General features: G+C 37.1%; 1 protein-coding gene across 3 annotated transcripts; it reads right to left on the minus strand.

Moving 5' to 3' along the window:
* Nucleotides 1-21539: 21539 nt before the first annotated feature.
* Nucleotides 21540-60729, minus strand: VGLL3 (vestigial like family member 3). Of its 3 annotated transcripts, XR_009245110.1 has the most exons (5): nucleotides 60592-60729; nucleotides 48272-48557; nucleotides 39246-39773; nucleotides 28890-28958; nucleotides 21540-21879 (listed from the first exon to the last, which is right to left on the minus strand). XR_009245110.1 is itself a non-coding variant. In XM_058661268.1 (4 exons), exons 1-4 carry the CDS (start codon nucleotides 60715-60717, stop codon nucleotides 21836-21838), a joined length of 816 nt encoding a protein of 271 aa, XP_058517251.1. In that variant the 5' UTR covers nucleotides 60718-60729; the 3' UTR covers nucleotides 21540-21835. The 3 variants fall into 3 exon arrangements, 2 of the variants coding, with proteins under 2 accessions (XP_058517251.1, XP_058517250.1); XM_058661268.1 differs by lacking the exon at nucleotides 28890-28958 and having other exon boundaries at nucleotides 48272-48389; XM_058661267.1 differs by lacking the exon at nucleotides 28890-28958.
* Nucleotides 60730-60948: the final 219 nt, after the last annotated feature.

Consider the following 60948-nt stretch of genomic DNA (forward strand, 5'->3'; position numbering starts at 1 on the left):
AAAAAAAAAAAAAAAAGGAAAGCAAGTCCTAGCCACAACCTATGATTAGCTCATTGACATTTCAATTTTAGTTCATTTACAGGACCGGCTGCTCTATACCTTAAAATGGCCATAAGGCACCATTCAGCTGTTTCGTGTCCATTTCATCTTAGTATTTAGCCAGTTGTTGTGTTGAAGTAAAATTTTGCTGATCTTGGCAGATTTTAGGATAATCCAGACTGGCTTGTAACTCTAACAAGATATATGTCAACATTTTAGGTGCAGAACATTTTTTTTGGGGGGGGGGTGTGCAGGAAAATCCTCAACACCATGGTGAGGAGTAACTAATCTTTGTGACCCACCCAGCGAGGCATGAGCCAATCCATGCCAGCTCTTTCCTGTCAGATTTCAAGCTCTACTTTCTGTTGTTTATTTATTTTAGTTTTTTTTTTTTTTTTTTTTTTTTTTTTTTTTTTTTAGTTTGTAGGATTGTTTGCTGTGAGGGTTTTCGAAGCGATCCCGATGGTCATTGCGAGGGAGGGTGGGGGTCCAGAGGTGGAGCCAGGCTCGGACCAGAGAAAGCTCTCCTCCCTGGTCCCGAAGGACGTTTATTGTTCTTCTGTTTCTGCAGACCACTCAGGGCTTCTGGTTGTCTTTCCGATGACGTTGGTTTCTGCACGGTAGTGTTTGGACTTCTTCCATCCCCTGTGGAAGCTCCGGTTGGGGGTGGGTGACCTCAGAGTACTCAGCCTCCGAGGACATCCAATCCCCTGTGGCCTCCTTGGCAGTTGGGATATAGTCCTTGTTGCTCGTATTAATAGTTTGTGGTGAAGGTCTGGGAGTCTTCATGGTTGGGATCCAAGCTTCCTCCTTACCACCTGCTCCACTCTGGAGTACTCCCCTGCTCCACGCACATGACCTCCTGTTAAGAGGTTGTCAGGAAGACTTAGATTGACTAACAGGCTCCTAGCTACCCCAACCACTCGGGGCATTTGAAGATTAGAACAAGTGTATGAGAGTTTCTTGCTGTCTCTCATGCATCCTCCATTCTTCCCTCCACATTATGTCTCTCAAATAAATAATTAAAAAGTAAGATGTAATTTTTAAAAAACGCATTGCTAAATCAAGATCATGATACAGACGCAGAATTAGAAGCTGCATAGCAAAATTTAGAGTTAATAAAATTAGGGAAAAAGTGAGTTTAGTATAGGGGTCAGTTCACTCAGGATGGTTTTAATAAAAGTATTAAGATCTGAGATCTTCTTTCATATGGTGTAGGGTGATTTAGAAACTATATGGAGCTCAGTTAGGGATTTTCCTGAAACGTTGACATTAGCAACTCACCAGGTCTAAAAGGTAAGAGCAAATAATAATTGAATACATTTTTCTGCATTAAAAATCCTGATTCTTTGCAAGACAATTTCTGATTCCTGAGGACTGACTTTGAAAAGCAATGCATAGGAGTATCTGTAACACCACGCACTCCGCACAGCATCATCAGGACCAGTGATAGATTGTGTTGAACAGTAAGGCTTTTGGTTAACTTTTGTATGTGTGACCTCAGTCATTCACGAACTTCATCTAGTTGGACAATCAAACACATTTGTGAATATCTTGAGTTCCTAGGGCCTAGCTTTCAGAGGTGTTTATTGTGTTGTAATAATCTTTAACATGAAATACTGTAGAAGGTATATTCTTCGATGAATCCCTGCATTCCACACACGTCTTCTTGTCCTCATTATCAACATTCTGCTTTCTCCTTAGTTAGGTTACCTTCCTCCATCTCTGATGGTCAAGCCATGAGCAAGTCAACCTACATGATATATCACTGTTCTCAATTTAGTGAAATGACTGTTATCACCAACAGTGAAACCATGTCTTCCTTAGGAACTCAAACCTCTAGAAAAGCATCATGTAAAATTTTCTGTGAATGACAAGTGTGCTGTTTATTGTGAAAGAATCTCACATGGAATCACACACACACATACACCATGAGAAACACATAGATATGGAAAATACAGAACTCTACTTGGCAAATGCAAAAACCCTTATGTTAAGAAGCGATACACTCGCCCCATTGCCCTCTCAACTAATTATTGCATTGATTATGCGGAGTGTAGGTGATCTAAATGATCCCATTCATTTTATCACCAGAAGAGGTTGTCCAGGACCACAGGTCAGAAGAGAGAATGAGAGCATGCTACGACAGCAAGTAGTCTCCAAGCCCACAGAACATTCTATATTTATAAGTTAGTCGAGGAAAGGGAGTAGGAAATACCATACTTCAATAAGAAATAACTGATACAGTAAAGGGGCAAAATTACTGCTATTACTTGTGATAATAGCATTCTTTATTGGAGTGCTGATTTTGAGTTCTGATGACTCTGCTTCCTATCGGATTCCCTGCTAAATCTTGCAAGGAAGCAAAAGACAATTAAAGTCCTCAGTCATTCTGACATCCATGTTAGAGATTTGTGTATAGTTTTGTGTGCTGCATCCTACCTGGTACAGTATTTGCTGTTACAGTCATTTCTTGAGTGAATCAGTGGATGAAAGATGTCTCTTCTCTCTGACAATCTGCCAATCAAATAAATAAACCTTTAATAAGGCAAGAGAAGATACAGATCAAGTTATCTATGATCCCCAGTTACATTAAAGAGAATGCATACAAGTCAGCCAGTTCTGAAAACCTTGCGTGATGTGGATAGACATCAGACAAGGAATGTCTTGTCTGTTTGTAGGCCTTCAGGACAGCTACCAAAAGGAAAGGAAAATAAAGCCTTTCGAACCATGCAGGCTTTTCTAGCATTAGCTTCATAGATGTTACAGAGGAAAGGGTCATGGTCACTTTTCTCCCTTAGTTTCCATATCATTATATTCCATCGCAGAAAGAGAATCACAATTTAGGTAATCACTGTTTCAAAGAGAGTTCTGCTTCCTGCAATAATACATCCCAACTTTAAAGAACTGTCCCCTAGACGATTTCAAAATGGAATCTCTGTCTTTTACTAAACTGCCAGACCAATCAATACATGGAATTTGATGTCTTGTAATCCTTCTAGGTAACCATCTAGATCTCTAGACTGGAAGAGAAAGGAAACCCTAAGAGGGAATAAGGAACCCTTTAATTATATGGATGAGAGTGTTGGAAGAATTAAGTTGAGGGATAAGGCCAATCCAGTTTGAAAGAATACGTCTATTTCTCTTTTCTAATTAAGTAGTTCTTGCTAAGTCATTACTTAGGACAAGTTGAAATAGCCTTAAGTATTATATATATGAAGTGTATATATATATATATATATATATATATATATATATATATATATGCATATATATACATAAAAGACAAGAATAAATTACTATCACTGGATTATACTTTAATGTCTCTTTTAAAAAAAAAGTTGTTTCTTTTGTTCTTTCAAATTATTATGGAGAAGAAGAGATCATTTTTGCATTCAGCTCAATAGCTGTTACCAAGTTCCAAAGGCTGTTCTGCTTCACTGTACTCAAAATACATATCTTCAAGGCAAAGCAATTACAAGCAGAGTAATCATGTGTGTTTCAGACAGTCAGCATTCTCTATGTCCTACTTATTGCAGATAAATTAGTTGTAGAGATCTTTAGAATTTCTCTCATTGCATCTCACAGCCCTTTTGGCAGAAAGCTGCAATATACAAGTCCTTCATGGTGAATGCTTTACCTTTGGGGCCCACGACTACATCCTTACCTTACATGCACGAGGATTCCATATGGGTGCTGGTTTGTGTCCCGGCTGCTCCATTTCTCATCCAGCTCCCTGTGTCCTGAAAAAGCAATGAAAAGTAGCCCAAAGCCTTGGGACCGTGCAACCCTGGTGGAGACCCAGAAGAAGCTCCTGGCTCTTAGCTTCAGATCAGCTCAGTTCTGGCCATTCAGACTGCATGAGAAGTGAACCAGCAGATAAAGATTTTTCTCTTTGTCTCTCATGCTCTATGTATATCCACTTTCCCAACTTAAAAAAAAATGTTTTGTTGGCAATGCCCGCGTCGCCATGTACCCCGAGCTGAGCGGAGGGACTAGGGTTACAAAAAAGACAACACGCAGTGAGACAACACAAGACAACACGCAGTACACAGAATGCTGATCTATGACAGATTGATAGATTGATCTTTATTGCAACTCCAGGCTTTCTTTTATACTCTGCCTAGCTCCTCCCAGTGTTTATCCAGTCCTCAAGTGGCCACCCTAAATCCTTCGAGTTCCTCCCAGTAGTGGCCACCCTAAATCCCTTGAGTTCCTCCCAGTGTTTATCCAATCCTCTAGTGGCCACCCTAAATCCCTTGAGTTCCTCCCAGTGTTTATCCAATCCCTTGGCAGATAACTTGACAAATAGGAAGCAGGAACTTGCGGTTAAGCCAGTGGCTAGATGTATCAGGCCAAAATTGCCCATCCTGTTACCCTCTGAGAAACAAGCTAAGCTGTGGAGTTAATCCTTGGGAGACCGGGGCCCGCAATGTTTTTTGAAAAAAAAGATTAGGTTTTACCTTTGGTTAATTATTGAGTAAAATATGATGCTTCAGAAACTGGTATGTGACACATCTTATCATAAAGGCCAATACTAAGATTCTGTCATTGGAAGATAGCCAAAGCATGGCTTATAAAACAAAACAGTACCATTTGGAAGCAGAATTGACCCAAAATTTCATTCATCCACCAAATCTATTATTTGGTGGGAATTAACGAGATTTCAGGCACCCAAAAATTAAAGTCAATTGGCAGCCAGTGTCTGGGATATCCCCTTACTCTAGTGTAGTCATCAGCAGAAACATCCATTTAATTCCTTTAAGGGCATTTTTGGAGGGAGATCAATTGTCTGTGTACATTACGATGCTAAGAGGCTTTCCACAGGGAGCTCAGAGTTAAGATTTATGCTGTAGCTAGAGGAATTTGGTGAAAGTCCATGGCTCCTCATGACAGTGATTCAACTAAGATTTCTGTTCCACATGTCATATATTTCCTGTAACACGAATTAAGTAATATGACTATTATTTTCCCAAGGTCTTATAATCAATTATCCATGCTCCATTTCCCTAAAGGTTAAAACACTCTTAAAATCAGTCTCTGTCTAATCCAGTGATAGTAATTGAGTTATTCTTATCTTTTATGGTTAAGTATTGCTATTTGGCTGCTCTCAATGTTGGATTTCACACCTCCCATGAAAGTCATGTAGATCACTTCAACAGTGGCAATTCCCACCATCACTTCCAATATACAGATGACAGCCAGTACCAAATTTTCAAGGATGCTGATATTTCCCTCAAAAAGCATTTCTCAATGCCCCAGGGATGGGAGTGTTTTCAGCAATTTCCAGGCAGCAGTGTCAGGGGGAGAGAAGGCAAGAGGTACATCATAATTTTATTCTAACATTACCAAATTTGTAAGTCTGTTGGATTCCTTCCTCTAAATAATTACAGGGAAGTTCTGGCATCTTGACTTCATTAAACATAGCCCTTGTGGAAACCATGATTGAGTCAGCAGTCAACCAAGCAAACTGTTAGAACCTTTTCCAGCTCACCAAGTTAGCAAACTTTATCTTGTATCTAATATATATAATTGAACTAATTTTTTTACGCATCTTCTTCGTCTAAAATGTCTATGATCCCTTTGTGAATGTGCTATGCAGATTTAAATATAAGCAAGTTGTCTCAAACTCTGTCGTACATAAACTACCTTTTTCTAAGCTAATTAGTGATTCTTCCCTGGAATTATTTATGCCTGGCTCTAGTTTGAGTGTAGAAGCAATGAAGTGTGAGATATGAGGGTTATCAGAAAGACAAGAGGTAATTGTTTCAAGTGGAAAACAATTTTGAGATCCAATCAAGATATTTGTTCTATTGTGGGTGTTCAGGATTACAGTTTCAACTGAGAATATCCAGACATTTCTGCCTGTTTAAGGAAGTATCTAAACACCTAATACTAACAGGAGAAATTTGTAGTTATATGAATAATTCAGTTCAAAATTCTCCAAACTTAACTATAAAGCTTTAGTCCTGTTCTAATATATTTTATATTTTTAAAATAAGTTATTTAAAAACTATCCTGAAGTTCAATCTGCCTGTGCTTTGTGCAAAGAGTTGAAAGTCTCTTGTTGATCATTTTTGCAGAATATTTATGGGAAAAAACTCATCAGGATTGTTTTAATACTTTTCCAACCTTTACAATACTTCGTCATCATCGTCACTGCTGTGATGGTAGATGACAGAAGATTAGGTTCTTAGAATTGTATTTGTTCAAACAATTGTAGTGCTATTGCATATGATGGATTATTGAAATCCCCCTTTCTACTTATTATCTTCATTTCTTTTTTAAAAATGTATTTATTTTTATTGGAAAGCCAAATATACAGAGAGGAGGAGAGACAGACAGGAAGAACTTCTGTCTGATCATTCACTCCCCAAGTGGCTGTAATGGCAGGAGCTGTGCCAATTTGAAGCCAGGAGCCTCCTCTGGTTCTCCCACATGGCTTCAAGGGCCCAACAGCGGCTCAAGGCTTTGGGCCATCCTTGATTGTTTCCCAGGCCACAAGCAGGGAGCTGGATGGGAAGTGGAGCTGCCAGGATTAGAACCAGTGTCCAATATTGGTATTCCAGCACTTGCAAGGTGAGTACTTTATCCATTAAGCCTAATGAGCCCATTAACATCATTTCTAATTTCATTCTCTAACATGGAAATTACTCCATGCCACAATCCCTTCTTAAGAATGCGTTTACTGTGATCCTCATCCTTATTGACATCATTATATTTGCCTCATTCATTCCAGTTAAACAAAAACTCTCAAATCAGGAAACTGTTTAAAACACTATAAAGAGGTGAAGAAATAGATCAAATATTAGCAGTAGGATGAAGCCAGTGCCATTCACAGAGGCAAACAGGTGAAGCAGTACCATGGTAGCCCAGATACCAGGTATCTAGCAATAGTTAGAAGTGCAGCAGTAGGAGCTGAGGCCTTGGCAAGAATCTCTCTCCTGCGCAAGTGCCAATTGCTGACAGAAATGGTTTACAACACAAAGCAGGATAAATATCTTGCCTTCCCAAGGCTCCCTGGCCTTGTCTTATAGTCTTCTGCCAGTACCAGGATAAACTTTTCTGTGATATTATTGCTTTGGGCATCAGAAAGACTGAGAAATAATCAGTGTTGTGCAAACAATCTTGGGACTTGAAAAGAAAGGTATGTATATGACCATTCCTGATCACAACGCTTGCCCCTTCCAGGAGCCTGGAGGTAAAAGTGTTCTACCCACTGTCTCTGACTCAACAACTCTTATCAGAGTGAATGACTACTACCACCAAGTTAGGAAGGCAGCAGGCTTTGATATGCTCAATTCATCTATCATAAAGTTTGATAATGGATCAAATATGTCTTGAAACATCTGACAAATAAGATATCGTAGAAGAAATTGACATTTACTTGAAATGAAGGAAGCCAATACAATCAGCATGGAGCACACATGGTAAGAGATCCAAACACACGGATTAGACATATCATGGAGGCTGCGGATGTTTTAGGGGGCAGACAGCATGTCTGTGCAGCCTGCTTTGTCCAGCATGCCAGATGGTATCATGAACAGGTGGTAAATGATTTCAGATCATTGTAATAAATTGTTCCAGCTCATGAAAGTGTCAATTTCTGAAAGTTATCACACAATATTTCACAAGCAATATCACACAAACAAATGAGTTGATTGTCAAATGCAGGAAAATGATACTGAAATTTATTCAACTTCCACTGGAGGCTACAGAAGCCCATCTCAATTGTGAAAATTAGGCTGGACATATTACAAGGATTTTTTTTAATAAGCAATCACTAAGTAGTAAGTAGCTGGACTGGATAACCTGGATAATCTGTTATGTTTTTAAGGACATATGCATATATACATACACAAACATTTAACTATGTCTATTGTGCTGCACATGATTAGCTAAAGGAATGCTGATACTATTTTTTTAATTTCTTTTTTCTACCATTAAGTAATTTGAACCAGCACTTGGGACATGGGATGAGCCAAAGTTTAAATTACATACAAGTTTGAAGATTGGCTCCTTGAGGATAATCTATGCTAGAATATAAATTCCAGAATGTCAAATCACTAAGGAACTATGCCCTTGTGTTTTTCCCTTCAGATTACCTAAATACTGCTGACATTTGTTACAAAGAGACTCTAGAATTTTTGTTTGCACTATGCACGATGTTGTCATTATCAAATTTTTATAGCTTTGACTTCTAGTAACATGTGAAAAAACTTGTCAAATAAGCTTTTCCAGTTACGTTATTATCTCTAAAGTATTCCAGCTACAGGAAAACATTAATTTTGATGTCAAATAGAACATGATATTATGTTTTAAGAAAATACATGTATGATGATAAAACTTCTAGAAATAGAAAAAAGTCTTACAGTTTGCCTAGTTCTATCATTCCTATTTTATAGTTTAGGAAAGACAAAAAAAAAAATGCAGTGATTTATTTTCCCACAGATTTGGTCAGTGACCAAACTAGGACAGGAATACTTTTTAAGATAATGTAAGAAATTATTCTTTCAATGAGACTTTATTATTCATGTGTGTGATGTAGTTCCTGTTCTTGGTCAATGTTCTGAACATGACATCGTTTTATTCTTACTAAAAACAAGACTGCTTGTCAAGGGGTAATTCTTTACTGCTCTATGCTTCAACTTTTTTCCACATAAATTCTTCAGTTCCAAGTCATCTACACATTGCTTTCTTCTTTTTTATGTATACATAAAATTTCATTTAAATCATTTTGGACTTCCCTTTTGTCTCCCTCACTAATCTGAGGTTATTATCTGAACTATTTGATGTATAACTCTCTTACAATTTTTGAGTTATGCTTATGTACTGCAAAAGAGAAAAGGAACCAGAAATTATACAAAGCCATAAACTGATGCCTTTAAAAACATTTTAAGTGGGTTATTTATTTATTTACTTGTATTTATTTAATTGAACAGTTATTTCATTCTATAAAAGATGAAGAGATACTAAGTGGACCATGTTTAGGAATGGATTGGGCCAGCAGAGGAAAAGTAAGAGAGTGAGACATGTCCCTGCTTCCCATTCTGCATCCATGGGAAGAGCGACAGTGCCCCAGTGATGCCAGCTCTGTATGTGCCACCAGCATTCCCTTCCCAGTAGGGAAAGAATGTCCTGAAGGAATGTGTCATTTTATTTCATAGGAGAGTGGGAGTTAAGTAGAGCAGAGGAAATTTGGCTTCCAATCCATGACCCTAAGCTAACAATTAGCTTTCCATTTCACTCTTTTCTCAGAAATTTTCAACCCTTAAGCTTGAGGGTTGTTAAACGGTGCAGATTCATCAAGTCTTCTCTAGTTACTCCCTACTTATTAGTGCCTGCTTAACCTGGGCTCTAGAATCGCCGTCTCGCCTAAGCAATCTCTCCCATGAGCTGGAGAATTTCAGATGGTACCAACAGCTTGTGCTCCACATCATCGTCACTGCTCTGAGAAGTTCCTGACATCTCTGCACAGGAGTCAGCAAAGACTCCTGGCCCAATCATGGAACTATCAGGACAAGAAAGCACAGGCTGTTTGCTGGTGCCAAAGGCCATTCATTCATGTTCCTTGCTTCCCTCCCTGCAGTGGATTTTGTGGCCAGTCAATCCTTAACCATGACTTCTTGTGCTCACCAGCAGGTACAGTGGTTTGGCTGAGCAACTGGTTGTGTCAACCCTTGAGGCTTCTTTTGTAGCCAGCTCCTGCCCCAAGTCTGGAACATGTCAACAGATACAGTGGCCTAAATTGATTTGCTTCTGAGTGGAATTTTTTTCCCCTCCTGGGAACATGTTGCAGTAGTATGTGCATAGTGAAATTTGGCATGAAATTAATGAGTGAAAAGCTTCAGGGCTCCTTATTGGCACAAAATTTTCTCAAGGTCCTGTGATACATCCTAGAGTTAATGTGGACATACGTTTTCCCATGCTTTAAAAAGTTAGCTAGCAAAACCATTATCACTTAGAAACACTGTCTCATTCCTCCAGATGTCAATTCATCACATATTTTCCTTTGTCAAGTACTAGAGATGAAGCTAACAGAACCCTGTGTTGGCTGACACATACAGATGCTTCTATGCATAATTAATACCACCCTTGTGTATGAAAAATGGCTTTTGAGATAACTTCAGCTATCTCTTGTACTTTTTTAAATGGCCTGAGAGAGTGTTACGCAACAAACATGTTTTTGTTTTTGTTTGAAATTTTGAGCACCAAACATTATGGTGGTGAAAAAAAGTTATAAATACACAGAAGTTTAGGGCAGTTGTGAATATGCTCTATTAAACATGTTTATTAATAGGTAATTCATAAAATATACATTACTTTTAAAGTTCATTCTCCTGGGCCTTGTGCAGTAACCTAGTGGCTGGATCCTTGCTTTGCACATGCTGGGATCCCACATGGAAAATGGTTCATGTCCTGGCTCCTCCACTTCCCATCCAGTTCCCTGCTCATGATCTGGGAGGCAGCAGAGGAAGGATGCTGCACCCATGTGGGAGACCCAGAGGAAACTCCTGGCCCCTGGCTTGGGAACAGTTCAGCTCTAGCCATTGTGGACACTTGGGGAATGAACCAGTGGATAGAGGATCTTTTTGTCTATATCTCCTTCTCACTATGAATCTCCCTTTCCAATAAAAATAAATGAATAAATTTTAAAAATTAAAAAAGCATCCATTCTCTCACCAAATTTTACAAGTGTCATGTCCCACCAATTTTGGCTCTGACTTGAGTGATCAGTTTTCAGAGTTAATTCTTTTAGGCTTCAGAGTTCATCATGCTATGATTCGATCCAGCAATCGACATTTGGCAGAGCTAAGATAAGAAGGACTTTGCACAACCAAACAAGTAAAAGCAGGCATATAAATAGGAGAGTTAAAAAAAGAGTAAGTATTAGAGAATTTGAATTTTCTTTATATCGCTGGACAAAGAAACATGGGCGATTTTGGAATACACACAGGCCATCCAAAATCATTTCTGAGCACTGATATTGTAGAATGATGCTTGTATTGCAGGTATCTCATTTGGGCATAAGTTCAAGTTCCAGCTGTTCTACTACCAATATAGCTACCTGCTAATATAAATAGAGAGGCATAAGAGTATGGTCCAACATTATTGGGTTTCTGCACCCTTGTGGGATGCCTGAATAAAGCTCAAGGTTACTGAATTTGGACCAATACAGTTCTGGCCAGTTGGAGATTGAACTTGAACGAATATATGTAAGATTCATTCTTTCTCTCACTCTCTCAAACTTCTGCCTTTCTGGGACCAGCTTTGTGGCATCACCGATAATGCTGCCACCTGCAGTGTCAACATCCCAGATAAGCACAAATTTGAGTCCCCATTGCCCGACTTCAAATCCTGCTCCCGGCTAATGTATCTGGGAGATTAGTAGAGGATGTTTCAAGGGTTTGTTCCCCTCCACCTATTCAGGTGTCCCTGAAAAAGCTGCTGGCTTCTGGCTTCAGACCAACCCAACTCTGACCATTCTGTCCATTAGGAGTAAATCTCTCGCCTTTCTCTGATTGTGCCTTTCAAATAAATAAATATTTTAAAAGAATATTTCCATGAAATAGCTGGTATTCCTTTGGTGAAAACTCTCTGCCTGGGAGGAGGACAGTTTATCCTGTTTCAAATAGTACAGAAAGTCTATTTATCATCATATTTGTCAAAGTAAAGGATTGAAATGCACATCCAATTGACTTGAAATGTAGTCACCAAAGAAATGAAATCACTAACCTAGAATATTTGGATTATTATACTTAAAAATGTGGTTAATCAAGTGGAAGGACTAACTAGATAGGAAAAAAACATTATATATACAAGTTCACGGGGTAGGAAGAACCCTCTTGTTAAACTTTAATGGTATGTAGAGAAGAAAAATTTGAAATTTCATCTTTCATCAGAAATGTGTGGTAATCTGATTTCTAATGTTGAAGTTGGATTGGATTTTCCAGCTAGCCACCGCAATGTTCCCAACCTATAATTAGATGACCAGCAATTTAGTTTGGGAAGTATAACTAATTTGAGCAATAAGCAGTTTAGAGGCCATGCTTCCAAATACTTCTGCCTTTTCATTTATACAAACATGAGCAAAGAGTAGGTACTCAATATTGTTTAGCAGATTGAAAGCAGCTTGGTATAGCAGAAGAGACATGAGTTTTGCAATTATACAAACACAATTCAACCTGAATTGTCCTCTGGGAAATTTACATGAAATCTCTAACTTTCCTCAATCATATGGTGGGGAAAAAAGGAGACTTGACAGGATTGTACTAAGGACTCAATAAGACAGTTTTTAAAAACTTTCTAGCTGTGAAGGCCTAATTAGTCAGAGCCAACATAAATCGCTACATGAAATCATGTACAATCCAGCATGGCTGATGTTCAAGGCACATTTTAACTTTATTCCATCAAATCAGTATAGTTACACTTTAGAACAGGTGTCATCATTGTTTTGATTATAAAATATGATGCCTTCCTCCAAATTAAACGACTAGTAAGTATGAGGTAAGTTTACAGACAAATCTTGAAAGTTTGTGGCTAACAGAAACACCATGAATTAAAATGATTAAATGTTTTTAAGTGGTTGATTCCAGCTCCTTCAGTCCTATCCCACCACATGTGTCAAAATATAGGAAATGAGACTATTTCACAGATATTGCTTTCATTTTGTAAATTAAAAGGTAATTTTGAGGAATGGAACTGTTCTGTACCATTAGATATGCCTGTGTCCTACATCACTGTATTTGGGTCTGGAGTCTAGCACTCATTCCTGACTCAGTTTGTGATCAGCACAGACTCTGGGAGGTAGTGGTGATGGCTACTGTTATTAAGTTCCTCTTGCCCATGTGTGAGAACTCTATTAACAGTCCTGACTTCTCACCTCAGCGTAAGCTTTTGAGGAATGAATGAGCAGATGTGAACTTCTGCCTCTCAAAACAAATAATAAGGTAATGTTGAGTTTTTCACATGCAAGCACAACTTCATTATTCATGGAGACAAGGAAGTTGATGACTTCAGATGCAAAATAACATGAACACAAATAAACTATAATTGTTCCAACACATTATTCATTATTTCCAGGAAAGTTGAAGTTGACCTGGGCACGACTTGGGATCCTTTAGATCAGAAGAATCCATTGGATGAGCTGATTGTGTGCCCTAAAATTAGAAATCACTTACCACAAGTCTAATGTCTGGCACAGCTGTATCTGGTTCATGAGACCTGCATCGCTGTTTCTCTTCCTGCCAAAATACTATTTCTGACCATTTTTAGTCTGCCTCCTCCTACCTTTTTTTTCTTTTTAAAATTAATTATCAAAATCTTAAACACATTTATATTTGATAATAGTAAAAATGTTGGGGAGATGATGATGATGTCATGTCCTAAAATGTTTGTTGGTTTTCACTTGGTTTTGAATATTGGATCCACATTAGGGTAAGTGATTTGTATCAAAACAAAACAAAGCAAAACAAAAACAGCAAACTTGTGAAAAAAATTAAAAGAGAACCAATATATTTGGTTGTGTTATTTTATTTAATCACTATAGCAACCATAAGAAACACTAACTTTTAATATCTGTATTGGACAGATGACCTGCAGTGGATTTGAAGAATTTAAAAAAATCATCCAGAAACATGCATCTTTTAAGTAGAATTGCTAAATGTAAATTTCTTATTTTTAGGTGGTCAGGACTTTCCTAAAATGTAAATGCTATCTACTTATTGAAATTTGTGAGAATTGCTTAGACAAATTCATGTAGTACTTGTAGTATATATAATTTGAGCAATCAGTAAGTATTAATTCCCATTTCATATCAATTCCCGTTTCTTTATATCTGCATAGCGTTTGCAGTTGACGTCAAACCTCTTTATCTAGCAAACAGAGGATACAAATTCGACTGCCATGGTCTGGTTACTCTCAAATCCAACATCCCATACCGGACAGAGCTCCTGCGTCCAGGTACTATACTGGTATCTGATCCAGTTTTATTGTGCACCCTGGGAACCAGCTGATGGTACCTTAAATACTTGGGTTCCTGTCACCCATATGGATCACCCCAATTGGTTCCTGGCTCCTGGCCTCTGCTTGATCTAGCTCTGGATATTGCAGGCATTGGGAAGTGAATAAGTAAATAGATCTCTCTCTTTCTCACTTTATTTGATTTTTGAAAAAAATAAATAAAACATTTAAAAGAAAGCACACAGTAAAATATGGGATTGCAGCTTATCCACAAATTACCCATGCAATATAGCATAGATCCAGGCTGCCTCTCCACATTTACCATTTTTCTTCTCTAACGCTGTCACAATCCTGCAAAAAAGAGTTTCACTTTTAACTTCTCTTGGGTCCTCCCTTCCATTCTTGGCTCACAAAAGCAGATGCTTATTTTTATACATCAGTGTATGCCTTGATATTAAAGAACCATGCAACACTTAAAACTGATAACTCCATGATCCCTGGGATGTTTCTGGCCATTCATGCCAGGACTTCCCTCCCCTGGCAATGACAAGTCTGAATGGAATCCAGCCTGCAGTGCATCTGGACTGTGTGTGGAACTGGGTGACAGAGCAAGTCCAAGCAAGTTCCCCGAATTGCTGCCTTTACAACATCATGCAAATTACACATTCCTCATAGGCACCACCCACCTTTTCCAGTGACACACTAGGGAAATAGGAGTTTGAAAGCAGCATAGAAGTCTCAGAGGAGATGTTAAATTTTTCTTTTAAAGTGGTGGCTGAGGGGTAAATGAGTGGCTATAGGGTGGGGGTGGTGCATGAAAACCAAAGATGGAAAAATAAACTACCTTTCCACCAAAGTATTCGGCTCAGGGATGAGGAAATACACCCCACAGCTGTTAGCAGTATTCAGCATATTTTGCATATTTACATACACCAAGTATTTCCAAACAACCCTGTATTTGTTTTAAAATCCCCCATGGAGATGTCTGGTAAAATGGTCACTGTGTAATTTTTTGAAATATCAAAATATTAATTTTGAAAATACATTTCAAAATTCTCTGTGTGTATATATCTCAACCTGGGCAGAAGTGTCAATGTCCTCAACCACATTACCGAGAAATCTGGAAGAATCCAACCACTCAGAATCAAGATCTTTTGCTTCGAGTATATGAGGTAAAGCCAACTCTGAAGTTTTCAGTTTAAAATGCAACCAAGACAGAGCATGAAGCTGAAACACAGGGGTGGTCATTGAGACTTGATTCAGCCTGAAGATACCAAAATATATTTTTCTTGACTTTTTTTAAAGATTTATTTATTTTTTATTGGAAAGGCAGCTTTATGGAGGGAAGGAAATACAGAGAGAAAGAACTTCCATTAACTGGTTCATTCCCAGGTGGCCACACAGCCCAGAGGTGAGCTGATCTGAACTGATGGCAAGAGCCAAGAGCTTATACCAGGTCTCCCACCTGCCTACAGGGTCCCAAGGCTTTGGGCCATCCTCTACTGTTTTCCCAGGTCACAGGCAGGGAGTTGCAAGGGAAGTGGAGCTGCAGAGACATGAACCAGCACCTATATGGGATCTTTATGCCTGCAAAGTGAGGACTTCAGCCACTAGGCTATCTTGCCAGCCCTTGTTGACTGGTATTGACTCTAATCACTGATGTAAAAGTTTTCTTTAGATTTATTGAGGGAGAGTTGGCCAATGAAAATTTTTAAATTTAAGTTGTAAAGCATGATCACTAGATATACATGGTGGGAGGCTAACAAGAATGAAATTAATTATGACATCCATTACCAGTATATATATTTGGTTTTGCAAGAAAATGATAATATTGAGCAGATTTCTCATGTAGTTAGGTTTTTCTTTGTTTCACACTACTCATGAACAATTTTGCATAAGAATAAAATGATGAAATATTTCCAAATGATCAATTGAGTGCCTCAAAAGCATTGTGCAGGAAAACATTCTAAACACTCCTAAAGTTTAGTAATTCTATTTAGCAGTTCTTTCTTCCTAAACATTTGTTCTGCAATTCACACCTTACCGTAACATTAAAATCACTTGGCTCTAGGAAATAGTCTTATAATTAGGGCACCCTAATATGGTGTAATTTGCAAAGATATTATAAGTTGCTTAATTGACTATATAGGGAATAAAAAAAGCTTTAGTTAATTCTGAAGAAATGCAAACCATTGCAAATACCACATTAAAATGCAAACATTAAATTCACATTAAATTATTTATTGAACAAACTGAAGATAATGACATGTTTTAATTACAAAATTTTAATCATCTTATATCACTGAAACACAGTTATAAGATTTGCAATTGAAGAGCAAAGAGAAAGAGAAAAATGTTTCTTCTTAATCCCACAATAAACAAAAATTATCTTGTAAAGTCCAAAGATTTGTTGATGATATATTTTGCTTAATAAAAGTGACAGCACAACTAAGATTAGTTAATTTCTCTAACAAATCTGGAATTTCATTGTATTTTAAAGCTGTATGATAATATTCCTATTATTAATTTTATCTAATCAAGTGACAAATATATAAACTTCACTATACTGTGCATTTTTCATCATGAAATTATTTTATCTTACCTAGATTTATATGATAAAAACAAATTGGACTCATATTTTCTTTTTAAAATTATACAAAGAATTCACATGAAAGTTTTTTCCTGTGTTATATATCTTGAAAAAAGCATGGTAGAACATTTTAAAATCAGATAAAATATCAAAGATTGTACATAATCTAAGAAATTAAATCAAATGTGTAAATAATCATTATTAATTTTTGTTCTACCTACAGCATTGAAAAAAACATACATCTCCATTAGCATAAAAGAAACATGATTGAAAAGTTCACATCTTATACATATACCAAAAAATATAATAAAAAGCTAAACAATCTCACACCCTACAATAAATGTTCTTAAGTCAAAACTTAGTTGTCCAGAAATTGCTAAGAGGAAATGAACGTCTTGATATTTTGTAGAATATGTGCTTGTTTATCATATAATAGACTTGGTAAATTACCTTTAGATATCTATTTGAATTTTTTGACACTTAAAAGATTCCGATAAACGTTTGATCAAACTGGCTACAAGGGTTCAAGATAATATTTGTTTGATCAGTAATTTGAAACCATAGAATGTTTTTCAAACAAGAGAGCAATAAACAATACAAGGGATAAAATCATCAAGGTAGTTGAACAAGAATGACATAGGTTAAAAAGGCAGTTGGGTAAAATTCCCAGAGAACATCGACCTTTTTAAAAAAGCTAAGTCTAAAACAGCTAAAAATCTAAATGTCTTTTCTGTGACCAATCTCCATAATGAAATCACCAACATAATTAACGCTTTGCAGTTATTGAGACACACACCTTTACAGGCTGCATTCATGCCCCAAATGTCAGAGCTGTACACTATTTGTTATAGTTTACATATTCATCTTCAACATACATTTTTGGCCTAGAATCACAGCTTCAATTTTCTAAAGGCATTTTGATCATAGATTTAATTCTTATCAAGAGAGTTGAACAAATCCTTGTACTCTTAAGTGATATTAAAAAACAAATTGTAGTTTCTATTTCAAAGAAGCCTTACTTTATGTGAAAGATAGGTACTTGATCCTAGTGCCTAGGGTCCTGGGCGTTAAAATTTCAGACTGATTCTTTCCTTAGTTCTACGCAATCTTTGCTGTCCTTCTTGCCAGCTGTGAAGGTGATCAGTCACAGGAACTCTACGTGCCAGCACAATCCCTTGGTTGATACCTTTCACTTATTGATTGATTGATTGATTATTTTGCATGAAATAGGCACAGGGATTCCCTCTTGCACATTCACCCCACAGTGCTCCCTCCTGATATTATTACAATAGATACCCTTCTGTAGCATCCATGGTTTGAGTGAACCCTTTCCATCTCCAAGAACGGACACATTGTCAACATCTGCTTCTAATAAAGCTGTTTCTTTCTTTTTTTTTTTTTTTTTTCAAATAGAGCAAATCTGCTGACTGAGACCTTAAAGGCTTGCATTTCCCCTCCTTCCGTGAAGATTTTATTTTCAACACATTTTGCAACTTCTCCATGGTAAGAATGAAAAAAAAAATTTGGAGGATTCAAAAGATATGTCTTTTTCCAGATGCCAAGGAAATCCAAAATATAACTGAACAATATAATCTTTGGTGAATTAATGACATCATCCAAATAACTTTTCAGATAAAAATGTGGGCTCCTAAATGAAAAAGCAACGGGATATGTGGGACAAGCGAGAGGGGGGTTCACACATTATTGAAACTGATTTTTCCTTTGGCAATTACACAGAAAACTAGTTTAAAAATAGACATTATCTCCACATCTAGAGAAGGAAATCTGTTTGCAATAATATCATTCAGAAAAGTAATCAAATATTGACTTGATTGCTGCAGAAATGGATACTGAAAGTGAAGAGCTGTTGAGAGGTCAGTTTAATGCTTTCCCTCCACAACCTATAGATTATTCTAATCAGAAGGTCAACAATCACAATAGCCTACCTGTTAGATTTCACTGTCTCACTTTACTCATGAAGTAAATGAAGACGCAAAAGTCACATATTAAATTTTGGCTAAGTCAGAATTCAGAGAATGGTCTCGTGTCAAACCCTTGTCCCTTAGTTCATTCTGCTTCTCCATTTTTCCGCCATAACTCTAACATATCTACTTTCTTTTTCCACTGCTTAATTTCATAACGTTTTTTAGCTAAATTCATCAAATATTCTGTGAGGGATATAGGAAGAAACAGCATATAGTTTCTGAGCAATTTTCAATTATCATTTCGATTGCAAACAATATTAAACCAGGCAGAGAATCCCAAAGTTAGTTTCTGTCACATACGGTCATCTTCAAAATTCATGGAAGATGAAATCAAAAGATAAATTTATTTTAGTGCAAAATGATGCTGAAATTTATACATAGTTCCTCATAACACTCATTCTGGGAAATTTCTAAGACAGCACGTTTGCATAAATTTCAAAATATTTGCACTAAATATTTATCTTTTAATTATATTTTATGAATTTCTCCTAGTACATTTATATTATGTAAGTCTTCAAACAGGCATGCATAAATACTATTTCCATCATGAATAATAGACTCTTTAGGAACATTTTTATGCCAATCCATGCAAATTTTAACTATTACAAATAAATGATAATTTGATTATTTTATAATCTATAGTTTCTCATTTTGAAAATTTTAGAGTAATCTTGCATGCTTTCTTAATAGTGTGAACAATCTAAAGAGAAAGAAAAGTTAGAAGGGAAAATTGAGAGGACAGTCATTTTCTTCTTAGATGACACTGAGGGACCAAATAACATTTAGGATCCTAACTTCTCAACATATGCTGCTCTTTAGTTCTGACTAAAGAACTTATTTACTAGTTGAAGAACATAATAGATTTAGAATGTAAGAATGTCCTCAACCTTGTGTGTAGTTAAATATTTTCACAGGGCCTGACACAGTAGTTTAGCGTCTAAAGTCCTCACTTTGTACGCACTGGAATCTCATATGAGCGCAGGTTCTAATCCCTGCAGCCCCGCTTCCCATCCATCTATCTATCTAGCTCCCTGCTTGTGGCATGGGAAAGCAGTTGAGGACAGACCAAAGCCTTGGGACCCAGCATCCATGTTGGAGACCTGGAGGAGGCTCCAGACTCCTGTTTTCGGATTAGCTCAGCTCCAGCTGTTGCAGCTACTTGGGGAATGAATCAACGGGTGGAAGATCTTCCTCTCCCTCCCTCTTTTTTCCTCTCTATATAGCTAAGTGTCCAATAAAAATAAATCTTTGAAAACAAGATTGTCACAAAGCTTGAGGGAAATATGATTTGCAAAATAATCAAAGCAGGAGTGAGTTAAATGAAAATGGGGAGGCCAAAAATAGCTCTCAGTAAAGCAATTGCAAACACTTTGTAAGTTTAGCCATATCATTTTGTTGTGAAAAACTAGGCCCAGGAGGTGACAGTATTTTCAACTTGGATTAAAAATCATTACAGCTATCCTGTTTGATGAGTTGTGATGAGGAGGAATGTAGTCACATCAAGGGAGTGCCAGGCAGTTGTACTGAGAAGCACTCATTCTCTGCTTAGAGCTTCCTCCACCACATGGGCTATGCACCAAGAACACCTGGGCCTGTTCGTCAAGGAAGAGCTCTCCTACATAGCCTGTCTGTACAGCAGAATTCAGGTCCCCGGATTTTCTCTTTCCCTGATAACAAGAAATATTTTAGCCAATAATCAGAGGGACCAAGACAAAATCTAAACTCTGGTTGAAGGTGTGCAAAATTATTCTCTACCATTCAGGTCAGTTTGCAGGAGCAATGCAAAAGGGCAAGGGCATAAAACTTTCCTTCTCATCTTTGGAAATTAAATTGAATGATATGAAAAAGTTCAAGTATACAACATCGTTATAGAGAAATTGTGAAGGAGGTTAATAGTTTCCCAAGGAAAGAGGCAAATAAATACTTCTTAGTGATTCATCCCATGGGAACTGCTGAATATTTGTCTTTGAAATCTCAAGGCAACAAAAATTTTATGGGTTTCATTCAACCCTGTGCTCTATATGTTTGGGCAAAATAATAACAAAGCAATGACATCAAATCAAAACCTAGGCCATGTATATAATTCAATCAGGACATAATCTCCATTCCTTTGATTAATGAGCTCAATAAGCCACAAGTTTGAATCTCAGGTTGGTAAAAATACATATCTTCTATTGAAGAAAGTCTAGTTAAAAAAAACTAAAATGTGGAGTGGTGAGAATATTTTTAGGTTTATAGCTAAGTAGATTTACCAGGAAAAAATAATAGCCAAGGGAAATATGGGAGATTATTAATTTTTTTTCTGCGAGAACTCTGCCTACTTAAACATATTGTGTTGTTCATGTCTAAAACAGGCACACACAATTTGCTAAATTTTGGATATAAATGGGCATTTCATCTAATGTTCTTTTTCATGTAAGAGAGGAGAGAAATGGGAGAAAATGAGAAAATTTTTGTAACCTGCTTCAGATGTGAAAGCTTGTGCAACTGCTTCTCCTAATCAGCCTTCTTCAACAAGTCTTTGAAAAAATTTGTACTAATTAGCCTCTCTTCAATGTGATTATTTAGAGAAACATCCTTTTCAAGCTATACGTACAACTCGACATGAGCTAGAATGGAATGAAGTTTTCACTGAGATTCGTTGTAAAACAATACTGCACTGGTTTGCCTAGAGTTTAACTACTTTTGCAGAAAGGAGAAAATATCAAACCCTTGAGGTAATCTAGCAAGCACAGACTGAGCATATCACAGATACCTTAAAGGGTTTTAAACATTTTGCCAGTGCTTCTCCGAGAGCAAGTCCTTTAAACAGAACTCAATAGTTTTTATAATATTCTAAAAAAAAAATGCATCCTTCAAAAAATCCCCATCAATGCTAAGCCAAACTGTATGCATATCTACATAAATAGATGCACATAGAGCTACAAAATCATATTCCTGAAAGAATACCATTTTCATTGATTGGTTCTTAAAAGAAAAAACCAAAATGGAACAGAGATAAACTGTTGCATTGGTAAAAGCAAAGCAAACAACAAAAGAAAGAGTTACACATTGGGAAAGGCTCAGATGAGGGGGAAACAAACAAGGGTGGTTTTCTTCATTGTCCAGGATCCACTCTCTGAAAACTCTCAACACCAGCCAACTGCTTGACTCTATTTCCCTTTTGTGTCATGTTCCACTGCAGAATGAAAGATCCTGACAGCATTTTCTTCCAGTGGGTCCTCGAATTCACGCTGAGACCTGATTTGCTAATACTGTATCAGTACCATGGTGATTCTTTGCTTTTGTCTTGGTGCTGAAGACCTAGAAGACAATGGGGAAAATGTAGCACATTAATACACCTAGCTCTGAAAAACAGGTATAACTTGAATTGTGTTATATACAGAAACCAAAAAAAAAAAAGAGAGAGAGAGAGAGAGAGAATCCAGATACTCAGCAGGGAAGAGGTAAGGACAATCTGATATCTAAGTAAATTCTGCTGTAATCAATGCAGGATGTGACCAAAAAAACACATAACATCATAACATTGACATTTATACAGTACAAAGTTTTTTCTACCATTTTTATTTTTGATTGAGTTAATAATAAAGTCAATGAAATATTTTATACATGATTTTAAAAGAAGCTGATATTATGAGAAAAGAAGGGATACCAACGTTTAGAGATGATACTTGAATTAATACTGAGGGAAATCACAGAATACTTTTGGACTAATAAGATGAATATGTTTTTGTTATTTTTAATTCTAATAAATTTTGATGAATAATTAGATATGATTACAAATGGATCTAGCATAGCCTTCAAAATAGATATATCTGGTTCATAATAGCAAAAATATCCCTCTAATTCTTAATTGAACATATTTGAATAACTTGTTCCACCAGAAAGTATTTTAAATGATTCATGCATGTTCATACAAAATAGAAAAATGAGTTAATTCCAACTCACAGCTAAATTTGGGAAGAAATGTATAAAAGGGAAACCATAACAAAATGTACTCTGATCTGGGTCTATAAATACTTGGCTAGTTCCCATTAATATGGGAAATTAACATATTATCTTTAATTGTTACCCCCCTTGAATCACTTTCAGTTTATTTTTCTTTGTATCTTCACTGACAAATAAAATTAAACATATTTGAGATACATAACGAGATGCCTTGGTGTAGGGGTCTATTTTGAAACCATAAATACCGCCATATTAGTTAACAAAGCCATCACCTTTTCATGTAATTGTTTAGAAGAATCAGATCTCAAACTTATAGTTGCTCTTATGTTGTTTAGAATCAGATGCCAAAATATTTGGTGAAGGCTTATTTCTTAAGATTTATTTATTCGAAAGCCAGAGTCACAGAAATGGTGTGGGTATAAGAGGAGAGAGGGAATGAATCTTTTATCTACTGCTTTATTCCCCAAATAGCTGCAACAGCTTGGGTTCAGAAAGGCCAAATCCAGGAGCCTGTTTCTATCTCCCACTTGGATGTAGAGGCCCAAACATTTAGGCAGTCCTTCACTGCTTTCCCAGCACATTATCAGGGATTTTGATAGAAAGTGAAGCAGCCAGGACTCAAACCCATGTCTGTCTGGAATGCCAGCATTAACAGGGGATGGCTTAACCAACCTCAATGCTGCCCCATGGTAAAGACTTTTAAACCCATAAGTTAAAATGAAATATGACGCTGTTCTATGGTTGCAAAGATCTCAGGCTGCCTCCTTGATCCTTGACCTAAAATCACTGCTAGTCTGAACTGTGCAATTAACAAATGATTCAAGATGCTTATTGTTGCTAAAGCAACATTTCTTATTCCTCAAAGAATTTTTATATCATAATGGATTTAATAACAAAAACAGGTAAAATTGGTTGTTGAACAGACACGTTATGACCCACAAAGCAGATTTCTTAAAAACAACCTAAAAAGATAATACAGGAGATAAAGAAAAAGCTGAGAGAATCAACAGCTACAGTCTCATGTAGCCTTTGTGTATTGGTACCAACTTCACTTTCCCTCAATTGTTGTGGTATTTCGTTTCTCATTTCAAAAGAAGAGAAATTGGAGCAAAACGTTGGGGGAAGAAGGCAGAGAGAAGAAGTAAAAAGGATCTGGGGTAAATCAAGTCACTCTGAGTTTGCTTTGCTCAGTTTCAAATTATTTTGTGGTTAGGATAATTTGCAACCTGACATAGTCTCTGCTCTGTGACTCTCATAATCTAAACCACCTTTACTGACAATCTGCTGACTACATAAATATTTTTTTCATTATTAAAATAGCTCATCTTCTCTATGACTCAGTATTTCCACACTTGAAGATTGCATCAATCTATAGAATGTCAGCGCTGCAAGTCATGAATATTATTATAATCATCAAGTGGTTTGAGTGTCTTTTCCCCCCTTTGAAATAAATGCAATCCCTAGTCTGTGTTGCAGCCACATGACTCCTTCAAAGTCACGTTTGCTTTTTTTCTGTGAAAGAGTATCACATTACTTAAAGCAGCTCCAAGTTCTTCAGCTAGAGAAGCAGCAATCATCCTCTTCACAATTTTATCTCTTACTTTTGTTTCCATGCCTTTGTATTAATGCAATGCAAATGTTAAATAAATCAATTCATCTTTGGCCTGAAATGTATGTGGTCTCTAAGGAGTCCTTGTGCTGTAGCTTCATGGTGATATGACATAAAATTAAACCTTTGTTTTGGTTATCAGGCATTTATTACTATACATTTCACATTAGGAATGAATGTAGCACAAGAAAATCGCCAACAACAAAAGAAACACCCACACTAAGAAGCTGCAAAAGTGTGGCTGTCCGTTTTCTAGTTAAGATAATTGGTTTTTGTCAGCCAACATGTTCAGTTTTCCTCAGGAAGGATTGAGGGATGCAGAATTGTGAATCTATGATCCTGTTGTAGTCTACTTATGTTTACAATTTATCATTTTTTTTTCTTGCCAGAACTGAATCCACTGTGTTACAAGTCTTGCTTATGTTACATTTTGTGACTGTTGTTTTGCCTTCTCACTTCCCCACTTTGAATTTATGTAAAATTAGTGCATAGCATATGCAGAGACTTCCCTGCTAACCAGCTGAAATCACCCATGTTTACTTTCTTCACATTGATAATTCACTTCTGGCTCTATTGTTTAGTCTGTGAGATGTTCTGTAGAAAGGAATATAAACACCAGAAACCAAAATGATGCTAGTACCAATTTTCTTAGAGTCTGAGCATGCCAGGCACTGCACGAACCATCCTATATAGATTTTCTCATTGAATGTTCCCAATCACTCTACAATATTATCTATTTTACAAGTGAGAAAGCAGAAAGATCAGTTGTCCAACTAATAAGTGATGAGTTAGTAATGAAAAAAAGAAGTATATTGGTCAGAGCCAACAGTCTTGCCAATAACATACATTCTCATCTCATATAGGCTCTATTGGCTATAGGCTGTGGTTATTCTTCTCCAAGCTCCCCCCAATCAAAATCTTTTCATAAAAGCAACTCAAGAAAGAATTAATAGACATCATTTTTATATTCCTTTACTTAACTATTTATAAACACCTTGAATTAAACAGAACTGACATAGATTTAGGAAATGACTATCTTTTCTGTTTCTTTAAAGCAACTACATACTTATAATGTTGATATATCATACATAATTACACAGTAGTTTGTTATACTTCAGGTAAAGACCACTTCAACAGATAAATATGACAATCTATCAACTGATGTAGTTCTCTCTCTCTCCATACACTCCAACTCTTTCTCTATATCCCTCCCCTCAACATTCCCAGTACGACCTTTGAAAGCAGAGTGACTGTGACAGAAAGCCAAGGAAATAAAGACATGGGATTGCTGGTATCAAAATCTGACAGTGTGAAGATTAGTTAATTAGGAGAAAAACCTAAAAGAAAATGAAAACCCACTGACCCATATCCTCTCTCTATTCAATTTCAGCATCTCTGCCACCTGACTCCGAAAGGAGAAAAACATAATTTCAACCCAAGATGAGACAAAGGAATTATGGGTATAGAAAATGAAAGTTGACAGGGTTGCAGGGTGAAGAGATAAAAGAATCTGGCTTTGCTGTTAAGACACAAATTGGGAGATGTACATCCTACATCCTATATAAAGTGCCTGAATTTGAGACCTGGTTCCAGTTTTGAGTTCAGCTTCCTAACAAAGCACACTGTGGAGGGTAGCAAGTTATATGTCAAGTACTTGGGTTCTTGCCATTCATTAGAGAAAACGGAACTGAGTTCTTGCTCCTGACTTCCATCTGGCCCAGTTCTAGTTGTTGAATGTATTTAGGGAGTAGGTTGGCCAATAGGGACTTCTTTATTTCTATAATAAATAATAACTTAATTAATTAATTAATTAAAAGTGATACAAGTGCTTACCACAGTAGTTAAGATACAGTTTGGGATGTCTACATTCCTTTTGGAGTGCCAGAATTTAAATCCCAGCTGTGCTTCTAATCAAGCTCATTGCTAATGCATGCCCTGAGAGGTGGCAGGTGAAGAACCAAGTATTTGTTTGCCTTCCACTCATTTGAGTTGAGTTCCAGTTCCTGACTTTATCCTGGTCAAACCCTGACTTTAGTGGACATTTAAATCAGACTTATTACAAGCTTAAATACACACAACACTGCCAGATGCTGTGGTAATGTATCCAACATTTATGAACAACTTGAGAGCAGATATTGATATTCTGATAAATGACCACACCAAAAGATGTTTGAGAAAGTCATGCTAAATTTTACTATTTTATAAAATTACTTTTTAGAGATTACACAACTTCATTTGTTTATTTGAGCCTCCAGCAATTGATTTAAACACTAGTTAAGAATTTCTCAACAACATCTATGTGCATGTAGCATCTTAATACTAATTAAGGGGAAAACAAACAATAACTTGAACTTTCCATTTTGGGAAATTATATTTCATTTGTGTGAAAACAGATAGATCATAAACACCAGAGTCACCCTCTTTCATTGTTCCTATAGCAATTGCTTTTGCGCTTCAAAATAACAGAATTGTTGTTTAAAACTAAGGTATTGGGTCCAGCACAGTGTTGTAGCAAGCAAATCTTCCACCTGCAGTACTGGTCTCCCAAATGCAGGCCTGTTCAAGTCCCGCTGACTCCACTCTGATCCAGCTCCCTGCTTAAAGCTGGAGAAGGGAGCAGAGGATGGCCTAAGACCTTGGGCCCATGGACCCACATAAGAGACCTACAGGAGGCTCCACGTTTCCAGCTTTGGACAAGCAGAGCTCTGACCATTGCGGCCATTAGGGAAGTGATCCAGTTGATGGAACATCCCTCTCTCTCTTGTCTTTCCTCTCTATCACTCGTATCTTTTGCTTTCAAGTAAAAACAGGTAAATCTTTAAAAAGAAAACTAAATTAGCATTTAGAAAGTGAAAGTCCTACATAATATCATCTAGCGTCTGACAACTTGCTGAGTACACAAGTACTTAATGTCTACCTTCACCATGTTTACACTGTGCTCAAATTATTTCATCACCAACATATCTTGGAAAGCAATTCGCTGTTTATATTCATAGCTCACCCCTGTATTTTGTAGGGTTGCTCAGTATTGATTTACTGTATAACATTATCCACATCCACTTCTCCAAAGTTGTACATTATTTAAATATACATAGCACATAGTGCACAGGTGCATAAACACATACTTCTCATTGTGTAAATGCTTTTAGTGGCAAAAACTAAACTATACAAAGATATTTGTGCATTGCTGAATATAAGCACGTGGGCATTTACACTTATTTTTGAAGTATGATGACCAAATATGCACAGGAAATTTGCATCAAAAGTGCTAAATGTTTTATTATTTATATAATTATAGATTAAAATTACTTTAATTTGCATTTCATTCCATGTTTAATAAAGATAGCAACTGCATAATTATGGTGTTTCCTCATTGATGTTTTATCTTTGGCCAAGTTTTTCTGCTTCTAAAATGCAATTTCTTTATGATTTTAAGCTGTTTTGGCATAATAGACATATTAGAATTTTTTCAGTGATTACAAATACTGACCTATCTGATGAATTTCCTTCAGATTTAGTATGTACATGTTAGACAATTCTTTTTAAGGTCATTAAAAACAAAATGTATTCTTGACTACATGAAAGATTAAAGTTATTTACTATGACAGTTTAACTGTTATTACTTTCTTATGGATGACAAATCACACTAAAATCATGATAAAAGATAATTGGCAACGGCACCATAACAATTTACTGACAGAATAATAATTTCTGTGAGTAGAGATATTTCTTAGGAAATATTTTAAAATTCCTGAAAATCTCCACAAGGTAGTATTGTCTGAAACAGCAAAATGAAAGCTGTCTGAACTTGTCAAAAAATCTTTCAGCTCAGATTCAAAAGGAGAGTAGAAATGTAAAACTCGCTGAGCCTGACATTATTAGTATATCATCATATACTGTATCATTTTAAGAAGCATAGGCACCTGCACACCTGAGGCAACTATTACAGGTGAGAAGTAGTTCACCACTTAGGTGCTTCCTGCTACTCCTGTTCTCCTAGGCACACCTGTCCATCCTCCTGAGCCCTCCTTCCCTCGGACATCACAAACTCTTGGGTATATAGGACCTGCAGCCTTTGCTTTGCTGACCGTTATTTCTCCAGACTTCCACATGATAAAACTGCCATGTGGTAAGTAACTTGACAAATACTGAAGGCATCAGGAGACAAACTTGCAAATCCGGACCAGTCATTTTAAATGGAAACTTGTGGACAAATACAACATGTAAATCAAAGGGCCTGAGGGTTTTTGATCATAGTGACAATTTATGAGGCACCAAATGTGAAGATCAGTATGATTGATAACCTCTTGGGAGCTAAGAGCTCGGGCCCATGCTGTAGAAAATGAAATTTAGACACTGTTTACCAATTCAATGACCTCAATTTCAAAAGCAGATATAAAGAAACTTTGAAGACAGAGAAAAAGAATAAAAGAAGGAGGAAGTGGGGACGAGATGGAATACTGCCTGTAATTTCTTCTGCAGACTTCCCCCGAGAATGAAAGCAACAAGCTCCACCCCACAGAAAAAAAAATGGATTACTTATTGTAACTGAAACCATAATTTATAATGCTCACAGGGGATTCTAACCATCCAGACATCTGTTGGGTAACAAATACAGCCAAACATGCATCTTTAAAGGAGGTTTGTAGGCTATGCAGTGAAAACTTTATGACTCAGAAAACAGATAATCCAAGTAGAACAGCTAATCTAAATCTACTGCTCACCTATAGAACATAATTAAAGAACCAACACCAACAGAGGACGCATGACATATGGAAAGAATTCTTCAAGGTTTTGCACATTTTTAATAATTACTTTATGATTGCTGAAATTAAAAAACATACTTTAATGCCTATTTAAAGTGATTTCTCTGCCTTACAACAAAATATATTGCAAAGTTTTCAGTAAGAATCAGACACATTGCCTTTGTACTAATCAGTTACTTGTCATCTCACTCCTTTGTGAGATGAACACAAGCTTGCTTTGTGATATTTTCCACAGGAGTCTTCAATCCAAGCAAACAGAAACAAGGTTTCAATGATGATTAAGATAATAACTATTCACCCAGTATAGCTCAAGTAAAGCAGGCACGAAAGCAAAAACACACTAGAATCATCAGGACACATGCTTGTGGCCAAAAAAAAAAAAAAAAAAAAAAAAAAAAGAAAGAAAAGAAAAGAAAGAAAAGTTAAATCCTTGCTACATCAGGCTGTAGCCAAAAGATACATGGCATGTTTTGCCTTTCATCAGTCTTTTAAAAGAGTTTTGTTCATCATATTTGTGCCAAAGAATTCAGAACATGTTGACCACAGACAACAGTTTGTGAAACCCTATATTGTTGATAAATAGAACAATAAGGGAAGAGTTAGCCTGAAAGAAAATCAGGAATACATGTAAACTTCTCAGTTCTTATAGAGTTTTGTATCATCTTGGCAGCCCCTTTGACAACTGATGTAAGATTATCTGCGAGCAAATTCTGAAACAGATTTTTTTGTTCAAGCTGCCCTTTCAGATGTACCCATGATCGTGATATGAGAAACACCAAAGAATTACTGAAAAATGACTTGCTATACAAACAAAAACTCTGCTCCCTGCCACTAGCCTTCCTTCCCTTGTGAATGCGAGTGTGTGTTTCCACGAGTTACGGTGTTATTGGTAAAAACACCCAGTTCCTCATTCCAGCCAGCTGATAGTTCCTGCTGTAACAAAACAGTAAAAAGATGAAGACATTGCCTAGTCTTTCCTACAATTCTTAAAGAAAGTATTTTAAAAAGAAGAAATGTCATCTAGTTTACATGATTACAATTAACTTCACAATAATACATTAATCGTTTTTCACAAATCTTAAAGATTAGCATGTATCAATGGAGTTGTTGGGACTGATTTGTAGTCTAATTTCCTGTTTCCTTCTTTGACCTTGGCAAATGACAAAAGATGAATATCTCAGCAGTACCTAAGCATAATCAAATAAGAACTAATATTAGGTCCCTTTCATTAGTCCATGTACCACAGCACTTTAAAGAGAAAAAAGCTATTTATACATGTATTGGAGATACGGTTTAGGGTTATGGTGGAAATCCTGATCACTCCTTCAATTGTTTTCTTCCTTGCCCTGTACCCTATCTCTCCCATTGTCTATGCCACCAATACAGAGATACCCAGTTTATACTGTACGATCAATTCGGCAAACATTCCGTTTGGAAAATCTAGCTCCGACAAACCTTAAAGCTAATATTTAATAAAATAAACGGGGATCAGCACGATAGCCAAGAGGCTGAATTCTTGCCTTGCCTCTACCGGGATCCCATAAGGGAGACAGTTCGTGTCCATCCTGCTGCGTTTCCCATCCAGGTCCCTGCTTATAGCCTGAGAAGGAAGTGCAGGCCAGCCAAAAGCTGTAACCCTGCACCAGTGTGGCAGACCCGGGGGAAGCTCCTGGCTACTGGCTTCTGATTGGCGCATCTACCGCCAATGAGGGTACTTAGGGAATAAACCAGTGGATAGAAGATCTTTGTTTCTGTATATCCATCTCTCTTTTCATCTACCTTCCAATAAATAATATAAATAAACTAATAAAAATATCATTCTCCTGTATTTCCCTTCCTTCCTTTCTTCCTTATAATCTTTTCTTCCTTCCTCCCTTCCTCTCTTTCTTCCTCCATCTCGCTCTACTTTTGTCATACACGTGCATATTTATATGCATACATACATAAACACATATTTTATATGCAATTTATACATTCACATTTCTTCTCACTCTCTTCCTCAATCTTGTATTAGTGACCCTAATACACAATCCTCCAAAGGAAACACAACTTGGCAAACTGGTTTTCTCTGACTTCCTTACATTACATAGCCATGAACATACCACAAAATCACACATATACCAATGGCTAAACATATGCATTTCTGCATCTTATTTTTTTTTAATTCACTGACACTACAACAGAAAGCAATTTATCCACAGAGCCCAATCTTGATGTAAGTTCCTTGCAATTTTCACAACTGTATCACAATAATTCTATGTGTGTCTATCCAGATGTGGTGCTGCCTATATTTATGTGGGGCAGACTCACCAAGATTAGAATATATATTAAAGTTTTTGAGTGGTTTTAATGTTAATAGTGCTAATACATTTTTAATTTGCCTTTTTAGAGGTTTAACTCTTTACTACCAGCGTGAGAAATCTAGCCTTATCCCATAATCATGGCTTTCACAAGGATGCAAATTTACACACTCAGTTATTTGTATCATTATGGAAATGCATCCTAAAACATGTGTAACCTCAGAAGGTTTTTGTCCTGTGAGATATGCGGAGGACCCAGGAAGCAAGCCCCATGCTTTTAACACTGTGACCTATGCCATCAATCTATGCGCAAAGACCCAGAGCAGAACAGGGGAGTAAGAAGTCTACAAGCCTCTTGGGAGAACAGGAGAGTTTCCTTGTCATTGTAGAGCTTTGGAATGCGTCACTTCCCTCTAATGTATCAGCCATCACCTTTCATGCACAACTCATTATTGGTCTTGGATCTGCTGGTGGGTGAACGCATCTCAAAGATGGTTTTCATTATCATCTGGTCACAAAATTGTCATTCCAGACACATCCCCTAAACAACTAGCACTGTTGGAAAGTGCATAAATATTTTAATATATCTCTTATGCTTGTATTCGTTCAGTGGAAAATAGGCTCACAACATATGCCAAAAAAGAAGGAAAAAATCTACAGAAAGTGTGAAGCAATCAGTTGTTGATTTTTACAATATTAGAATTTTCTGTTACCATATCCAAATACACTCAACAATAAAAAAGCCCTGATCAAGTGCTTCCATTGGTTCATAACATAGATATATATATATATATATCTGCAGCTACTTTCTCCAAACCTGCAACTTTCTTAATGAAAAAAATGTCCTTATCACAGGTATTTAAAATCTGTATATTTCATTGACAGCTTTATTGCCATTCAGAAATTCAAAAATTCTAAAGCTGTATTCCATAAAGAATGTCATGACATCTTTCTATGTGACGAAATCAAATGATTGGTAGTAACTTTCCATGTCTTTTATTTTTTTTCAATAAAATTGAATCCTTAATTTGCTAACCACTTATGAAAATGAATAATACAGTGAAGAAAGTTCACAATGAATTACTACGCTGTCAGAAGTTAGGCGGCTAACACCGGCTTCGTGACACACGAAGGAGCTGTCTTTAGTTGAGCAGCTAGAGTAGATGTTACAGTGATGCCTTCTCTTCTCAAGAATGAAAACCACCACAGTGCCTTGATTTTTGCATGTGTGTGTGTAGAAATAGCTCCACTGATCACTATACTTATGACTTTCCAATCAGTCCTCTTTAAAACCACCATCTCATTCTGAATTGTAATTCCTACATCTTGAGCATTATGAGGTCAAGTAAATATTCAAGGATCCTGGGTTGATAACTTTGGGTTCTCTTTAGTTCTTTTTTTGTGAATGTGATGGTTTAGAAGATAAACTACCAGGAGGGTGGGTACAAAACATGGACAAGAGGGAAGACAGTGTGTGAGGTATCACTTTTATCCTAAATGTATAGTGTGGAATAGGTAAAATTTGTTCAATTTACACAAGTGAAATACGTTTTTTAAAAAAGTAAATAGAAATTATAATTAAGATGTTATTGGATACAAAGTTCCTTAACGTTAATCTTATCAATACGTCTATGAAACTTAAACTTAGGAAAATTGTTGTTTAAAGAGTGTTAAAATAGTTTAGTAAGTTTATTATAAGAACTTTTATGCAATCACAGTCTTTTTACCCAGGTGTTAGCACCGTACTACTGACAAGACTGACTCTTGATATGTAATAGGAGATGATAAACTCACAGGTTAGATGAAAAGGATGCTCATCCATCTTCTCTAACTGCCATAATGCATCAATGACTCTCATCCCACTTTTCTCTCTCCAAATCTTTTTTTTTTTTTTTTTTTTTTTTTTTTTTTTTTTTAATTATTTATTATTTAACTTCAGTAATTACATTGTATTATGTGACACAGTTACATAGATACTTGGGTTCTCCCCACCCCTCCCCAAACCCTCCCACCATGGTGGATTCCTCCACCTTATTGCATAACCACAGCTCAAGTTCAGTTGAGGTTTCCCCATAATAAAGCATACCACTGTAAAGTATCCTCATAATGCCAATCATCACTCTCTTAACCAACAAGTGGTTTAATTTCTCTATTCCAAATAAATGTTATAAGACTTAATACTAATTAACTCTTAAATATCATTGAAATACCATTTTTGCTCATTCGCGTCCTTTTCATAGAATATTCAGACTAAGTCAGAATTTCGTCTTTAAATGCAGTTTATTAGCCCTATTAGAGGATTTATGATTTAACTTTTATTGCATTAAAGGACACGTTGTGTTCCTGAAGAGAGAAGAGTAAGTAATAAGGACATATGTCTACTGCTAACTCCCAAAGTGGCACTCGGTGCTCCCAATTTGATGCCAAATTTAAGGCCTTGGATAATTCTCTGAGATTAGTAATTCTATTCACAGCTTACAGAGGCCCAGTGGTGTGACACTCTCTTCGAGAGTAACTTCATCTATGCCTCAATATACTAAAACCATAGCATCTTATATTTACAAAAACTCACAGCCTGCATTTGAGGAAAAATTTATGATTCCAATAACTATATAACTTTATTTTTCTCTGTCAAAAACCATTGTTCTGAAACATTCTATATACTTTTGACTTCATTGGGCAGCTGAAAAAAAATACTGGTTACTGAGAAGTGAATCCAATAATCTTTAGTATGTGGCCATAATCATAGTTAATGGAAGGCTCAAATAATTCACTCTCTGAATTCATAACTAAGCGGTTAATTATACAAATGTATGACTAACACTCATAAGTGGTTTTTAGAGTTCAGAATAACATCAACATGGTTTCATTCTTTTGTAGCTCTACATTAAATGAACCTGTTATAAAATACACAACTTGTTATGTTTTTGTGTTTTAATTTTAGACATATATTATAAAGCAGAATATGTATACCTCAACTCCGTCTGGCTTGTTTATTTGTGTTTTGTACTGCACTATCATGACATACTTCAAAGCAAAAAAGTTTAAAAATAAACACCTGGTAACAAAGTTTCCAACTAAAATAACACAAGGGATTCTACGAAAAATAAATCTGCACATCCACAGATAAAAACAACCTCAAGCCATTAACAGCTGATGTTTATACTAAACAAGTCACAGGACAAAGCAGGACTCGTTTTTACTTTTGATATATTTAAATATATTGAATGATTTGGAGATTACAAATGAAATCAACTTTGTAATTCAATAAAAGAATTTCACTAGCAAGTCTTTGCTTGAAAAATTAATTCAATATGGCTGAGACATGCAAGATTGTAGGCCTTACATTAGGTAAATGATGGTTAGTACCAGGAAAGAAGTATGAAAACATTCCAGTGAAACACACTGAATGGTTATGATCACTAAAAGGTATCAGGGCAGAATTAGTGTCATCACCCAAAAAGCTGAGAATAAGAATACGCACACTCTTGCATTTGCACATGCATGCTTGCTATTGTACACAGCACAAGCATTTCCACACTTAACTCTCTTCTTCCTGACACACCAAAGGACCCAGTACAATATCAGGAGTTGATCACATCACTCTTCTGTACCTTCCCTTCTTCATTCTCCAACCTAGTAATTCTTTTAAGCCCCACCTGCCCATCTTTCTTTACCTATACCTCTCCATAGCAACTGGAAAGTTATTTATAAATGGCTGAGAACCAGAGCTTTTAATATGGGAAAAGCTCGACTGAAATGAACCAAAGAGCACATCATGAGAAGTTGGAAAGATAGCCAAAAGTAAAATGTGCTCAACAAAAACATCAGAATGCAAAAGTCTTTCAAGCATATTTATAATGATTCTTTACTGAAGATTATATAAAAGCCTTGTGTGTGCTAAAGTGAATTGTGATCCCTGAAAGAAATGCATACTAGGAAATGTCAACAAATTTATTTGCCCATAGACATTTTCTTAATTTCACTTAAGCCACCATTAACATATATGAAAGTATTAATTCCATGGAACCCACAAAACCCAGCGTTTCATATTACTAAATAAAATGGAAAAAGCTAATAAGAGATGACTAATGACAACTTCCTAGCTAAATGAGCATTTTGAAATCAAGAGCAGTTATAGGAAACTTAAGAGCAAATCAACTCATTGATCATCCCAGGGCATCTGGTATATTATCTGAACAGCACACAGAGCTACAAACAGGTAAATGAGGCTTACAAGGTAAGTATCACCAGGACAGGGTGTTGGGCCACACATTCTGACTACAAAAAGCAAAAAGAAGTGCATATGCACACTGCTTATGGTGAGGGCGCTCTCAAATTTTACGCCTGAGGAACTTCAGTTGAAGTCCAGTCCTTCAGAAAGCAAGAATGATCTCACATTCATGTAGAAAAATTATGAGTTGTGGTAATTTAAAGAGTTTGAAACAATAAGTTTAATTAAGTTATTTAAAATGAAAATGTCAAAGACAATAAATTCTCTTTATAGTAGGCTCCAAAATTATAGAGGCATGTAAAATAGGAAGTGAAACTCTCTTAACCTAACTAATTTTATGCCGCTTTTGAGCCAGCCCCCACAGCAGCAGAGCATGCCTTCCAGGGTGGTTTCATATTATGTGTTTCAGAGTAAATCTAAGTGACCATTAATCTATCAATTGCTTTTCTCAGTATCAAAACTCTAAACTGTTTGAGTAGACAGATGTCTATGGTTATCTCCTTTGAAAGCCAAATTTTCTGAGAACCACAGACGAAATTAGTTGAAATTAGAGCATTAAAGTGCAACAGTAAACTTAACTTAAATAGTTTGGTTCTACCTGATAAGCAATTATGATCATAATTTGATCTTCATCTGCAGGACTCCTGTGCTTCCTCCATTGTCTAACATGCATTAACAGGCATGAATTGCGATTATCGTTTTTAGCCCACACTGAAAATGAATAATGCAACCCCCAACAGGGAAACCTTCATTAGTAAACCATGCTTCATTTATTTATGGAAAAGGCCTATTACTGAAAAAGAAATCAAAACTGTATTTGGACCTCAACATTTTTTGCACTAAAATAAATTTTTCTTCAATTAAATTTCTTCGGAAAGTTTGAAATTATTTTGTTTTTTATTTATTTATTAAGAGACAGACTGACAGAGAAGGGGAAATAGAGAGGGGGAGAGGAAGAAGAAAAGGGAGATTGAGAGATCTCAGGTTCACATCTCAGAGGCTCCCCAGTAGCCTGATCTAGATCAAGCTAAAACCAGGCACTAGAAACTCCACACAGATCTTGTACACGGATGGCAGGTTCCAGTTACTTTGATCATATTATGTCACTTTTCCAAGTTACATTATCGGGAGACTGAATTGCAAGTGGAGCTGCTTGCATTTAAATCAACACTGATATGGAATGTCAGTCTCACAAGCACAGCTTAACCTCCTATACAACAATATAGCCCTGCAACATCTTTTGTGTGATGTACCATGGCTGATGACTTACATAATCCTGCTCAATTAACTTGAATTCATGACTTATTCATTACCATGAGGGTTTTTTTTTTTTTAAGGCTTTTTTGTTGTTGTTTGAAAGGCAGAGCTACAGAGAAAAGGGATTATCATGAGATTTTAAATGTTGTCTCTCAAGAGCTTTCAAAGAAAAAAGGTTTCTCTTGTGGTCACTTGCAACAGGTTGGAAGATAACTTGGTTTTGATTAGACTATTTTGACTCAAAATTTTGAACAACATGCCAGTGATTCTGTCTCACACTAAAGCTAACAATATCAAAGTATGCAAGAAGTTACAGAGAATTTGAAAATAGAAAATAGCAACAAGAAATGTTGGGCATTTCCCTCTTTGCCGAGAGGATGTACAGAGGGACAATCGTGACCTTTAGGTGGGAAAAGCAGTGTTGCTCTGGTCCTGAAGGTATTACAGATACAAGAGATCAACCTCCAGAGACCAGCTGCCTTGGATGAAACCTGATAAATTGGGACTCCAATAAGACACGATGTCAAACAACTCAAGTATTGCCTCGATTCTCTCCGTATGCACTAACAGAAAATGGATGCCTGGGTGGCTGACCCTATCACTCTTGTAAAGAAGATGAACCAAGGCCCACAGTTCTCTGCTTAGAAAACCAACATGGGGCCAGTGCCATAGATGAGTAAGCCACCACCTGAGATACTGCCATCTTAAATGAGTACCAGTTCCATTCCCAGGTACTCAACTTCCCATTCAGATTCCTGCATTTGCACCTGAGAAACAGCAAATGCCTGGCAGACGGCTGGCCATGTGGGAAACCTGGCTGGAGGTCCCCACTCCTGGTTTTGGCCTGGTCAAATCAGCATATGAAAGACTTTCCCTCCAACTCTTTCTGTCTCTACAACTCTGTTTTTCTAGTAAATAAGTAGATATTTGGAAAATATATATATATATATATATGAAAGTAAGTAAAAGTAAAGCAACCAGAACCCAGAGGCTCATTTGGGGAGTTGCAATGCATGAGGCCAGACAATGGCTAACAATGGGTCACTCAGAGAACAGTAGCTAACCCAGACAAAAATCCATGTCAGGGTGAATGCAATATGACAATAATCATATATTACTTAGAGGAGTTCTCTGTTAAAAATCTTTGCTGAGATTAAAGATCCTTTATGCTATAGAAATACTTAGTGAGGAGAGCTTCTCCTTATAGTAGTGGAAAGTATGTTCCAGTGTATCACAAAATGTTACTGGAAAAGAACTTGTATTTGGAGGTAGAAGAGTGACTTTGGATTATTATCACTGACTTTGTGATTTTAGTCTTTAATGCCAGTGAATCTTCGGAATTTACAGCAAGTAATATCACTGATCTTACAGTACTGGTTCAGAAACCAAGTTCAAGTTTTAGCAGCCTGACATCTAGAACCAATGAATTCCAGAAAGGAGATGAAGACCATGGGAACAAATATATTCTTATTCTTTTATTTTATTCTGAATATAAATATTATGTCAGATCTTATGTTTTTTTTTTTTTAATTCAGAGAGAGAAAAATAGAAAGAGGAGAAACAAGAGAAGAAGAAAATAACAGGAGAAAAAGGAGAGAGAAGTAAAGGGAAACCTGTTGCTTAAAAATAGATGTTGTGTGCCAGCATTGTGATGTAGTGAGTAAAGCTGGTACTCATGCCATTGGCATTGCACAGTGGTGCCAGTTCTTGTCCCAGTTACTCCAGTTTCAATTTGTCTCCCCGATAATAGCCTTGGAAAAGCATCAGAGGATAGTCTAAGTGTGTACCTGCTACCCAAACAGGAAACCTGGATGAAACTGTTGGCTTTTGGACTCTGATCATTTCTGCCATATGAGGCGTGAACCAGGGGAAGGAAGATCTGTCTCTGTCTGACTCTCTCTCTCTCTCGATTTGTATATACATATATATATATATACACATACATACGCACACACACATAATTCTCCTTCTGTTTAACTTTAACTTTCATGTAATACAAAAGTAAAATATTAATACAAAAATAAGTTTGGTCAATCTTTTTTTTCAAATGAAAGGAATACATATATTTACATTATATATACATATATACATATATACGTATATACATATATACATACATATATATAAAAGCTGTTTTGCTATGCAAATCATAAATAATGCCCTGATGAAAAGGATGGAAATAAAAACGAGTAAAACCTATTATTTCTGCATTCTTTAAGCATTACACATGACAAAGAAGGAGTACAGGCACATAAGAAATTAAAAAGAACATGTTTAGTTCTCTGTAAGCATAAGGTGCCAGATATTCAGGGTTCAAGGAAGTGATTACTAGCCTAAAGAGATGAGAAGTCTGAGTGCTTTTTCAAGCTGTACCTCTTGAGTTCATCATACCAGTTCTGCAGGAATGCAGGAAATATTACAAAATGATCAGGTTCTGTAGACACAGTGACAAAGCTAAACTTAACATATACAAAAACACATATTTCAAAAAGCAAAATTCTTTTTTTAAAATGTTTTTTAAAATGTTGAGATTTTTTTTTTTACTGCTAACTTACCTGTATCGAATCCTGCACTTGGCACTATGTCCACAGTTCCATGAAAGGCTCCGGCCCACGCTGAGGTAGCAGTGGTGACTGTGGTCGAATCTGTCTTTGTGATGCCACACTGGGGAGCAGGAATCCTGGCTGCACGCACTGAAGGCATCAGCAGGGGCCCATACGACGGATCCAGGGCAGAGCCAGCAGGGTGGTGGTGGTGATGATGGTGGTGGCGGTGGTGCATGTGGGCATGGGGGTGGTGGTGTCGCATGTACACATCGTGCATGTGGCTGTAGGGTGGGCTCACCTGAGATGCCAAAGGATAATGCCAGGACTCAGACACAGGAGGGGGAGGGGCTGGGCCAGTCTGATGCAGGCTGTGTCCTGGCCAGGGACTGGGGTCGGCTGCAGTAAAGGTGCCAGGGGGTGCCGTGACCTGGAAGTCAGGATGAACTCCCCCCAGACAGGGTGCAGGTGTGGGCTGGTAAGAGCTGGTCCAAAAAGAACTTGGGAAACTATTCCGCTGGCTAGAGAGAGCTGAGCTGTCTGAGAAGACAGGGGGAAAAAAAAAGACATTATTGACATGAGGTTCAGTTCTGGAATAGACTTGCCTTTACTCGTCCAACAATATTTTACAAGCAAATGAATTATCACGCATATTTTTCTCCCCAAACAGTGATGACTTGATAGCAAGTTAGCCTTCGAGCTACCATGCCAATCTGCTGTGTAGAATTCACAATGCTGAATCAGTACCCCTCCTCTCAGTTTGCTTAGTTTACTCTGTACCAGACGGTGCTGATGCTTTACAATGTTAGCATTGAAAAGTATCATTTCCAGGTGAGTTGTTGCCACTAAGTATGAGCATAGGTCATACCTATGTACCTTCTCGCTGAGAAAGCTTATAGAGCAAGTTTATGTAGATTTGAGATGGTTTTTCCACTTATAGTAACATCTTTTAAATGAAATACAATTTTTATTTAGACAAGCCATGCTAATGACAAAAGTAACAATTAGAAGTACATGATCTCATTAATTATGCTCAGAAACTATTTTTTCCATTAAAAACAGTTCTTTTATAAACATATAGGCATATGTAGCTGAGAGTAACAGCAGTTCACATTTAATGACAGTAACCAAACAGCCAATACTAGGTGAAAGGTTTTTCATGAATGATTTCTTAGGATCTTCACCTTAACCAGAAAAGGTAGCTATTGATACTATTCCCATTTTGGACGAGAGAGAGAGAGCCAACAATTCAAACTTACAAATGTGACACCAGGCTTCAAAGTCAGGTAGCCTGCCTCAACACCCATGACTGGTACTCTTCATAAGACGCCACAAGAGGGCACAATTGTAAGGATAAACTGAACATCTAGAATTTTGGTAAGTCTGCAAGTTGTGAGTGTGGTAGATCCAAGTAGAAGGAATGAGTTTGAGAAAGTGGTTGGGGAAAGGGGAAAAGTAAAGAATAGAACTTTGTGATAAATAAGGACAGAAGAGGGAGAACGCTCCCATTGCTCTAAGTCAATGTGTTTCTCTAATCAGTCATCATAGCATTTTCAGATAAATGACTGTATACCAAATAGAGAGGCATTTGCAGTGACCAGACCAAAGTCACAGTCCTGAGGGGGACAGATAAGTAAATCGGTATCTACGATGTCATGCTGGAGGTGTTCTCACAAGAGGAACCATGGAGATAGTACCAAGACACGTAAGACAATCACCCCAAGACAAAGCTGGCATGTTGAGCTAGCCTGTGAAGAAGGAGGGAAGGTAATTGCCTGCAGGGGGAACAGCATATGCAAAGGACATGGGTACACAAACACACATACACATCTGAGAAACAAAAAAGAGTTTCATAGGTAGGAGGAGGGAAAGAAATAAGTTAGGCTGCTGGAATAAGAACTCAGGTGCATATGCATTTGCTGGTCATGCGTATGCTGGTCATGAAAATGAATGTGGAATCTACCCAGAAGGGGTCCTGCTAGGCTTTGAGAAGTTTTATTCTATCGTTGGAAAGGTCAGATCTACATTTACAAGGAATAGTATCTTCTCCTAAAGATGGTTGCCTTTGATGTCATCTGTCGGAAGCATTTAAGCGATTCAGCATCAATATTGCCTCTTACCCTATCTCACATTATGCCCTCAAAGAGACACTGGTGTTTCTGTGCTTCTTTTTACTTTTTTTTTAAAAAAGAATGAATTTAAATTAATTTACACCAAATTATCTTCTGGCTCTGTATACTATCACTCCGTTAAGTGTCCTATAGATTATTTCAATCTATTCATAAGGACAGATGGCTTAAGACACTGCTCTGCATTGATACTGATATTACTAGGCAGTGTCTTCAAACTAGGCTCCACCTAAAAGAGTCTTATAAGTTCTCTCTGCTACATAAAAGATAGCTTTTGAATGACCATGAATTAGAAGTATTCAAAAGTCTCACATATCTTTGTTCTTACTCCATAAATTTCCAAGACATGCTTTTCTTGCTTCATGGAAAGAAATCACTTGAATCAAGCAGTACCTATACCATTAGGTTACACAATTTTAGATTCCTGCTGTGTTGTTCAAACTCTGTGTAACTTCCCTGAAGGCACTGGCACTAACAGTGAAGCTCGTCTTGCAGTTCAATATCATTCACCCGATTCATCCTATGGGCAAATAGCTATTCACAGTTCCAAAGTCTCTTGTGCTGTCTCCATTGATGTCCAAACGCTTTGGGGAAACCAAGTATATGATGACCTTCAAGAGGAAAAAGATGCAAGGGCACACACTCCAAGTCTCCAAATACTCCCAACACACTTGTAAGTCAATGACTGTTTTCATCACAATTCCAGTTTATCAAAAGACTAGCACTTAAAAAATCAAACTCACTGACTCTGAGGTAAATACATTTTATTTAACAACTGTCTCCCTTTGACACATGAAAAATGCTGCTAATGAGAAGGAAAATTGTATAGGTTGTGAGAAAAAATCAAATTTGCTGCAGATAATGGCCATTTGGGGATTATTATTGTCAAACAATTACAGCTATCAATTTTTAAGGCTTAAACTGCATTCTAGGGCCCAGCACAGTGTCCTAGTGGCTAAAGTCCTCACCTTGAATGTGCCAGGATCCCATATGGATGCTAGTTCTAATTCTGGCAGCCCATCCAGCTCCCTGCTTGTGGCCTGGGAAAGCAGTAGAGGATGGCCCAAAGCCTTGGGACCCTGCACCTGCGTGGGAAACTTGGAAGAAGTTCCTGGCTCCTGGCTTCGAATTGGCGCAGCACCAGCCATTGCGGTCACTTGGGGAGTGAATCATTGGACGGAAGATCTTCCTCTCTGTCTCTTCTTCTTTCTGTATATCTGACTTTCCAATAAAAACTAATAAATTAAAAAAAATCATTCTAGGAGTCTATAGAAGCTCCTTAAGTTACGTGGAGTGGCTTTGCCACCACCAAGCTACCACTCTCCTTTCATGGTTTCTATCACCAGAACCAAAGTCTTCTTTTTGCTCACAGCTCCCCTTGCCTCTTTTTTTCTCTGAGGTTGGAATGCATTATGAAAACTCTTGGACTCCAACCCACAAGTAGGTGCCAGAGATATAACGTTCCCCTTTTTGAAATCCTCCATTAAAATGCTTCTAATATAGAGGACATATATAAGTTTTATTTATTCTTTCCTCATTTATATGGTACATGGAACCAATCTTATTTTATAGATTTTAAGTATTTTGAATATGCACACACAAAGGTGAATAATGAATGCATTCCTTATCAAACATAGTATTGCCCTTTTTATAAAGTGTTATATTGTGATTGGTGAACACATTATCTTTCAAAGTCAAAACTTATTTAAAAAAAAAAACTCTGTAAAAACTGAACAAAGCTTTAAAATGCTTCAGGAAAAAATAAAATTAGAAACAACTTAGTATTTTCCCAGTCAGTATGTCTCTAAAGACCAATATAAAATTTGTAGGGCTCTTTGCAGCCCTTTTCAAAAAAAATGTCGTTGTCTTTTACAAGTAAGTGAAAAAAACATTGAATAGAAAATACGTTTATGAAGAAATCTATATTTCAGAATCACTGTTGGTATCTCGCTTGTTTAAAGAAAAAAAGCTCAATACATAGAAACAGATGATATGCTTTGCTTCATGCCTGGGAATCAATGAGCTTATTTCATATGTATGTAAATTTTTTTCATTACATGACTCTTTGCTTACGAGTACTTAATCACAGCCACATTTGTTGGATGAAAAAGCAAATGAAAAACTGCACAAGCTATTTCTATGCAGTATTACTTTTCAAGTGAGTAAAAGCAATTCAACAGTGTATGGTATTAACAGTCCATAGTGACATTGGATTTAATATTGCTCAATACTGGAATGATGTTAACTAATATTTGCATGATGTTAACACTGATAGTCTAACACATACAAAAAGCCTAACTATAGCATGGTTCAGTTTACACTTGGGACTGAAAATATTATGCACACACATGTGTTTATTTCTGAGCAAAGAACAATGTGATAAAATTGATATTCTGTCCAATACAACCCACCTAAAGCATATCCAGTAATTTCACTGTCTGATTTAGAACAGACATTTATCTTACAGACATGAACAAGTTTAACATTGAACACATCTATTTTCCATTTCATAATAGTTGGGATTTTTATATATTGATTTTCTTTGAAAAAAAAACTAAAGAAAAGCAAATTAATAAAATAAAACTCAAGATTTAAAGAAATATTTTTATCATCAATTTTGAAAAAATAGAAGCTAAATCCAAAGTAAAAATGAGATGAATTGTCAAATTTATGTCTTAGTTTACTTTAAAAATCTGCAGAAAACACATTTTTGGATTATTAAGTAAACACCAGTGTTAAGAGATGATGTTTACCTGTTTATTAATCCTAGTTTAGCTAAAACATCCACTTCATTTTTAGCAGTGATTCCTATAAAAGCAGTTTGTTGGATTCAGGAATGAAATGGTTTCCAGTGTTTTCTGTCATCTGGGAATTATGCATTACCATTACGTACAAAGATTGCTCTCTAGTTATTTCGTTCCAGAGTTGCTCATAACTCTGGGCCTCATAACTCTACACAGAGAGTTTAATAGGTGATGTCAGAGGCCCATACTCCTTGGAGGCAGTAGGGCGAGGTAAATCCGATCTCACTGTCCTCCCCAGTGTTTGTCCTAAGCTTTCCGCAAGTGATAACCTCCCAAGCCTCCTGGAGAGGTTGTTTAGCTCCATCATTCCCACTCTTCCTGAACGGATGAGACAGGCCCTCCTTTCCATCCCTGCTCTGTGCAGTGCTGAGTACTGATTTTTAGGGGCATCTCCTATGAGAATGAATTGTCCCAAGAAGATCCTATATAGATCAATCCTCCAATAGATAGCTTGCTTCGCAAACTCAAGAATAAAAAAGTGTATCCATGAATTTACCATATAACACAATTTTTAAAATAGTCATCTAGATTATTGCGGCTTGACTGAGCCACTATCCTCTCTAGGATATTCATACATTGACACTTTCTATGAAAAAAATCAACGCACAAACTTATCTGAAGCTGGTGTTTCTATTTGAACAGGGATAAGTTGATCATTAGTTTTTCTTAACTGAAAAGATGTATTAAATTCCTTTTGAAATGTACAGCAGGAGTAGTGGTAATTAAACAAATCCTGCACCAAGAAATGTAACAAACTATTTTCTGCCATTGTTTGCCTAATAACTGCCCTCCTCAGATAAATCAAACTTTTATAATTACATCATCAATGATACACAAAGTATGAATATCATTCTGTTATCAGCTGACACACTTTCGTCTGAAGATTCATATATAAAAACATTCTGCAATCAAAATAATTTCATTTTAAATGTGTAACACTGTAGCTTTTTCAGAAGCACTGTGAAAATTTGATAGTATAAACACGATTCTTCACTATAGCTGGCCAATGACTCTTTTGCAAAGTACCATTACCACTTCAATTGTAGTTACCAATAGCTTTCAGTACTGCAATATCCAAGACTCTCCTTTGTGCCAGAAATATACAGTTATGGATGGAGGTTCAAGGCTGCCCTTCTCTTTGCCAAACGAAGGGGAACTTCTTGTGGAAAAGAGAAAAGGCTCCTGACTTTCACAGAACACCTTAATTCAAACTCTATTATAACTTATTCAAGTATATTGTCAAAAAACTACCATAGCCCCTACAAGATGGGTTAAGAAAAACAAATATTACAATCCAAAAAGTTAATCTCAGAGGTTGGTTGTAAGCAATATTATATCTCGAATTTCAATCCAAACTGAATGGACTTCAAAAACTGTGTTTTCCAATGCTGTGCAGCTTTTACAATTAATATTAAATTCTTACTAACTTTCTCCAATAGACATGAGAATCTCACTTTATAGTACTTACTTGAAACTCTTTTTTGCTTTTTTACAGAACTTTGTGGCTTCCCTCCTGAATCATATCCAAAGTTTGCTTTTTTTATTTAAAACTGATTCACAATTAGAAACAACTGTAAGAAAATTATTTTGCACAAAATTTTACAGAAAACAGGATTTCAGCAAATTACTTCATTCAATCTGAGCTTTCTAATTCAGGATACATTGTATAAATCTGGTTAATCTAATGTAGTCAATTACTCATTTAATTAACATGATTTTCTCCACATAGAAATGTATTGCCTTAAGCATCATGGAAAAATCATGTGAAAAAGCTAGATATAATGTCCACAGTCTTAGTGAAACAGGAAGACACAGAAATTGACTATTCTGTTTCATCTTCTTGGAACACTCTGACAAACTTACATAAAAAAAAAGCCTCTAAAACACCTGTTCCTCCCCTGTAACTTTCTGTTTCACCTTATTCGTGTCAACATTTCTACTTCTGAATAAACATTAAGCTTCGTTCATCTTTCAGGGTCTTAGAATAGCTGACCCTCTCTATGTAGAATTATGTTTCTCTAGATTTTTACATGATGAAGGTAAAAATTCAAGATTTTGCCCAAATATAAATGTCCCAGAAAGGGCTGCTATAATTGCCACAAGCAAAATAGCACTGTACTTTTCACTATATTTTGGCTTATAACCCACCTCTAACACTGAAACATCAGCTCCACGAGTACGGAACTTTCAGCTGTCCCAATCACTGGAATTCAACAAATGTTTGTGACATAGCCAATCAATACAGTGGGATAAATCTCGAACCACGCTTGAAATGATGGGAAGAAAATAATTACCATTATTCATTATTTCCACGCTAAATTTGACATCCGTCCAAAGGTCTTCCCTACTTCTTTTTAAGAAACTGAACTGCAGAGTTGAACTACGTGGCATCCCACATAAAATCTTTCCAGAGTTTTATGATAACATGCAGACAAGCACTTTCAGTCTTAAGTGAAAACCAGGGCTCTGCAGTGTGAGTAATCATTAGGTTGCATATGTCAGTGGCTTAAATGAAGCAGACACTACCACACCACTCTCCTGAGACTGATTGTGCAGCATGGACTTGCTGTTATTAACACAACAAATTGCTTATTAAACTATTTAGTTCACCAACGTGTTCCAATTTTATCTTCCACAAATCACTAATTCACCGTGTACCACAAAACAGAAAATCATTTGATTCCGTGTCTTAAGTTCCAAAGAACAGAGTCCCAGCTTATAATATTCACTAATCTAATAATCAGTACGTTGGCCTAGTCACTCTGATCAACATTTTAAACATTTCAGTTTGTATTCTACCTTCCCTTTTACCCTCACATTGGTGTTATTCATATTTGATAGAAAAAAATAAAGAACAGAAAGAATATAGGGAAAACTGGAGGGAAGGGAGGAGAAGGGAGATGAGGGGATGGAAGCAGAGAGGAAGTGAAGGGAAGAAGGCAAGGAAATACTACGTTTCCAGATGAGTCTCAGCAGTTCCAGGTGTGAAGGACCCAACCTACAATGGAGCAGTTGCCCCAAGCTTGAGATAGGACCCCCAGCACAGGATCCTCCACCAAGCACCTGCTAACTGAAGGTCCCTGAACCTCCTCTGCAGATTCCAGTTCAGTGCATTTGAGGTAAGGGGAGCCTTCAAGATTTTGAACAACACTAAAATCAGTGATTATGAACTCATGTCGGTATCTGAACTGCTGGGAATGCTGGTAAAATACAAATTATCCCACCCTGCAATTTCTAATTAGACAGGTTCAGGAAGGTCCAACCATTTGTGTTTTTAAAAGCCTCCTGATATTATGCTGATATTACTAAGAAGGAAAAAAAATACTTTTTAGAAACACTTTACTGGTAGTGCTTACAACAAATGACTTGGAAAAACATCTGCCATATCTTGTCCTCAAGTTATTGTTGGATTGAGATATTATTTACTCTCTAACAGTGTAATCACCCTGATGAAGATGTCACCCAGTGATTTTCCGTGAGCCCAAAATGAGTTTCCAACACATCTTTTTGACCTTCATGTAGAAGGAAATAAAGAAGATACTCAATCTTCAGCTTTTTCTTTATTGAAGCAAGAACATTAGTTTAAGCTGTAGACGCAGACAGTGACGTGACGAGTGTACACCGTAAACCACAGCAAGTGAGGCTAGAGAAGGCTTTCAAGAGAACATAGAAGGCTTCCGAAGTCTGTCTTCATGCGTAACATCTCTGCTATGTCACCACGTTACACCTAGTGGAATGAGCAAGGGCTAATGTGTTAGAAGCTGATTCAGGCACGCCTATTATTTACAGATCCAAATTGGGCCATCGGGGCTTTCAGAATGGTGCTTTGCTGCTTGAGCCAGCCACTATAAACTCAGGCCAGTTGGTTGTATCACTACTTTCCATGAGGAACTTAAGGGGTGTGACTGCATCCTCTCCAATCCTGCATTCCACATGCGACAAAACCGATCCAGCTGTTTGTCTGAACGAAATTCCTTGCTGTCCTTAAAAATTAAAAAGCAAGTGGATATCCGTCCTCCAGGGGCGAGTCTCCAGCTGGAAACTGGTACGGGCAGTTGCGAAACAGACACAGTGCCCTGGAGAGCATCTGCTTTTGAATTCTTACCTCGCCATAAGGGGGTTAGCCCCATCTTGCTTTTTGAAATGGCAGATTCTGGATGGAGGGTGCTGGCTTGGCCCAAAGCTCTTGAGAAGTGTTCATCCACTACTGACCCAATGTCTCCCTGGAAATAAGTGAAAAGGACACAGCGAGAGTTAAGGTACTCCATCTCGGCAGGCTGGTCTTTCTCCTCCTCCTCCTCATCCTCCTCCTCCTCCTCCTCCTCCTCTTGTTTGCTGGGAAGGTTGACCTCCAGAGAGTCCTGCATCTTGCTGTATACCGCTAACTTTTTCTGGGATGGAATAAACAAAACACAGGATCAAAGACAGTTTGTAAAAAAAGCAGTTAACTTTTCATTTTCAAAACAAAAAAAAAGAATCTAAATATTAACATATGTTTGCAAACTGATTCTTTTTCATCTACTTTAGCCCATCTTTTCCCTCCCCAAACCAGTAGCCTCCTTCCCACACAGTAGAAAGGAGAAAATCTGTTCTGGAATTTTAGAAAACATAACAAGTCCACTATCAACTGGTATGTTTTCAAAGTCTGTAAGACAGAATTCTGGTTTTGTCTTTTTGCGTTTTTTTTTTTTAATCCAGCTCAACCAAAATAAAAGAATCGCTTTTTAAGAAATCATGACAGATTTTATCCAGTTTATATTCTCATTTTCAATTTACTTTTAAAAATTTACTGTATAGCAACAATTACATTTTAGGACAGGAAAGAAACAGGGATAGGAGATGTAACTGTCTGGGGGCAGGGTGGAGAAGAAAAAGATGTTTTCATAAATGAAATAAACTAAAATAAAAACAGGAATGCAGCATATTATAAAAGGATTTGGCAGATGTGCTGAACTCATTTCTCAAAAATCAAACTAAAATGACAAAATAAGTCTGTGTGAAGATCCATTTTGCATGGAACATATTTTTCAGATGTTCCACTTACCACCATTATCATAGAAGGAACAAAAGATTTTATTATGACTTACTGAAAGTAATACAAGATACCAGCAACGATTAACTTTTTAAGAAAAATGAAAAAGCACTCATTATGTATGCATAAGAATAATGGTGAATATATATTATCGAGTCTTCTAAAAAATATTACCTATTACTTCATTTAATCCTTATAATTCCATAACTTGGTTATCATTTTAAAGACAAAGACACTAAAGTGAGAGAAATTAAATGACTTGTTCAAGTCATAAACCCAGGACACTCAACAAGAACATGTGTGTTTAGATAGTATGTGCATGCATAATTGGGAGAGAGCTGGGCAGATACCTAGTGTGAAAAACTCATCAAAATCTTGTATCCATAGTCTTTCCCTGACACATTTTCAATTAAAAATTTTCTTTCATTCCTACTTCTCAATATTTCCAAGCAATTTTGACTCCGAGTATTTTATTTGTATTAGCAACAACTGTAGTGTAAGTTATACATAATAAGATGTTGCTAAAGTTTATAAAATCAGTTTAGTGACCAGATCCACTCTTCAAATCGTATCTCAATCTGCAAAATTGGATCATTTATCATGTTATTTCTTCTCAATTCAGGGAAAAGTGCTAAAATGAGTGCAAAGAAAATATTATTCTTAAATACTCAGATTTTTGCAAATGTCATCAAAACATATAATCTAGACAGCGTTTTTAATGTAATTACCACCTTTAAAATCTACAGTTCCAGATTATAAGTACATCATTCAGTAAGTTGAACTTTGTCCTTTAGCAATGAAAATGTGTTTTTTGTCTAAAGAGAATCTTGAAATGCTCAGAAAAATTATGAGTTGCTGTTTATTATTTAGGAGATGTTTATAAACATATGCACTGGTTTTAACTATAAACTATATATTTTTAAAGCAACAGAAAACATTTTTCTTGTGGCTGAGTCTGCCATGCTGGTCCACGGATGACACTATTTTCTGAGGGCTTATGTTTCTCACAATCTACTTTTGCACATATTTAGACATGTTCGTTTAAATTTAACCTCAATAGTGAAAAGTTTGTAAGTGCAAAATAAGATTATACCAAATGTCCTCTAAAGTTACACTTAGTTTCAAATATCATCATAAGCTGACATTATCACAGTGCTGTTTTGTTTCTGATCATGCCTATCACTGTTTTAAGCACACACATGTACTCTATGCTAAATATCTCCACACACTAAGAAGAAGCATTGCTTTTATGAAAAGGAAATGAAACTCCTCTACGGAGAAGTTTCACAGTCCAGAATCTGCCTGTACTATATGGGAAACTGAATTCTTCCTGTTAATGTGAAACTCAGCATCAGTTCATGAGAGTCAGGCTTTGCATGTAATTGCTTCATTTGCTTAAATTAAACATTTGTTCTTGAAATGAGAGAGCCTTGGAGATAATAACTATTCAAATAAAGGCAAGGTTTTATTTAACTCTCATTTAACACCAATTAATTCTCAGATTAAATAAAATCGATTAAAGATATGTACAAATTTGAAAACTATAAATACTTATAAATATGTGAAATAGCATTATGGATGATAACAATCATCATAGAATACCTTAATTTTTAAACTGATGGCAACTAAGTTTAAGTTACTGCTTTTTAATATCTATTTAGGATTATACACTTTTCCAAATGCCATTCAGTTGATAAATTCTTTCTGTCCAATTGTGAAATAGTTGAAGACAAATAAATTATAAAATTACACTTTCCAATAATCAATGATATAAAAGGAAAGCAAAATCTGCCTTTGTCTCAAAATTTCTGTATTCTTTAAAAATTGATTTCTGTCAATGCATACATTCTTTATATTTATTATATTTAATCAGTATATAACATATCTCTATAAATTTAGATAAATATGTACACTGAAATATTGGCTTTGGCTTTTGCAAACACCTGGGAATTTGCAAAGCTAGGAATCAGTGCTGCACCTCCCGGTAGGCAATGCTTCAGGAGATTTCGTGATCCTATTGGCACTTTTTTCACATAAAGTTAATTTCTACAGATTATAGTGAATCTATAACGTAAATATTTGCATATACAGCACACATGCATGTAGAGCCTCACAACCAGTCTCACTGGTTAAAATTAAAATGTTCAAAGCATCCAAACAACTTGAAAACTAGCCAAAACGCTAAGCCTGAAACTGGATACACTTTGTTTTAAATGTATGAAGAAAAAGAGAAGAAAAAGTTGAAATAGCAACTGATTTATAGAACTTTCCTAAAGTGATAACCCTTCTTAGAAAGAGTATACAAAATTCTAAATATTGTACCTCTGAGATATCATGAATAATAACAATAATCTAATACAAAATAAAAACAAAATACAAAAATAATTAGATTTCAAATAATCAGAACCTACATTCCCTCAGTCAAGGTGAATCTTGCTTATATTTTTTCTCAAAATGTACAAACATTTCTTAAAAATAAAGCTTGTAGAAATCTCTGGGCTTTTTTTTTCCTGAATTACTTGAAGAAAATAAATACCCAAAAGGGACTTCATAGATTACAGGTGAGTTCATTTAGTACACATTTTAGCTCTCAAGGACACTGCTTAGCAATGATGGCTTTCCCCTAAGGAAAGGACTGTGGAGTTAGGTGAGACAAGGAACAGATTAACAGCATCAAGTTAAAGCACACACAGAGGGAGCTGAAAGGTGAAGAGTGAAAAGAGTAGGCCCTGGCAATGTGAAACGTACCCAACCACCTCAAAGCCTGCCATTAGGCACAAGAGAAACAAACTGTAGCAGGAATGTGCAAGGGAAAGGATTTGTCTGACAAGAGAAAGACTTCCATGTCAGGAGCCAAATACCACTAACTCCCCAAGGCTTAAGCCTACAAAATGCCAAGTGATTACTGTGCATATGTGGAAACTTTTTTCCTAAGGAAACAAAAGTATTTTAATGAATCATTGGGTATTTAGAAACAGCTTTTTTTTTATTTCACTAGCTATTTTCTTTATATACAATGATTTTTTTATATTAAAACATGCTTGGAGCCTTAAAGAGTAAGTGACCAGGTTAAAAACTTCAAAATCTGAAAGTCCCTAATAGCCAGCACATTGCATTTTTGATCATGTTTTCTCATTTACGTAATAGATTTCTTTAAAAATTGCTTGGAAAGACTTAAAGTATTGTTCTTAGCATACTGAGAGAACATATAAACTGAGTTATAGAATGTTGAACGAGGTTGAGTAATATGTACTATTGACCTTCATACATTTTATTTATCTTTACTTTCATGCAGAAATATTTTGTCAGAATAATTATTCTGAATTTACATGTGTAAGCACCAACTTATTTGGCCAGAGTCAGCCAAATGGAAAGTGACAGAGGTGGGATTAGGATAGACTTCTGTCTGACCACAAAGTCAATCAAGTAGCCTAGGGACCGGCACTGTGGAGCAGCATATTAAACTGCCACTTGCAGTGCAAGCATTCCACATGGGGGCCGGTTCAAGTCACAAGATTCCACTTTCCAATCAACGCCCTGCTAAGGCTCCTGAGAAAGTAGTAGAAAGCAACACTTGCACCCACGTGGGAAACCAAATATTGCTGCTAGCTGCTGGCCTCCGGCTGGCCCAGCACTGGCCATTGCAGTCACTTGGAGCATAACCAGCAGACAGAAAATATATTCTCTCCCTTTCAAATAAGTAAATAAAATCATTAGGAAAAAAGAAGTAGACTAAAGAAAAATGGTGTTTATTTTAATGATGTAAACAAGCAGAAACCCATAGCCTTGCAAGCTAACATAGTCTAAAGCTCTTTGTCATAAAAACCCAGAATCACAAGCATGTATTTGAGCTTTAGCTCTTAAGTAATGCAGTGCTCTTAAAAACTAAAAATCAGTGTATCTAAATAAAAATGAACTTCTCCACCTAAGTGTGCTGTCCCCTTAGCAAATCTAATATATAATACAACTGCCAGCACTTTTTCTGGAACTGCTATTTTAGAAATGAGAGCAGAGTTAACTTGCAAGACACAGTCACACCTCAAGAATCTGTGTTTGTCTGTCTTTTTTTAAAGATTTTTCATAACAGTAGAGAAGAACAAATAAAAATATGAGAAAACACGATGAGCTAATTTTGAGTACACTGTGACTAACTGACTTTAGTCATTATCAGGAATTAAACCTGTCCCCACCAAAGATGAACACTTTTCAGTTTTGAGCATGTTCAAAAAAAAATGTGCCACGGGCTTACAGGCAATTTCAGAATTTGCATTCCCAAGATGTTTTGAGCAATGATCACATCATTAGGGTATGTGTTCTCTCTCAAACCAACTACTTTCAATGAAACAACAGTTTCCGATGCATACTTTTTTGTATGTTTGCATAATCCCATTACTATATTTAGGGTATGATTTCATTTCTTAAATTATCTATTATTTATTCATTCACCTAATTGTCTATTGATTCCTTTCTTGTGTTAGTGCTTGTTCGGAGACTTAGAGATATAAAGCTGAAAGCCACAGCTTGTGACTAAACTCAAACTGCTCAGCTACTTGGAAGAGCATTTTAAGGTCAACAGCAAAGCAAGGGAGTTTCATGATTTCCCCATATGGCAAACTGTGACATTTTTTGAGAAATTAATATCATCAAAATAAAATAATAGTAAGAAGGTGGCATTATATAAATAAAAATTTATTTTGAAAGCACCGAAGGGAAGAGAATAAAATCTGAAGAGAACTGAAATGGGAAAGAAGACTTTTATTTCCATTGATTCCATGAGCCTGAGCTAGTCATTCAGCCTCTGACTCTTAGCTTCCTCTTCTGAATATGAGGAATTTTTGACTTGATTGTTTCAGTAGTCTCATCCAACTCTGTATCCCAATGAACAGCATGCTGGAGCTTTAGACAAATTCACACTTAATTGTGTTTCTTACTTTGGCCATTCCTTCTGGTTTTGCAGGACACTAGGCCAAAACAAACCCTTGCAAACCATAAAGACAAATTCAGTTGCAGACATGGGTCATCTAGCAACATTTTAAACAATTGGCTTTGACACTTCCTTTATCTACAGAGACACTTTGAGAAGTTCATAGAGGGGCAGGAACCTGGCCTAATTGCTGAGGTGTGTGTCCCAGTGGGAGTGTATTTCAGTTTGATACCTGGCTCCTGACTCCAGTCTCCTGCTTATGCAGACCTTGAGAGACAGGCACAAGGGTTTGCATAATTCAGTTCCTGTCACCGTATGGGAAATCTGAACTGCATTCCTAGCTCCCAATTTGGCCTCAGCCAACCTCCCTAAAAATTGTAGATGTTTAGGCAGTAGACCACCAGAATATGCTCACTCTCCATATTCTTTCCTCACTGTTCTTTCACCTCTCAAGCGAACAACAACAAAAAAATACATCCAGAAAACGCATTTGTGAAAAACTATGCATGCATCTCATTTTTGCTCAAAAATAAGCTTATTTTTAATTCAATTTTCTGCCAATTTTTGATAGCACTCTTATATCTCTTTTAAAAATACTATTGTACCTGCATAATAAAAATAATAATAATTAAAAATGGAAAAATTCCATTATATCTGCACACTTATAAGGAAGAATGCATCCTTGGAATCTATTCCATTTACTAAGGCCAAGTGTTTGCACCCACTACAATGACATGGTTTTCAGAAGAAAAGAACCTATTTATTTTAGGTGTTTGTTTCTGTTGCTACAAACAGGAAACAAGTGAAAAATAGTTGTTACCCACGTTCAGTCTATACATGTAAATAAGTTACAGACGTGAACCTGGTGTCCATTCAAATATCTGTAAATAAGGCATTTATGAATTGTTCTAACAACAGTTGTTTTCTTTAAAGTTTCAGGTCTTCCTAAAACATGGTCAAGGCAAAACCCAGATGCTTGAAGTGCTATACTTTAAAAGGCTCATGGTAGAGCTCCGCTCAAAATCATTGCCCAAAATCAAATTCACTTATTAGACAGCCTTTAAATTTTCAATGATTTTTTTCTGGAGATAATAGCTTAAATTAGTATCTATTAATTGGGGTATTAATTTTGAAGTTCCTTTAAATGGTCTGTAAAAACAACTCCTTGGAATGAGAACCAAGTTAAGCACTAGAGTTTAGAATAAGTACCAAATGGCAATTTTTCTCTAAGATCTTTCCTACGCTTCAGGAATCTAACGATTGTATTCTCATTGAAAGTTACTTCTGCGGATATATTAAAAACCAGAATTATTGTGCCTGGTGTGATAGCGTAGTGGTTAAGGTCCTTGCCTTGCATGTGACAGGATCCCATATGGGTGCCGGTTCTAATCCCAGCGGCCCCGCTTCCCATCCAGCTCCCTGCCTGTGACCTGGGAAAGCAGTCCAGGACGGCCCAAAGCTTTGGGACCCTGCACTCACGTGGGAGACCAGGAAGGGCTCCTGGCTTCAGATTGGCTCAGCTCCAGCCGTTGCGGCTGCTTGGAGAGTAAACCATCGGACAGAAGATCTTCCTCTCTATCTCTTCTCTCTGTTTATCCGCCTTTCCAGTAAAAATAAATAAATCTTAAAGAAAAAAACAGAATTATGCACACTGCTCTGGAAGGTCAACTTAGTGAGCTTCTGCAGTAGCTCAGAGAGACAAGCAAAGGAGCAAGGATCTCTCAGGGAAACACCCCTTTCCTCAGGTTCTGGGAATAACTCTGCTTCTTCAAGTTTGTGAGAGGTGAGAATTTATTAAATATGTATGTGTCTTGTAAGTGAGGTAGGACGTCCTTGCATTTATCCTAAACATACTTCATTCATATTTCCCAAGAGTCACTTTGTCCTGGAATTTTCTTGGGAAACACATCCTCGCATTGCTTGATGTTAAGGAACTCAGTCTTACGACCATTGGGCCCTACATTCTGGCTGATGCTAGAGACTATACGTCAGTGATTCTAAAGTGGAATTTTTCCTGTAGTTTTGGATGTTGTGACAAAGAGGGTGCTGGGAATATGGAGCTGTGTGGCAGCTGAAGATTCTCTGTAGTCATGTTATTTTTGTGTGGAGTGGAGTTATAGAGGCTGTTCTTCATCAAAGAAGTCCTGTATGAATTCTTTCATAAATCCACTTAAACCCTTGCTTACAGATGCAAGAAAATTAGATCCCCTGCCTTAAATAAGCTGGCTGTATATCGAAACTAGCTTACAGTTGTATTCTTTCTTCTTAATGAATCTAAACTTAGATTAGAATAGCAATGATACCTGAGGCCCTTAGTACTGTTAATATCTCTTCCCTTATTTTATGTTAAATAAATAAATGTTCATCTGCTAAGTGGATATTCTGCCTCAACAAAAGATGCAATATGGATAAGCAAAAGCAATTACCATAATACAAATGCTTGCAAAATGCCTTTGGAATGCCTAAACTTAAAAAGCACACTACCAAGGACTTGGAAAGAATCTTAGATTCCAAGGCCAAAGAATCTACTGCATATTAATCTTTTTTATCAAAAAAAAGTTGATTAAAGCTCTAAAGACAAAAATAAATCTATTGTGCAACAACAGAGAAAAAAGAGAGAGAGAGAAATGAAAGAAATAGCTTAGAAGACTGCATGGCATGGTGGAAACATGCTAAACTGGGGAAAGGGAAATTTGGTGGTCCTAGATTAGTGCTTTGAAATCTTTAGCCAGGCATTTCATTCCTATGAATATCCATTTTCCTGTTTATAAAAGGAGGAGCTGAAGTATGTTTTTTTCCAGAGTTTTTCCATTACAAAAGAATTTCAGAGCAGTTTTATGACTTATCCAAGGTGGCAGAGTCCAAAGAAAGAATTTAAGAACTCTGTACAAACTTATAACTAGTTATGTCTCCCACGGGTACTTCATCTTTCAACTGAAAGCATGCCTGCAGATTCACCCAGCTGTTACCCTTGAAGAGGACAGCGTAACTGGCTCTATCTTACTTGAAACACCAAGTATGATTGTTAGGAACCTCCATGCGCTGTTGAGAAATGGATGATGTTCTCTTTCACTGCTTTATCTGTAACTGAACAACCCTGTAAGCTTTGTCCTGATTATCTCTGCAATGTTAACCTAATACATGGGGGGAGAGGAGGTGTTCAAAGAGTAGATTGTATGCATTTAGGATGAGCAACCTGATGGGTATGAGGTGAATCTATGATTTCATAATACTGCCTTTAATTTTTCCTGATAAATGTTGTAAAAAATTCAGTTGGTTCCTACAGTCACTACATGAAAACAAGTGCATTCCTTTCCGTACATGTTTGGCAGTGTACGTGCTAACAACCTAAGAGTTCCAAGGAGTTGTTGGGGACTGATGTACTAGTGATCACAGAGAAGGTGAGCTGGTTGCTCAACATCCCTCTGAAACTTCTTGATCTTAAGTTCACCGTAAGATTTATTCACTGTCATGTGATTTCTAGGAATTAAAATCACGGACAATAAAAATGCACTATTTAAACACACTCACAGAGTACTCAGATTCATTTAGCCTATTGTAAGTCTATCTAGCAAGTTGTAGCACAGACTGGTCTATCATCATGAATCTATGGATTCATGATGCTCACTATCACTCATATAACAGCATGTGTGTTCAATACAAACCTAAGTTTAAAATTGAATGGTAAATTGTGTTTTTAGAAAAAAATTTAGAAGACACTGAAATTCTGTGAAGAATCTCAAAGTTATAGGATTATAGATGAAGGTGGAGGATAAAACTGTTTAAAATCCATCCTCAGGCATCATCTGAGATCCTAATTTACTAGGACTTCAGAGCAATACAGATTTGGGAAGAAAAATCTGCTCAAAGATGCACCACTGCAAGTGAACACAAAGAAATACAAGACTTCAGTGTTCCTTTTTCTAGCGCTTTTTGAATGATCATGAAGCTTTCCTGCTCACCCGGACACTCTTTCTGCTCCTTTTCCTCCTTCTCCTCCTCAAACAAATCAATTTTTCAAATGCAAGAGCAACTGTAGCCCTTCTTTTTGTCTCCCAGGCAAGATGCTATTAGGGGTCACTTCCCATGTACGGAGAAAACAATCTTCATGGATAATAATGATAAAACCTTATGGAATGCAAAAACAAGCAAAATATGTATTCTCGGATGACTGCATTAGGGCCAAGTCAATATTAGTCCCACTTCACCCACGCACCACATAGTCTATAAATGTTGTCAGCCTGATAAGAATTTCCTGATTTACTCTTTTTTCCAACAGAAAATATAGGTCAGCAAAATAAACTACTGATCCCCAAAAAAGTAGTCATACTCTCAAATCAGTTTTATTTTGCTAGCCAGTTATAGCTAAATGGCTTATTTGTCAAAATAATAAATCTTAAATGAGCTACTTGTGTAAAAACAACACGAGCATTTCCTAGCAAACCTCTCAATTAAATTCTTATGGTAGACTCAAACACCCATTTAACCAATGGCTACGGAAGGTCAAAAACATACAAGCTTCTCATTGTACAACTTCTCACTGTATACAATTTGGCTTTTTGTAAGAAAATTCACTCTTCAGTTTGCTGATGGTTTTAGCAAAAGGTTGGAGATTGGAGAACTGACACCCAGGGTTAGTGTTAACATTCAAATGTTTGTAGACAATTCTTATCAAACCCTAAATTTTATTATTGGGGATTTTTAATTGATTTTCCTGATAGTAGATTTTGTTTTCTAGCTCAAGAAAACATTACATTACTAATTTCCATCAAAATACTTGTCTTTTCATGGACCTCACAGTTCTAAAAGAATGAAACCTTACTCTCATTTTCTATTAGTTAACAGTTTGCTGTTTTTGTTTTTTAGCCCACAGAAAAACTGTCTCCCTAGGTATTTAGCAAAGTTGGAACTGGTTGCTTGTCCACATTCCAGTTTGTAACTGAAGCCATCTCCAGTCTCAGGGATGGAGGAAAGGGCACTTCACTTCCTGCTGGACCCCTAAGGGCTGACCGCTTCACTTGCCTGACTGGATCCCACCTGTGCCCTCCATTCCTGTGTTTGCTTAGATATAAAGTCAAGGAAAAACAAGCAACATAGGTAAAACTTTCGACCATCGCTTGCAAAATGCCTTCTCATCCCGGCTTCCAAAGTATTTTTTTTTAATCTTAAAGATGTTAGGTACTAAAAAAAAGAAATAATAACCAGCACTATTCTCCTTCTTTTGTCCTAATTTTCCTGGGTCCGCTGGTGCTGTGTAACAGGTGATTCTGGCCCAAGTGCTCTCCCAGAACCGGCTGCCTTTTACAGACCCTATATGCTAACAAGAAAGTTAGGGTTTCTTTCCAAAGAGTAGCGCTATATATCTAGCAAAGGACCAGAAGTAAAACGAGAGACCAGATCAATTACAGAATCAAACCCTAAGACTCACAATAAAACATGAGAAATAAGAAAGAGGTTAATGAATGAACTAATTTAGAGTATGATAATTTTTTATCATCTGTATTATTTTTATCCAAGTTGCGAAAACTTAAAAAAAAAAAAAATCAAGCAACCCTAACTCTCCCCCCAAACCTGAGAAAGATCCAACCCCGCTACGGTCCCTTGACGGAGATGCACAGATTTGAAAGTCTCGACACATTCAGTGCTGTGTTCAGACAATGTCCACAGGCATTCTCAGCCAAATCCCTTAGGGCTCCTTAGGGCTCCTCTCGCCCTCTCACTTAACCAGACATTCCAGGTTTGGTTCTCAATTCGCGGGCCCCTTGCAGGGATGGGATTTTCAGTGGCTCTGATCAAGCTAGAGACCCAGGATCCAGAGATCCCGTGGGTATCTGTTGGCTGGGGACATGCTGTCAACCGACTGCACACTTACTTTAACAAGCCCTGGGTTTTAAGGGTATTAGAAAATGATTGAAGAACCTTGAATTGGTTCCCTGCTCCCCTGCTCTCTAAACCACAGAGTGAATGGCTATGGAGAAGTTCTCGTAACACTGAAAGACGCCCATATGCTTCCACAAGTGTCCAGAAAGGACCACCGCCACCACCACCACCATCATCATCATCATCATCATCATCAGACACTGTAACCTCTTCGTAAAGCAAATCCTAAATACTCTGCCTTCCGGAAGACACAAAACCATAGCTTAGAGAAGTTTACTCACATAGTCCTAAGAAAGATGCTCTTGGAGAACTTCAGAGAACTGCGTCCCAAGAGCTAGTGTGGCTGTGGGGAGCAGGGCAGCCCGCAGCCAGGCCGGAAGAGGCTCACATGGACTCCTCTCCCGGCCACCTGGCCGTCTGTCCCTTCCCCAAACCAGGTTTGCCTGCTCGCCGGCGCTCCGGCAAGTCCCAGCTCCACAGCATCCGGTGCGCCACCCTTTCCCGGCGGGGCGGTCGCCCAGAGCTCCACACCGATACTCCGGGTGCCCCTCGCCCCCGCCCCCGGCAGGCTGCCCGGCCGCTGACTCACCTGCTGGCCAGGTTGGGGCGCCGGATGATAGTAGGCTGTGGGGCAGGTTGCAGCTGCCACGGGATTGGGCAGATACTGGGGCGCTCCATACGGCTGGGGGTGATACATCACCTCCGCACAACTCATGGCAGCCGGGGCAGCGGCGGCCCCCGAGCTGCCGCCGCCTCTCTACGCGCTGGCGCAAAGGGCGCCGCCGCTGCCGCCTCTGTCGCTGCTCCAGCTGCTACTGCGGCGAAGGCGGGTCCTCGGAGGCCTCCGGCTCTGCGCCGGCCGCGGGCTCGGGAGGAGTTGGCAATCAGCGGGGGCCCAAGCGCGGGCACCTTCATCTTCAGCCCCTCCGGATGCTTTCTTGCCCGC

Source organism: Ochotona princeps, chromosome 3 (assembly GCF_030435755.1).
Source record: "Ochotona princeps isolate mOchPri1 chromosome 3, mOchPri1.hap1, whole genome shotgun sequence".
In the NCBI taxonomy this organism is placed as follows: Eukaryota; Metazoa; Chordata; class Mammalia; order Lagomorpha; family Ochotonidae; genus Ochotona; species Ochotona princeps.

Bases quoted from the DNA above. Each gene is read 5' to 3' on its own strand.
- VGLL3 (XM_058661267.1), bottom strand. From the start codon at position 60,717: ATGAGTTGTGCGGAGGTGATGTATCACCCCCAGCCGTATGGAGCGCCC. The intron at 48,558-60,591 runs GTGAGTCAGCGG...ATTCCATCCCAG, and splicing joins CGCCCCAACCTGGCCAGCAG to AAAAAGTTAGCGGTATACAG. The intron at 21,880-39,245 runs GTAAGTTAGCAG...ATTGTCTTCTAG, and splicing joins AAGTGCAGGATTCGATACAG to GTCTTCAGCACCAAGACAAA.